The sequence below is a fragment of the Rattus rattus genome, chromosome 1 (genome assembly GCF_011064425.1).
Source record: "Rattus rattus isolate New Zealand chromosome 1, Rrattus_CSIRO_v1, whole genome shotgun sequence".
NCBI classification, from domain to species: domain Eukaryota; kingdom Metazoa; phylum Chordata; class Mammalia; order Rodentia; family Muridae; genus Rattus; species Rattus rattus.
In genome coordinates, this window is record NC_046154.1 from 160,331,520 (window position 1) to 160,403,608 (window position 72,089).

At 38.6% G+C, this 72,089-nt stretch overlaps 1 protein-coding gene and 2 pseudogenes across 1 annotated transcript; 2 read left to right on the plus strand and 1 right to left on the minus strand.

The window, feature by feature from the left end:
• The first annotated feature begins 1,343 nt into the window (after positions 1-1,343).
• On the plus strand, positions 1,344-19,103 carry LOC116909602 (annotated as a pseudogene).
• A 12,648-nt stretch (positions 19,104-31,751) lies between these two features.
• On the plus strand, positions 31,752-32,690 carry LOC116889910 (olfactory receptor 6C3-like). Its single transcript, XM_032890730.1, has one exon. It carries the CDS (start codon positions 31,752-31,754, stop codon positions 32,688-32,690), a length of 939 nt encoding a protein of 312 aa, XP_032746621.1.
• A 6,366-nt stretch (positions 32,691-39,056) lies between these two features.
• On the minus strand, positions 39,057-40,003 carry LOC116889911 (annotated as a pseudogene).
• Between the last annotated feature and the right edge of the window lie 32,086 nt (positions 40,004-72,089).

A 72,089-nucleotide genomic window follows, 5' to 3' on the forward strand; every position in this document is an offset into this window, starting at 1 on the left:
GAATGTAAATCGATCCATTCTTATCACCCTGTAAAATGCTTAAATAAAAGTGGATCAAGGACCTCCACTATAAAACAGATACACTCAAACTAATAGAAGAAAGTGTGGGGAAGATTTTCAATCACATTGACACTAGGGAAAATCTCCTGAACAAAACACCAATGGACTATGCTCTAAGACCAAGAGTTGACAAATGGGACCTCGTAAAACTGCAAAGCTTCTGTAAGGTCAAGGACATTGTCATTAGGACAAAATGGCATCCAACAGATTTGGGAAAAGCTCTTTGCAAATCCTAGATATAGTAGAGGGTTAATAACAAAAATATACAAAGTCCTGAAGTTAGACTCCAGAGAGTCAAATAACCCTTTTTAAAAATTGGGTTACAGAGCCAAGGAAAAATTCTCAGTTGAGGAATAGTGAATGGCTGAGAAGTACCTAAAGAAATATTCAGCATCTTTAGTCTTCAGGCAACTGCAAATCAAAACAACCCTGAGATTTCACCTCACACCAGTCAAAATGGATAAGATAAAAAACTCAGGTGACAGCAGTTGCTAGCAAGGATGTGGAGAAAGAGAAACACTTCTCCATTGTTGGTGGGATTGCAAACTGGTATAACCACTCGGGAAATCAGTCTGTACGTTTCTCAGCAAATGAGACATTGCACTACCTGAAGACCCAGCTATACCTTTCCTGGTCATATACCCAAAGGAAGCTCCAACATACAACAAAGACCCAAGTTCCACTCTGCTCATAGCAGTCTTATTTATAATAGTCAGAAGCTGGAAAAACCCAGATGATGTTCTACAGAGGAATAGATACAGAAAATGTAGTAATCTACACAATGGTGTGCTACTCACCTATCTAAAACAATGACTTCATGAAATTCATAGGCAAATGGATTGAACTAGAAAATAACATCTTGAGTGAGGTAAACCAATCTCAGAAAATCATACTTGGTATGCTCTCACTGATATTTGTATATTAGCTCAAAAGCTCATTTACCCAATATACAATCCACAGACTACATGCAGCTGAAGAAGAATGATGAACAAAGTCATATATAACCACCAATACTAGATAAGATTGATGAAACCAAAAAGTGTATGCTGACAGGAAGTAGATATAGGTGTCTCCTGAGAGACCCAGCCAGAGCATGTCAAATACAGCTCACAGCAAACCATTGAACTGAGAGTGGGATCCCCATTGGAGGAAATAGAGAAAAGTTTGAAAGATCTGAAGGGGCTTGCAACTCAGTAAGTACAACAATGCCAAACAACCAGAGCTCCCAAAAACTAAAACACTACCCAAGGACTATACATTGACTGACCCATGGCTCCATCTGCATGTACAGCGAGGATGACCTTGTTGTGTACCAAAAGAAGGTGAAGACCTTGGTGCTGCCAAGGTTGGGCTTCCAGTGTAAGGGAATGTTGGTGGTGTGTGGGACTGGGAGTTGATAGAGAGGGGAGCACCCTTACAGAAGGAGAGATATAGAGGTTAGGGGGCTTATAGACAGGAAACTGAGCAAGAGAATAATATTTGAAATGTAAATAAAAATCCAATAAAATATTCATATATATATGTATATATATATATATTTGAAAATCTAATCAAGAAAATATTAACGAAACTAATGAAGAAATGGAAAAAAGAATCTCATTAAATTAGGAACAAAAAGAGAGGAATTACAACAGACAATAACTTTTGAATACATACCCAGGACATAGTTTAAAAAATATATTCTACCAAATTTGTGAATTGATAATAAGTAGACGTGATATTTACAAAAATTAGTGCGTTTAAGAATTCTATGTCAGTGTTATAACTTTGAGAAAGGAATAACTTTTATAAGGTTTTTCTTAGTGTATGTATTCCTGCACAAAAACATCATGACCAAGAAGCAAGTTGGAGAGGAAAGGGCTTATTCAACTTACACTCCCTATTGCTGGTCATCATCCAAAGAAATCAGGACAGGAACTAAAACAGGTCAGGAGCTAATGCAGAGGATATGGAGGGATGCTGCTTGCTGGCTTGTTTCCCTGGATTTTTGAGTTTATTTTCTTATAGAACCCAGGACGACCAGACCATGGATGGCACCATCCACAAGGGCTGAGCTCCTCCTTGATCACTATTTAAGAAAATATCTTACAGCTTGATCTCATGGAGTAATTTCCTCAAGGGAGTTTACTTTCTCTGTGATAATTCTAACTTGTGTCTAAGTTGACCCAGAAAACCAGCCAGTACAAGATTTTTCATAACATTCTTGTTTTTATTCTTTTACTTTAATCTACGTGGGATATATATATATATATATATATATATATATATATATATTCACACCCATCCCTTATAACCTTGTACCATCGCCATCCCCATCACACTCCCACTGACTGCCTACTTTCTCCTAAATATACGTCTTCTATTTTCTTATCTTTTGAATTTTTGGAGTGAGTCTAGTATGTCTTGTATAGGTAGCTGCCACAGCTCTGCTTTCATGCACAACTATCATGTCATACTGAGAAGATAGTGCTCCACAGAATTCCTTTCATATTCCAGTTGCTACAGTCTTTCTGTCCTTTCTTCTGTGTTCCCTGTGTGGATGGTAATACATGTGTACTATTTACTGTTAAGGACTCAACAATCATTTACTTTTAGAACTTTGTTAAATTGCAAATCTTTGTTTTTACCATTACCCACTAAATAAAGTAGCATCTGTGATCAAGGCTAGGAGTATCACTATATCAGTATAAAAATTGCACATGTAGAGGGCAGCTTAGCATATGTCCATTTAGGAAAACATCAGTAATAAATCCCTCCTAAGAGCTGTGACACCTTAGCCATAAACTTTTGATTACTGTGTACTTATTCCCTCCCATGGCATCTCAGATACAATTAGAAAATAGTTGATTACCTCAAAAGAGTCATACCAGTATTGCAGCTGTGAGAACATCTTGCCGATCTCACAATATTGTTGTATTGTGGCTTTATAGTTTAGAAAGACTATTGATGAATTTCCTTCCTTGAAGTCTGAATAGAACTGCAAAGACTAGCCAAAAGAGAGGATCAGTTTGGTTCCAGCTTGATTTCTCTTTGTGATTTTAGTAAAACACATGGTTATCAAGAGCAACGGCAACAGACTTTACTACTTTGGAGCCTCTACAGGTCTCCGTGGAATTAATTAAATAATTATTAAATCGAATCTCAGGCTTTGCTTCCTGCCTCAATCATCTAGGTTCCTGAATGAAAGACACACACACACACACACACACACACACACACACACACACACACACACACACACACACCCTTTATATTTTAATATGCCTTAAGCAGTACAACAGCTGGGTGACTGCCTAGCTTCCATGCTGCTAGAATCTATCTTGCATTGATAATTCTGAGTTACCTTTTAGTAAGTTCTACACTCCATGTTGACTACTTTTAACTCCAAGTCTAGACCACACTTTATTGGCCCAGAGCTCAGGGTACTCTCCTTGCTTCTCTACCCCATGTTTTCCCTCTCTCCACAATCTCCTGGCATGTCAGATGTCCTTCTTCCTCTACTTTGTTCCCAAGTCCAGGAAATCCTAAAATCCCACCTCTGTCTGTTGTTCCCAGCTATTAATTGCTGGAATTTTTATTTACCCACCAGCACCAACTGGGGTCAGGTTCCCAGAAACTACATGCCGACCCTTTGTGAAAACAGTATTTTGGGGTAGCAATTAGCATTCATAATACATGCAGCTTTAGGACTCTATAGACAACAACTCGAAGTGCAGTATGCAGCTGTCACTGGAATAGCCTACCTCCCAATCTATAGCTTCTGGGAGCAGCAAGATACCTCCTCCATTTGAAATAAAATTTAGAATTTTAAATTAGCATATATAGTAGTATGCTGTTTTTTCATCTATCCTCTGTTTCTGCTATACCTCTCTATATTTCCATTTAGGCTTCCCCCAAAACCTCCACATTACCCATACATACTTTACATCCTGACTACAGTTTTCCTTCCATCAACTTCTCCCAGTTCCTCCCCACCTCCCACCTTTCCAGATCTACCACCCACAGCTTCCCTTCAGAAAAGAGCAGGCCTACAAGAGATAGCAACCAAACAGGACAAAACAAGACACAATTAGGCAAGGCAAAAGAACTCAGATTGAGGCTTGACAAGTCAATTTAATAGGAGAAAAGAATCCCAAGAATAAGCAGAGTCAGAGAGACACTCACTCCTACTATTGGGAGTTTCATAAAACCACCAAGCTAACAGCCATAACATATATACAGAGGATTTGTCATAGACCCTTGCAACTCCTGTGATAATTGTTTTAGTTTCTGTGAACCCACATGAGCCTTGCTTAGTTAATTCAATGGGACACATTCTCATGGTGTCCATCCCCTCTGTCTCCTACTTCTGTGGGATTCCCTGCTGTACAACTTAGACTCTCTCTCCACAAAATATCAGGACGTGGATCTTGTTCCAAGTCCCATTTGCTGCTGGAGGAAGCCTCTCTGATAATAACTGGAGAAGGCATCAATCTATGAGTATAACAAAATATCATTAGCAATCATTTCATTGGGTTTTTTCCCATCTAGAACTCTGGGCTATCTAATTTCTGGATTCTAGATACCTAGACAGTGTAGGACATGTTCTCCTCCTTGTAGTGTGGACCTCAATATTATTTGGTCACTCCCACAAGTTCTGTGACACCATTGCTCCAACAATTTGTGTAGGCATGACAAATGGAAGGTTGAGAGATTTGTGGCTAGGTTAGTGTCCTGGATTCTCTTTCCATATACTGCAGACTACCTTCCCATGCTAAAAAGTCTAGAATGGCAGGGTGAAGGTTACATGCATGAACCAGTTTGACCTTTCCATTGAGTTGTGTGGATGTTGTTCTTAGCAATGGGGCCTAAATTTTGCAGACAGCAGGCAGTGTCATTTGGCAGAGGTTAGCTCTCTGTCTTTGCACCACCCTGGCTTTAGGAATCTCCATGGGTCCTCCTTAGCCAACAACTTAAATGAATGCCACCCACTGCAACCACTGAAGCCTTGCCTAGCAACAAAAGATGACTAATTCAGATTCCATATCCTCAATTATTCCATACACTAAGAGTTCTCACTAGAGCATCCTCACAGATTCCAAGTTTTCATTATGCTAGTTTTCCATCCACCATATGACACCAGTTGCGGTTGTTTCTCCCTGCATTTTCTCCCTTCATTCCTCTTCCCACCTGATCCTTCCTTTCCCTGTTCTCACCCACCTGCAGTCCACCCACAAAATCTAATTCCTTTTCCCAAGGAGATCCATATTTCCTGTTACTAGAGTCTTTCTCCTTACCTGACCTCTCTGGGTCTATGGTTTGCAGCTTGACTATCATTTACATAACAACTAATATCTACTTATCCACAATACATTAAAATACTTCAATAACTAGAAATCAATGAATCAAATACTGCAATTTTAAAATGGGTTAAAGATTTAAACAGAGATTTCTCAATAGAGGAATCTCAAATAGCAGATAAACACTTAAAGAAATGTTCAACATCCTTATACATCAGGGAAATAAAAATCAAAATGACATTGCAATTTCATCTTATATCTGTTAGAATTACTAAGATAAAAAAATACAAGTAACAGCTCATGCTACCCAGGATGTAGAGCAAGAGGTACATGACTACATACCATGTTTGTCTTCCTGGGTCTGGGTTCCCTCACTCAGGATGAGGTTTTTTTTGTTGTTTGTTTGTTTTTTTCTAGCTCCAACCATTTGCCTGAAAATTCATGATGCCATTTTAAAACAAGCAGATTTGTAATAAAAGATTGTGTAAATGTACCAATTTTTTTTCATCCATTCTTTACTTGAGAGATGTCTAGGTTGTTTCCAATTTCTGGCTATTAATAATAAAGCTGCCATGAACATGGATGAACAAGTCTTTTTGTGTTATGATGGAGCATTATTGGGTATATGTCCAAGAGTGATATAGCTTTGTCTTGATTCAAAACTTTCTGAGGCACAGCCAAAGTGATTTTGAAAGTGGCTGTACAATTTTGTACCTCGTTCATTGATTTGCCATTGGTGTTCTGTTCATGGAGTCATCTCATATGCTTATGTATTCAATGCTATTTCTTACTTTCTCTTCTGTTAAGTTCAGTGTATATGGTTTTACATGGCAGTCTTTGATCCACTTGGGTTTGAGTTTTGTGCAGAATGGTAGATATGGATCTATTTTTATTCTTTTAGATGAGTAATTAGCAAACACTATTCGTTGAAGATGTGTTCTTTTTAACATTGCATATTTCCTGCTTATTTATAAAAACCAAGTGATTACACATGTTTGGATTTATGTGTGCATCTGTAAGGTGAAATGTCAAATTAGTTTTAAAGTCATTTTTCTATGACTAAGAATATTTTAACATTTCTTTAAAAGATTCTCAGGCATTTGTGTTTTATTGTTTGAGAACTCCCTTTATTTCCATAACACATTTTCAAATTGGGTTATTTGTTTCCCTGGTATTCTTTTGTTTTAAAAATTAAATATATTATATATTAACCTTCTATCAGATATATAATTGTATAGATGTTTTTATTATACTGTAGGCTATCATATGACTCAAGTGGTGGTATCCTTTGCTATATAAAAGCATTTTAACTTCATGATATCCCATTTACTAATTGTTAATCTTAATGCCTGTGTTATCAATTTACTTCTTTTTTAAATTAAATGCATTTACTTACTCACTTTATAGTCCAATATTAGCCCTTCCTCTCCATGTAGTATCCCCTCACATAAGTCCTTCCCCTATTCCCCTTAGAAGGAGAAGCCCTCTTCTGAAAGATAACCACCCACCCTACCTCCCCAGTTCCTCTATTCCCTCACGACTGAACAATAAAAAGATGCATGCTAGCAGACTAGATACATAAACAGGATCCATCATTCTGTAGGATATAAGAAACACAGCTTAGTCCAGAACCCAGAGCTGTGGCTGTCCCACAGCCCTTGAATGTAAAACCTACCTGCAGAGAGCTGGTCTGCCATGGGCACTCTCCCTCTTAAGCCCAAAGCATACAAGTGGAGCCCAACTTTCTCTCCATTGACTGTCCAATGAGAAAAACTCTGATAGCACTCAGGGTGCAGGAGCCATAGGGAGTCCTAAGACAGGACTCGTCTGGTTTCCATCTGCACCCAGCTGTGCTGGTACACAGATCTTGGACCCCAAACTTGCCCTGAGAGAGCTGGTTCCCCGGGAGCACCCTCACTCCTAAGATCACAGGCCCCCAGGCCCCCAGGAGGGACAAGTTTTAGTCAGAGACAGCAAGATCAACTAACATCAGCAATAACCAGATGGCAAGAGGCAAGGATAAGAACCTAAGCAACAGAAACCAAGACTGCTTGGCATCATCAGAACCCAGTTCTTCCACCATCACAAATACTGGATATCCTAACACACCAGAAAAGCAAGATTTGTATTTTAAAATCAAATCTCATGATGATTGTGGGGAGCAGGCATGGCAGCAGTCCCAAGATGGCGCCCGGGACTGCAGCTAAGTCTCATGACTAGCACCTGACTTCCTCACACACCTGAAACTAGCCACGTCCATTGTGAGAACTTCGCAGGCGCACCATGACACAAGATCAGGCCATGTGACGTGGACCTATGAACTGAGATTATGCAGTCTGGACTGATGAGGCAGAGTTGAGGGAGAATATAAGGTAGTGTGCTTGGGGGCTGAGGGAAGAGAGGGAAGAAAAGAAACGAAAGATTCCTGCTTGCATGCTGTAAGGTTCCTGAATAAACTGCTTTGAGAAGAATGCTGTGTCGTCACTCTTTTCTGCAGGACAGAGGCGGAGATGACAGATGATCATAGAGGACTATAAGAAGAACTTAAATAACTCACTTAAAGAAATACAGAACAGATAAACAAGAATAAGCCCTTAACTAGGGAACACAAAAAATCCCTTAAAGAATTAAAGGAAAACACAAGCAAACAGGTGAAGGAATTGAACAAAACAATCCAGGATTTAAAAATGGAAACAGAACCAATAAAAAAATCACAAAGAGAGACAACCCTGGAAATAAAATCCTAGCAAAGGGATCAGGGGTCATATATGCAAACATAATCAACAGAATATAAGAGATTAAAGAGAGAATCTCAGGGGCAGAAGATATCATAGAAAACATTGACAAAACCATCAAATATAATGTAAAAGGCAAAAAGCTCCTAACTCCGAACATCAAGGAAATCCAGGGCACAATGAGATGATCAAACAGGTATAGATGATCACAGGTATAGAAGAGAACAAAGATTCCCAAATTAAAGGGCCAGTAAATATCTTCAACAAAGTTATAGAATCAAGCATCCCTAACCTAAAGGAAGAGATGCCAATGAACATACAGGAAACATACAGAATTCCAAATAGATAGGATCAGAAAAGAAATTCATTTCATCATATGATAGTCAAAACACCAAATATACAAAACAAGGAAAGAATATTAAAAGCAGTAAGGGGAAAAGGTCAAGTAACATATAAAGGCAAACATATAAGAATTATACCAGACTTCTCACCAGAGTTTGTGAAAGCTAGAAGATCCTGGACAGACATCATACAGACCTTAAGAGATCACAAATGCCAGCTCAGCAAAACTCTCAATTACCGTAGATGGAGTAGCCAAGATACTCTATGACAAAACCAAATTTACACAGTTTATCTTTCCACAAATCCAGCCTAACAAAGGATAATAGATGGGAAACTCCAACACAAGGAGGGAAACTACACCCTAGGAAAAGCAAAAAAGTAATCATCTTGCAACAAACTCAAAAGAAGGTAGCCACACAAATATAACTCCACCTCTAACAACAAAAATAATAGGAAATAGCAATCATTGAATCCTAATATCTCTTAATATCAATGGACTCAATACAGAACATACTGGATACATAAAGTGGTCCCAGCATTTTCCTGCATATGGGAAACACACCTCAGTGACAAAGACATACACTACCTAAGTGTAAAAGGATGGGAAAATTTTTCCAAGCAAATGATCCCAAGAACAAGCTCAAGAAGCCATTCTAATATCAAATAAAATTGACTTTCAACCAAAAGTTATGAAAAAAAGGAAGGACTCTTTGTACTCATCAAAGGAAAAAAAATCTATCGAGATGAACTCTCAATTCTGATCATTTATCCTCCAAACGCAAGAGGATCTACATTCATAAAAGGAACTTTCCTAAAGCCCAAAGTATATATTGCTCCTCACACAATAATAGTAGGGGACTTGAACACCTCACTCTCATTGTTGGAGACATCATGGAAAGAGAAACTAAATAGAGACAGTAAAACTAACAGAAATTGTGAAGCAAATGAATTTAACAGATATCTATAGAGTATTTCATCCTAAAAATAAAGAATATACCTTCTTAGCACCTCATGGTCCCTTCTCCAAAATTGTCCATATAATCAGTCACAAAATGAGCCTCAACAGGTACAAGAAGATTGAAAGGAGCCCAGGCATTCTATAAGATCACCACAGACAGAGGGTCTTCTTCAATAATAGTGACAGAAAGCCCACATCCACATGGAAGCTAAATAATGCTCTAATAAATGAGAACTGAGTCAAGGGATAAAACAAGAAAGAAATTAAAGATTTTTTAGAATTTAATGAAAACGAAGGCACAACATATCCAAATTTATGGGATAAAATGGAAGCAGTTCTAAGAGGAAAACTCATAACTCTGAGTGTCTCAAAGTAGAAATTGGAGTGAGCATACACTAACAGCTTGACAGCACACCTGAAAGCACTAGCACAAGAAGCAAATTCACCTAAGTGGAGTAGACAGAAGGAAATAATCAGACACAGAGGTGAAATTACCCAAAAAGAAACAAAAAGAATATACAAAGAATCAACAAAACCAGGACCTGGTTCTTTGAGAAAATCAACAAGATAGAAAACATTTAGCCAGACTAAACAGAGGGCACAAAGACAGTATCCAAATTAACAAAATCAAAAATGAAAGAGGGAGACATAACTGAGGAAATTTTAAAAAAAAATATTGTATCCTACTTTAAAAGCCTATACTCAACAACACAGAAATCAATCAATTGGAAACAAAGAGAAAATACAAAAAAATAAAAATAAATAAAAAAAAACCATAATCTGGTTCTTTGAGAAAATCAACAAGATATATAAACCCTAAGCTAAAGTAACTAAAAGACACAGAAAGACAGTATCCAAATAAAAAAAAATTATAAATGAAAAAGGGTATGTAACAACAAGCACTGAGGAAATTCAAAAAACCATTACTTCAAAATTTGTACTCTACAAAATTGGAAAATCTAAACAAAATGGATGATTTTATAAACAGGTACCATTTACCAAAATTAAATTTAGATCAAGTAAATTAAACAATCCTATAACATCTCAGGAAATAGAAATAATTAAAAAAAAACCCAACCAAAAAAAAAAAAAGAAAACGACTTAGAATCATATGGTTGTGTGCAAAATGCTACCATACTTTCACAGAAGACCTATTACCAATACTCTTTAAATTATTCCACAAAATAGAAATAGAAGGATCACCACCTATTTGTTTTGTGTCTCTACAGTCACCCTGATACTTAAACCACACAAAGAGTCAACAAAGAAAGAATATTTCAGACTAATTACACTTGTGAACATTGAAACAAATATTTTCAATTAAATTCTTGGAAACTGAATCCAAGAACACATCAAAAACACCATTGAACATGGTCAAATTGTCTTCATCCCAGGAATGGAGAGATGGCTCAATACAAGAATATCTATCAATGTAATCCAATATATAAACAACCTGTAAAAACCCCAGATGATCATCTCATTAAATGCTGAAAAATTCTTTAACAAAATCCAACACTCCTTCATGTTAAAACGTTTGGAGAGATCAGGGAGATAAAACCCATACTGAGACATAATAAAAGCAATACACAGCAATCCAGCATCAGATTAAATGGAGAGAAACTTGAACAATCCCACTAAGATCAGGGACAAGCCTGCCTATTCTCTCCCTATCTATTCAATACAGTACTCAGATTTCTATCTAGAGCAATTAGACAACAAATGTAGGTCAAAGGGAAACAAATCAGAAAGGAAGAAGTCATAGTACCAGTATTTGCAGGTGATATGATAGTATACATAAGCAACCTCAAAAATTTTACCAGAGAACTCCTTCAGCTGATAAACAAGTTCAGCAATGTACCTGGATATACAATTAATTCAATGAATTTACTAGCCCTCCTTTATAAAAATGATAAATGGGCTGAGAAAGAAATTAGGGAAACAACAGCCTTCACAATGGCCACAAAGAGTATAAAATATCATGGTGTGACTCTAACCGACTAAGTGAAAGGTTTGTTTGAAAATAATTTCAAGATGCTGAAAAAGAAGTTGAAGAATACCTCAGAAGATGGAAAGATTTCCCATGCTAATGTATCAACAGGATTAACATAATAAAAATGGCCTTCTTCCCTAATGCATTCTACAGATTCAATGCAATTTACATCAAAATTCCAACTCAATTCTTCATAAAGATAGAAAGAACAATTCTCAAATATATCTGGAATAACAAAAATCCCAGGATGTCAAAAACCATTTTCCACTATGTTCATAGCAGCCTTATTTATAATAACCAGAAGCTGGAAAGAACCCAAATGCCCTTTAACAGAGGAATGGATACAGAAAATGCGGTACATCTACACAATGGAATATTATTCAGCCAAGAACAATGATATGAAATTCATAGGCAAAAGGATGGAACTGTAAAATATCATCCTGAGTGAGGTAGCCCAATCACAGAGAAACACACATGGTATGCACTCATTGATAAGTGGATATTAGCCCAAATGCTCGAATTAAATAAAATAAAAAAGAATGACTCCATGAAATTCATAGGCAAGTAGACAGATCTTGAAAATATCATGCTGAATGAGGTAACCTAGTCACAAAAGAACACATGATATGCACTCTCTGATAAGTGGATATTAGCCAAAAAGTAGCTTGGAATACTCATGACACAACTCACACACTATATGAAACCCAAGAAGAAAGAATATCACACCAAATTGTGCGTCTCAGAAGGGGGAAAATAATCTCAGGGATTTAGAGGGAGATAGGAGAGAGAGGGGATAGGAAGGGGGAAAGCAGAGTCAATTCAGTTAAGGGAGGTGATGTAGGAGAAGAAAAGAGGGTCAGGAATTTTAAAGGAGCTATGTAGCAGTGGGGGAGGATGACTTAGGGGTAGGCACTACAAAGTCCCAGGTGCCTGAGATCCAGAATTTCCCAGGACACAACATTAACCAAAAGACCCAAAAAAGGGGAGATAAAACCTGTAGAGCCCATATCCAGTGGATAGTCATGGCCCCTAATTGAGCAATAGGGCCACCCACCCACCTCAAAAATATTAATCCAGAATTTCTTCTGTCAAAAGGAAATGTAAGCAAAAAGAGTGGAGCAGAAATTGAAGGAAAGACTGTCCAGAGACTGCCCCACCTCAGAATCCATCCCATCTGCAGACACCAAACCCAGACACTATTGTTGATGAGAAAAAGAGCTTACTGAGAGGAGCCTGGTGTAGCTGTCCCCTGAGAGGCTCTGTCAAAGCCTGACCAATACAGATATGGACATACCTAGCCATCCGTTGGACTGAACATGGGGATCTTAATGGTGAAGTTAGGACAAGGACTGTAGGAGCTGAAGGGATTTGCAATCCCTGTCTTATAGTGCAGTGGGACCCCACCCAACCCTTTAACTGGCACTACCAAAGTCAGACAAACTCAGCTAAAGCCTATACCCAACTGGTGACCCACAGAAACCCACAACAAAACTCAAAGACCACTGATCTAGTTCAAAAGGCTAGGCCTTTTTCTGATCTCTGTCTCTGTCTCTCTGTCTCTGTCTGTCTCTGTCTGTCTGCCTCTCTCTCTCTCTCTCTCTCTCTCTCTCTCTCTCTCTCTCTCTCTCTCTCTCTCTCTCCCTCCACATGTTCCTGGTAACTTACTCTACCATGATGCTGACTAGACTCCACTCTCTGCCCCTTCCCCAGCCCCACAGCAAGGTCTCAAACACAGCTAGAAAAGCTGAGTTTCAGAAGACAGCTTATTGGATGTTTTTGTTTCCCCTGAATGCCAATCTGAGCACAGTCTGAGATCCTCTGCAGGCTGAAATATTAGATCTACCCTGCCCTTGCCTTCTTGCACGGTCCAGCTGGCTGCCAATACTGGGGTTAGAAACACAGACAGAGCACAACTATAGGTACTTCCCCTAATTCCCTCTGGCCCTGGTGATAACTGTGCTATCAAGCCTCTTTGCTTATTCCTTTGAGCTTTTCTTCCAAGTTGCCTTTCATCTCCCTCCTCTCTACATTTAGGCATAAACCAGCCAAGAAAAAACAAACATGGAAAACAAGGACACCTGTCTTCTAGACCACACAGCAGCAGCATGGCCCAGCAGTACCCTCTCCCCTGCACCTAGGCCAGCCATAAACAATGGGAAAACATACTTGAAACCCCAAAACTTTCAGTCTTTGCTTAAATACTTATTCTCCCTAAGAGGAACACCTAAGACGATGTTCATGCTTCTTAATCCACAATTTCCATGCTTCTTTATCTAAATGTGTATTTTCTCCCTAACAATTGTGACTTATGTCCAAAAAGAATTCAATTTGTTTAAATTTCTTTTAAGGTTTAATATCAACTCCCACAGGTCAAACCGACTATATTGATAACCATTATTTAATCCTTAATTACAAACCAGTTTTCTTTTACAGACAAGCTGTTACTGCCTATTCCAGATGCATAATTAACATCTTAATCTCTTCGTCAGCTATCCGTAGCAGATTTAAAGAAAACCTTCCTTAACTAAATTCCTCACACACCCTTGATTTTCTAGAATCAGACCAGGATGTGCTCACAAGCAAACCATTACAGGCTTAACCCACACTACCCACCCTATGCAGACATGCCCCTGCTGGGATTCTATTCCTCTGTTGTGATTACCCTACAGGTTTATCTACAGTGTGGCTCCCACAGATCCAGCTAAGACTGAATGCTATCATCTCCTCAGATCTTTCTGGAACAATAAAGCTGTCTTCCTCCAGTCACTTCACCTGACTAAAGACTCCCAAGATACATGCTGAGATCACAGATGACAGCTGAGACCCAGAGAGGACAGACTTGGAACCTTCCTGCTATAAATGAACTCCCTTATCAAAGTCAAATGGCTAATAAACTTGGGGAAGTTACAGTATAGTAAGGAAAACATAATGTCTATCTAGATTAATCAAATGTTTAAAACCAATGTTAATACCCTCACAAACTGTACAACCCATGGAACAATTACTTGGTTCAGTAATCTTGTCTTCCCAATACCTCACCGCCACCATCCTTGCCCCTCTAGCTTAGTTGTGCTACCACTGTGGCCTGTGTAGTGTTTTCTTTTGGATATTTCAGTTCCACCCAAAATTTTCACTACAAATGATACCATCACTCCAGAGACACCTCTGTTTTTTAAAAAAAGAAAATAAAGGGAGAAGTGGGACCATGAAAAGCAGCCTGGTTCTTGGTTGAACTAAGGCTAGAAACCCTCATGAACCTGAAGGGACAGTAGGCATTTTGCCTGAGTCTTGGGAAACCAGGCCCCTGTCACTAGCCACAGCCTTCCATAGATTTGTGGCCATCAGTCATGTAAGGGTAACACTCTAAGCTCTCCAGAGTTGGAGGACATGACCATAGGTCACATAGGTTGAAGATAGAGCTCCATTTTATTGAAGTGCCTAAAGGCTTAGCCAATGAACTTTTCTTCCCAGACACTTTTTCCTGCAAAAAGCATTTAATCTTAGGCCCACCCTGACAAGTGGGATATGGTTTTACGCATTCACTTTCTGCCATGACAATGAATGTCTTTAAATCATGGTCTGCTTATTTTTATCAGGATCTGCTATGGGAAGCCACAAAGAAGACTTTTGCCTACTGAGCCCCCAGCTAATCTCCTGTAGAAGGTTTCCTGTGCTCCCAGCCATGGCTGCCACTACAACCAAGTCAATCCAAGCCCACTGCCATAAAGACGATGACTATACCATGGAATGAGCCAGAGCACCCCTGATTTCCCCTTCTACCCTGGGCTAGATCCAGCCTATGGGTCCCCACTCCATTCTCAGTTCTTGTGTGGCATCCTGTGGTGCCTGAATGCCCTAGGGCCTGAGAACCAGATGGCCCTAGTCTAATCTAGCTCTGGTGGTCCTGTGCCTCAAGTGCCTCAGACTTCCCTTCCCCACTCATGGAGTGGTGTTCTGTGGCTTCCCTATATCTAACACCCACTCAACAACAGAGTAGGGTAAGCATACTCAACTCCTGTGTCCCACCTATAGTGACTGAGTCCTGTGGTGGAGCAAATGTGGGACTCCCACCATAACCCTACAGGTGGGGGGGGCGAGTACTTTCATAGAGGCAGGGGGAGGTAAAAGTGGAGGAGGGGAAACTGGGAAGGAGAAAAATATTCAAAATGTAAATAAATAAAATAACCTAATAAAAAAGAAAAGAAAGAAAGAAAAATATGGAATCAATTATTCAGTATTCACTTATAAAAAAACAAAAACAAAATAGGAAATTGGTGGAACATTTAGTATGGTAAAATCTCATGTCTGCATTTGTAGAGTGTATAAAACACAGTAAAGTACATGAGAAACAATAAAATATCTGAATGTGTCATTATTTAATACCTATAGTTTGGTATAATACAGGATATATTATTTATATTATTCAAAGGATTTGAAGAAAATGTGTGGCTGCAAGGTTAGGGCAAGAATAGATCTGTGTACACTGTTGTAGCTCTGGATCTCTGGAGGGAGCAAATATCAGCCTTGAAATTATAAAATAATGAAACAAGAACAAGATACAGTCCCAACTTTTGAAGATATAAATGTAATGCTCCTTTTATTTCCCAATTCTTCTCTGCAGTTTCAGAACATATTAATTATAAAATATCAGTTAGACTGTCATAGAATAGACTATTATAGGGCAGTTTAGCCCTGGGTTTAACTAATCCCAACTGAATTGAGAATAAATTATCTCCTGGACATACACTTGAGTCCATGCATTTATTAACAAAATTGCTTGACCAAAGGGAAGGCAGCTTGGACATTATCAGTTGATTGGTACACTGTTTCTCTGTCTCTATATTGTTTGTTTGTTTAAGAAAGATGTGTGATGACATCGCTTCATCCACGTCTTGAACTTCTGCTTGCATCCTGTTTGTCTTTAGTTGAGTGTCTCACGGATTTATAGACTGTCCAGAGAAAATAAATGTATATTTATATTTGTGCAGCTTTTAATTATATCTTATCCAGAGACCTTCAAAATGTTTCACCTTCTATTAGCTTAAAAAAGTATCAGGTGCTTCATTTTCTTAAAGAATTCCAAGGGTGACAATCGTATGCTCATAGCATATCCAGTTTCTGTGAAATGATAAAAAAGATTACAGGTACATTTATTTCACTTCAAAATGAGGCAGGCCGTTAGCAACCTTAGAAGACATTCCACATGTACCTTTTAGTGTGGCAGCATTCAGTACAATAAACAGAGGCAAGAGCGAATGACAAAACCGTGTTCTGAAAAATATTATGAATATGTTTATTTTTAGTTTTTAAGTGGCAGAATTTAAATCATGTCTGACTATTGTAGGGCTTTATATCTGAGTGATATTACCGTATATACTAAACAGTGTGTTTAATATTTGTGGACAAATTCATTCTTATCCATCATTGAAAGGATGAATTTACTGAAAAAAATAAGGATACTCTAATTATTATTTAAATATTTTTATTAATGTTAATTTTACTTTTAATATATTTTAACTATTTTGTACATCGTGTAACAGTTATCCGTCAGTTTTGACGACATTTTGATGGAAAAGATGTATATTCTTAAAGACAAAAAACATGGAGACACAGAAGACTAAAGTAGAAAGATGAATAATGTTCATTTTCAGCTTCAGCACTTAATGACTTGTTGTACTGCACAGCACAGAAAGTGGAACGACAGCTTTGATAACTTATACCACAGACTCTGTGATGTCTTTAATTATCAGGAGAGAACAGGAATGATAGAAGTCATAAAGATTACAGTATAGAGTTCAGTGATTTGAGAATGTAAATCCTGTAGATAATTTTATTTATTCTGATAATTGTATGAGAAGGATGGCACTATTATAATTCGAGATAAAAAAAATTGTATGAGTTCCCTATGTCCTCAAGAAAGTTTAGGTGTGAAGTCACAAATAAACTTAGTAAAAACAGTTAAAATAATATTTGTCTCTGAATTTATAGAAAATAGTTTTGTTTATTTCTGGCTCTGCTTAGTTATTTTCTTTGGCCCATGTTTTAATTGTCACAAATCAAAATGTATTTTTTTTGCTTGTTTTATTGTTGCAAGATAGAGTCTCTTTGTGTAACCCTAGCTAGAACAGTCAGGGTGTTCTTGAACGAGTAGAGATTGTCCTTCTGCTTCCTGAGTGCTGGGATTAAAAGCTTGTGGTACCGTCACCCAGCTTAATTTGTTTTATAATTAAAGAAAATCTAGTTCTCATTTAAGAGTTTACAAACATTTATATCCTTGGCCATTTAAAAATAACAGATATTGGGCTGGATAGATGGCTCAGGCATTAAAGGCTAGGATTATAACCAAAAATATAAAAACAACACATAAGCACGATATTTAGGTTTAGTAAATATGCTTGGGTTTCTGCCAATAAACTATAGAAGTTTTGAAATAGTAATAGAATTGAAATCAAATGTTATATATTCAGTCTTGAAAGCATATAATATGTGAAATCAGAAAACTTGTTTCATATTGAAAATGAAGATACTATTAAAATATTGTCACACAAATCTATAGTTCAAAGGTATCCTACACTTATATAAATTATGACTGTATGCAGAGTTTTCTTTATCATTGTTGAAGGGGCTTTATACATACACTTATAAATATTTTTTCCATTTACCAAGATGGTTTCTGTTAAATAGGAGTGAGCAGATATCATTTCTCTTCATTGACTATTATAAATCAATATTTAAACTTTAATTCTCTTACATTAAATTTTTATTTGAAATTTTTAATCATTAGATTTTTGGAAAAAAAAAGCCAGCATGAAAACCACTTTGTGATCATCAAGTTTGTTCTCTGGGGCACATCAGGCACACCAGAACTCAGGTTGTGATTTTTATCTTTTTATTCCTTGCTTACATGTTAAGTGTCGCTGGAAACCTAACCATCATCACTTTCACCTTGCTGGATTCTCAGCTAAACACTCCTATTTCTTTCTTTCTCCAGAACTTCTCCTTCTTAGAAATTATATTCACCAGTGCTTCCATCCTTAGGTTTTTGGAGTCAATAATCACTGAAGTCAAGACAATTCCCTATGACAACTGTTTGACTCAGTTATTTTTCATTTCCACGGGAGTGTCTGAGTTCTTTCTTCTAACCGCTATGTCTTATGATCACTCTGTTGCCATCTGCAAGCCACTGCACTACACCGTCATCATGAATCAGAAAGTCTGCACCCTTCTTATCCTTACCTCATGGTTGGGAGGGTTTCTGATCATTCCATGGCTCGTGCTATATCTTAAGTTAGATTTTTGTGCTTTGAATGTCATTGATCACTTCTGCTGTGACTACTTCCCCATTCTGCAGCTCTCCTGCTCAGATACATGGTGTTTAGAGAAAATCGGCTTTTACTTTGCATTTGCTACTATGCTGTTCACACTGGCCCTAGTGATCTTGTCATACATCTTCATCATCAGCACCATTCTGAGGTTCCCATCTGGAGTCAGAGGAAAAAAAAACTTTCTCCACCTGTTCCTCTCACATGATTGTCATCTCGATCTCTTATGGTAGCTGCATTTTCATGTATGTCAAACCTTCCGCAAATGAAAGAGCATCACTGACCAGAGGAGTGACTGTTCTCAATACCTCAATTGCTCCCATGCTGAACCCTTTTATTTACACCTTGAGAAATCAACAAGTAAAACGAGCCTTCAAGGATTTGATTAATGAAGTAGTGTTTGATAGGAAAAAATGAACATACTAGTTAACATGATTGTCATTGCACCTCTTCAAACATGGAGAAATCAAACTTTAATTATATTATGATCACCTTGGTTTTAGCTTCTTAAAAATTATATTGTGTGCATGACTGTTTGGCAGCTTGCATATCATATATTCCTGTATACCTGTTGAAAGCCTTGTACCCATAGAGGCTAGAAAAGGGCATTGGGTCTCCTAGGTATAGGGTTCCTATAGCTGTGATCCATTATGTTGGTGCTGTGAATCGCACCAGTGTCCTCACAAGGAACTGGAAGAACTTTTAACCTTGAAGCCACCACTCTAATCCATGAACTTTCCTTGTGATATGAAAGTAACTGTGTTATATTTTTCTTTAAAACTTTATGGACATTATTTACTATTTACTCTGTATTGAAGCATTCCACCATGGGGGAGATAGAATCACTGTGAAATGGTATGGAACATTTGATAGATACCTGTATTTTGGAATAAGAACCTGCTTTCATTGTATCTTTCTTTCCAATCATATGATGTTAATGCTTGTGTTTTCTTCACACACAAACATATGGGTGATATACGTGCCTGTGTGTATGGAGGTCAAAGGACAGTATTGGGGTCTCTCCCTTTCCCCCTTTCCTGCTTTCTTTAAGCCAGAAACTCTTACTGAACTTAAATTTCAGATAGGTTTGCCATCAACAAGCCCAACTGATTTTGTTTCTGTTCCTTTGTTTCAGTGTCCACTTGTTTCTCTTTCCTTCAGTTCTTGGATTATAAGCAAGAACGGGACTATGCTCAGACTTTATGTGGCTACTAATATCCAAACTCTGCTCCTCATGATGGTACAGCAAGCACTCTTAACTGGGCATCTCCCATGTCAAGTATACTGTAAATTTTTTTTAAAATACATTAGTCCCTTAGTCTGGTGGCAGAGAACAGATCATACATTAAGTATCTCATGCTACATGGAAGGTATGTAAAAATTCCAAATAATTTTAAATGGCTTGTGTTTTTAGGAAGCTTTTAAAAGATTTGCTTTTTCATCTCTTCAGCCAAATTAATACAAATACTTTCTATAAAATGGGAAAACTAAGATACACACTCATTGCATAGTAATAAGCTAATTCTAATGCTACCAAAGCCATTTTGGATGCTATAAAATTGTATAGAAATTGGAGGTAATTTATATCTATGTATTGAATATGCAGAAGATGATAGAAGATTGTGATTTCAGCCTTGCTTCATTACATAACAGCTTCATTTAATTTTTTCATGCTTTATGATTTCATATGTGTTTAAAATGAATTATATCAACCCACAGATTCTCTCTTCCAATGACCTCCTCCCAACCTTATCCCCTCCATGTCTTGTTTGTTTGTCTGTCTATTAGCCACTTAGTGATCCCCATATGTTCATAAATGTGAGAATACATGCAGTGTATGGGGAATATACCAGTGTTTACATTCTCATAAAACAATGAATCTCTCTCTTCCACCCAACTCTACACTACAAATAGCTCCTTAGTAAGGGGCGGGTTATGGAGATTATCCCCCTTCTCTGTGCTGTGATTTTGATTGGCTTGATCTTGTACCCCATGAGTGTGGTAGGCATGTAATGTCCAACAGACAGTATTCATAGCATGCCTCCCATCTTATGGTCCTTATGGTCTTTCCACTTCCTCTTTCTTGGTGTTCTGTCAGCCTTGGTGGAGGTTGACTAAAATAGATGACCATTTCTAGCTGAGCACTCAGTCACTCTATGAGCTTTGGCCAGTTATGCACCCCTCCACTGACTGTTGCTTATTTACAAAAGAAGCTCTTCTGACAAAGACTGAGAAGAACTCAGTTCTATGGGTATAAACATACATGTTTAGAGTAGAGGTGCTCAAACTGTAGGTCATTTAGGAATCAAATGATACTTTCACAGTGATCACCAAAGACCTTCGGAAAACACAGAAATTTAATTATGATTTATAAAAGTAGCAAGATTACAGTTATGAAGTAGTGAAAAAGTAATCTTATGGGTGGTTTCAACCCAATGCAAGCCACTGTATTAAAGAGTCACAGCATTAGGAAGATTGAGAAACTACGGATTTAGAAGGTATTTGTCAAAATGGCCATTTAAAACGACTTGGATCTATGACCTTTTATCCAGGTTTATTCAGGTTCACAGAAAAAATATATAATTCTGTTCCGTGAAGCAGGCCTCAAATCTATTCATAAACTTGTTACTTATCCCAAACAATCTTGTTGCTATTAGACAAGTGGACACATTTTTGTCTAGCACACAGTATCACAGCATGCAATATATAGTGCTACGTAAAGTCATTGATGAGTTTGCTCCCTAGCAGTCTATATGGAACTTTTCAGCACGATGAAAACTAGTAGCCAGAAGAAAATTATCTGGGTATCTTGAGACTGATTTCTCTATTTCCTGAAGTGCCAGCAGTCAAGGCATGAAATGTCTTCAGAACTGGAGTTCTTATCATGTATTATGTTGGATGACTAAAGTAAATGGTAATAGTCTATGTACTTTTGCAGACCTTGGGGCTCATCCTTATGAATAAATCACAGGGAGAGATCTGATACCTTGTAGGGCAATTTTTATTTAACAACCAATGTCTTCTGGGAGTTACATAGTCTATCTATAACTCCAGTTGAATTCTTATTTTAACATCGTATTTTAAAATTAATAGCTCAACTTTCATCAAGCTAAGTAAATTTCCTCAAACTATATTGTGAAATGCTATATTAAATTTACATTGAATTGCATATTTTGTTTTAGTATATAAAAACTAACTTTCTACTGATTAGAAGTAGAAATTACTCTATGCCTGTGTTTAATTCAAATACAGGTTGTAAAGGGCAGTTCTTGTAGATAATACATTTTTTCATAGAAGATGTAAGTTATTTGACATTTGATAGCCATGTAGGTTGGTGCATAATACATAAGCTCTCTGAACATAATGCCTAATTTATGAATAATAATAAAATTTTTAAAGAACCAAATGATGTTAAAGATTAAGTTTACAGATAGTAGAATAAATAGTACCTTTTATAAATTACAGCTACTGTGAACATCCTTCCCCAAGTTAATTAATATCATTTGAAGGAAATATTACAGAATTACTACAGTGAGCTTTTGAAGCCTGTATGCAACATTTACATAATGAAAAATTATTTATATAATGTCACTGACTTCTCAGAAAATATAGTGAAATTATTATTGCATTTAAAAAACCTGAAGATTAAGGAAATTAAGATTAAGAAAATTCAGCACCAGAAATCCCCTTTAAATGAATATTAGTGCTGTTATTCTGTCTCTCTAATGCCAAGCTTACATGCTTATTTAATTAATATTTTAATAACAATAGTTTTTTCTCTTACAATATTTTCTGATCATGGTCCCTACCTCCTCTAAGATTCTTACACGTTTCCTGCCTATATAATTTCAAACATTCTTTTTCTCTCAGTTTAGCAAACAAATCAGTCATCAAACCAACCAACCAACTGACCAACTAACCAACAAACTGACCAACGAACTAGACAGACAGACACACAAACCACTAAGCACACAAAATTTGAAACAATATTTAAATATCTGTTATGTAAAAAAATTTCACTAAAAGTTTTGAGATATAATATCACCAAACATAACATTGAGTTTCTCTTTGTTGGCCATCTACTGCAGGGCATGGTTCCTGCCCTTAGGTGTGTTTTTGTATACCCAATGATACTCTATTGGAGCAGATTTGTTTTTCTTTTTTGAGTGGCTGACAAGGGGGAGATAGCCTCTTGGTTAAAGATGGGAGAACATGCCCACTTTTCTTCTTATTCCTAGGACCCCATCTGGCTCATCTGTGTGCAGGCTCTGCTCATGCTGCCACAGACTCTGTGAGTTTATATGTATATCAGCCTGCTGTATCTTGAAGACATTGTTTCCCTAGTATCTTCCATCCTCTTGTAATATTTCTGTGTCCTCTTCTGCAGGGTTCCCTGAGTCCTGAGGAAGGGTGTTTGATGGAGACATCCCATTAAAAGTTGAGTGTCCCAGGGTCTCTTACTCTCTGTCCATTATCCTTTGTGGTTTTCTATATTTGTTATCATCTACTGTAAGAGGAAGGTTCTTGGTGATGACTGAGCAAGACTGACAGGCAGATGGCTGCTAGTCCCTGAACCTAGATGGAGAAAGTTTAAATTTAAAATTACATGGAACAGTGTATAACAGAATATTGATAGGAGCCATCACATTGCTATTGTCTAGCAGAAAAAAACAGTATTTGACTTTCCTCTAAGATATGGCCAATATAGTTCAAGCTCTTTTGACCACATTGCCCGTATCAGTTATGGTTTCCATCTTTTGGAATTGGGCTTAAATCTAATGCAGGCACATGTCACTATTGCATCAGTATATCATGTAAGCAGGTCACCACTGCAGAGCAAAGCATTGATAGTTTCATTAGTGTTTACCTTTTTTCTATAGCTGCACCACATGAAGATACCTATGTTTCTATGAACACTAGTCTATAGAGGTGAAGGCTCTAACTAGGCAAGAGTTTGGCTTTTATGTGTTCAATGAGATATACAGGTGTCTCCAGCAATAGGGTCTTCCCATCAGTTTGTGGGAAACAAAGTCCATGTATAGGTTAAATAATACTATTTATTAACTTCTTATTAAATTGAGTATAGTGGTTTCTCTTTCAAACAGATTTGTTTCTAGACACACTGCTATTGATTCTTAAGATTGAATTTGCCCATTACTATCAAAAGTAACACTACACTCACATTTTGCTAGGCAAACTCATGTAAAATTGAGAAAAGTAGTGAAAGGAAAATCTAATAAACTAAGTCTTAATCATCAACTTGCTTCTGAGGCATTTTTGTTACAATCAAGTCAATGGGAATTCAAAAAGGAAGCCATGCACTAGGACACATACCAAGAAATACTTGAATGTTCTATACTTTTAAAAAGTTACAGAGCTTTTTATTATATATATTGAGAATACCTTAAACCAGGAACAGAAATATTTATTCTGTAGAGGATATTATGTAAAAACCATTAATAAAATAATTGCTCCCCCAACCAGGAATGAAACGTAGGCATTCAAAGTCTTCTCTTTCTCAGTTCTCAGTGTCACTATGTTATTGTAGGGATTTCAGGCTTGAGCCTATTGTAGGTTTCAAGATGTTTGGGTGCTTCATGTCAGTGTCTGAGGAAGAGGAAAGGAAATCAAATAGCAGGTGTTCAGGGAGTATACTCATCTAACTGAGGTAGTGTGTCTCATCTACTACTATGTCCACCTCTAGTTCTTGAGGAAACAAATCTTTTCATGCTCTCTCAGACATTCATAAATGTTTTACTTTAGCACCCCTTAGCTGCTGATGTATGAAGTCTATCACTTGGTTAGAATGGATGGACATGGATGTCCAGAGACCCTGCCCCATCATCCCAACCTTGTTTGCTTTATAGATTTGAAAACCATCCAAAGAACAGCAAAATAGCAGTAAGAGTTTCAAAATAGTATCCCGGCAGGCAGAAAGGCATTTCCAGAACTCATAGGATTTAAAAGGAAAATCCCATGGCTAAAGGTGGGCCACTTTTCTGTGGGTTGCTGGCCACAAAGGCTTCTGATACTCCATATCATAAAAGCTATTGGGAATGGGATTGGAAATCCATGACATGTGATACTGCTGGCTGCTGAGAGCAGGGAAGCTTCTTTTGCAGTGTTATCAATGTCTAAAGACTCATAACTGAAAATAAAAGAACTGAAGACTTCTGTGACAACCCCTTGCTCCTCAAAGTGAAGGAAACAGTACATATAGGAAGTTATTGAAGAGAATACTTAAAAATTGTTATAAAGATGCTGAAGTGTGGCTCTTCATACTTTGTGGCTTGCCCTCTTGTGAGGGCAAGTTATCAGGGTTGTGGAAGGACTCAGTTTTCTTTAAAGTGATGGCCACTGGGAATTTGACCATTATTTATTGAGCTGATGCTCTAATACAAATTAGAGTTGGTGGTTTATTTGGGGTGGGGTAGAGCACAAATTTGGGAGTGGACTTGGCAGGAATGGGGAGTGTGATCAGGGTACATTGATTCTCAAGTGTAAACAGAAATGTTCTGTTGGGAATAAATAATTAATTAATTAAATAAATAAATGCAAAGAGGATCATCTTTTGACCTTGCAGTGGGGATGAATTTCTTTCACTTATTTTTATCATGGAAATTATTTCTCCATATAAAGAATGTGAAGTATCACAATCTCAAAAAAAAAATGCAAAAAAATAAGGCTTAAAATACTCACGATACAAATAATAGACCTTATGAAACCCAACAAAAATGAAGATCACACCAAAGTGTGTATGCTACGATCCAACTCAGAAGGCAGAAGAAAATAATATCCAGGAAATAGATGGAGGAAGGGACCTAGGAGGGAGAGAGGAGGGAGAAGAATAAAGGGAGTGCAATTTTGGTGTGGGAGGAGATGGTGGGGAAAAGTATTGAGGGTCAAGAATTTGAAGAGAGGTAAGTAGAAGTGGTGGTGGGGGACCTGGGGATAGACACTGGAAAGTCCCAGATGTCAGGGACCCACGAGTTTCTTAGGACCCAACTTGGAGCACATAAGCTGAAGTACCCAAGAAAGGGGAGCTAGAACCTTAGAGACCATACACTGTGGATAGGCATGGCCCCTGGTTGAGGGCTGGGGCTCCCCACCCAACACAAAAATATCAATCCAGAATTTCTCCTGTTCCATAGAAATGCAGGAACAAAGAGTGGAACAGAAACTAAAAGAAAGGCCACCCAGACTCTGCCCTACCTAGGGATCCATCCCGTATGCAGATACCAAACTCAGACAATATTGCTGATGCCAGGAAGTGCTTACTGACAGGAGACTGGTATAGTTGTCCCATGAGAGCCTGACCAACAAAGATGTGTATATAGACAGTCAGCAACCAGACTGAGCACAGGGGGCCCCAAATGGAGAAGTTAGGGCAAGGACTGAAGGAGCTGTAAGGTTTTGTAGCTTCATAGGAAGAACAACAATATCAACAACCAGACCACCTAAAGCTCCCAGGGACTAAACCACTAACCAAAGAGTACACATGGGGGAACCCATGGCTCCATCTGGATATCTAGCAGAAGGTGGCCTTATTGGGCATCACTGGGAGGGGAACCCCTTGGTTCTGTGGAGGCTTGATGCCTCAGGATAGGGGAATGTTTAAGGGGTAAGGTGGGAGTGGGTAGGTGTGGCGGTAAGAGAGCACTGTCATAGAAGTTCAGGGGAGTTGGGAGAGGGTAGGGGTAGAGGATAGGGAGTTTGAGGATAGGAAACTGGGAAGAGGGATAACATTTGAAATGTAAATAAATAAAATAACCAATAAAAATGAAAAAAGATCTTGTAAAACAGGAACATAATTTTTTTTTCTGTATAGGCTATTGTGTAGTTCCTATACATGTCCAGTATCTTAGTTACTGTTCGGTTGCTGTGAGGAGACATCATGACTAAGGCAACTTCAGCCAAAAGCATTGAATAGGGGCCTAATTACACAGAGGTTTTGACCATGATCATTTTGGAAAGAGCACAGTGACAAGTAGGCATGTATGGTGTTATAGAAGGTGCTGAGCAGGTAAGGGGGGATGCAAAGACACAGAGAGAGACAGAATGAGAGAGACAGAGAGATAGAAAGAGATACAGAGAGTAAGTACAACAGAGAAAGACACAGAGACAGATAGAGACAGACAGAGAGACAGAGACAGAGAGAGGCAGACAGAGACAGAGAGACAGAGACAGAGAGAGGCAGAGAGACAGACACACACACAGAGAAAGAGAGAGAGAGAGAGAGAGAGAGAGAGAGAGAGAGAGAGAGAGAGAGAGAGAGAGAAAACATGGCGGGCTTTTGAAACTTCAAATCCTCCAATACCCAGATGACTCAACTCTTTGAAGAAGACCTTATCTCCTAATCTTTGGATATATTTTATTTACATTTCAAAAGTTATTCCCTTTTCTGATTTCCTGGACATAAGCACCCTATCCCATCCCCTTCCCCCTTGTTCTATGAGGGCGTTCCCGCACACTATTCACTCCCCTTCCTGCCTCCTCGTCCTGACATTCCCAAAACTGGGGGGTCCAGCCATAACAGGACCAAGGGTTTCTCAGGGCTGCAACAGCTTTATCCTTTCAGCTTAGTTGATTGCAACATACATTTTCTGTTAGGCAGGTCCAATTTCCAGTATGTACCTTTCTTTAGCAGATATCTCATGGTTCTGGCTTTTCCAACATTTTAGGGTCTCAAATGCAATCTGGGTTTCACTTCTACAATTTAACACTGTGGTCTCTCAGGTCCTTTATTTAGGCACTTTCTTGTTACACACTGCTTGGCACTATGATTGTTTGGCAGTTAGACCAGTAAGGGACCTTGGCTTCTTGAGTCATTTCCAATAGAATTTCATTAGTCTATCTTTCTAGGATCAGTAAATTCTCAGTTATTTTCCTTTTACAAGTTAGACACTTAGATGAGTAGGGTCTATGTTCCAATGCAGATCAAGCCTGTGTATCTTTCTCATCTCAAACCTTCTCTGCAATATCAAGCTTCCTGGTTCTCCTTTTCCTTTTAATCTGTATATTTTATGTTTATTTCTGTCCTATTTGATATTTTTTCTAGTAGACCTTAAGAGTGATCATTAATAACCAGGTACTGGGTGGAATTATTAGGCTCCCGAAACAGAGTTAGACAGAATAGTAACAGAGAATGTCTTCCCAGGATTGATGCAAGCAGTAAGTGGTATCAGCTAAGGAGAGTGGCTATGTGGAGTACAAGTGATGATACTGTAGTAATGGTGTTACAAAAGTCATTAGGACATCATACCACCATATGTTCTTGATACTGGGATATTAATTACAAGATTTAATATCTGTTATTTTTGATTGAAGTCTTGCTTTCTGTCCACACTTTCATTTTATTTTTTTTATTGGTATATAATGTGTGAGTGTTTGTGTGTGTGCGTGAGTATGTGTGTAGATAGATGCAAAATGTTTGAATTCTCATGTTTTTATGAAAATATTATTTTGTACTGTTGTATATGAGATATAGGTAATAGCTCATAGCTAAGTTTTTTTTAAATTCAAAACTTTGGTGAAATGAACAAGTTTCTTATGACACATCCTCCAAATCTCACTGATGAAATAGTTATCTGCATGTAACTATGTTTACTAAAGATTTGAGTGTGTAGATAAGACCTCATAAAAATACAACTCTAGGTTCAGATAGTGTCACTGTTGAATGGTACCAAATTTTTAAAATTGAAACTAAAGAAGATGTGAAAAAACTCTTCCATAAAATGGAGTAGTGATAATAATAAAACCAGAAAATTATCAGCTGGTTGTTCCCCCAGGAACAGCTATGCCTCCCAATCCAAGAATATAATATGTCTTGCATAGTCAAGCATAGCTGCTGTGATTTCATGAGTCCATTTTTTTTGCAAAGGTAAAGTACAGTACTAAATTTCTAAGGCATTAAACAATTTTTAGTTACTCATGCTGCTGTGTGCTAACAGAGATCTAAAAGTGAATGAAATGAGAATCTAACCCTATTCTTTTTTCATTATATTCTTATTGATTATTAAGGAATTTCCCGTCCTGCACTCAAAAGTACCCTCACGTCCTAGTCCTCCTAGAACCACCCCTCACCTGTGGAACTTCATTTCAAAGAAAGAGAAAGAAAAGGAGAAGGAGAAGGAAAGGAGGAGGAGGAGGAAGAGGAGGAAAAAAGTAGGAGGAAGAGTTGGGTATGAGGAGGAGGAAGAAGAGAAGGAGGAGTTAGAAGGTGATGAAGAATATGAAGAAGAAGAAGAAGGAGGAGGAGGAGGAGGAGGAGAAGAAGAAGAAGGATGCTGAGGAGGAGGGAAAGGAGGAGATATGGAGATATGGAGGAGAGGGGCAGAGGGAGGAGAATGAGGGGAAGAAGACAAAGCAGAGAAAGAAGAAGAAACACAAAACAAAACAAAACAAAACAAAACAAAACAAAAACAAACTAACAAAAGAAATCCATTTTGTGATGCACATATACTCCCTGAACCATGATCAAATTCCTGGTGGACAGACCTTAAAGAAGATTGAATCATTCATTTACCACTCAAACCCTCACCAGAAGCCATCAGTTCCAGAGAGCTTATACTTCAGTATCCTTATCACAAATTTAAGATTGCCATTGATGGCGTTCTGTCTAAGGCATTACTTTTTGGAGGAAAGGGGCTTACTCTTTACCAGTGATAAAATTAATAAATTATACACAAGTCTTATTGGACATTCCATGAAATTCTTACAAATATACAGTTTTTAAAAAGATACTCTGATAAGAAATGACACTAATTACTCAGGGTTAACTGGAAAACCAAGTAAGAATATTGGGTGATGTTTTGTTTTATAAAATTCATAATGTCTGTGTTTGTTACATTGCATAAATTATAATAGTGTGCAGCTATGTTTGCTGAATACATAAAACAATCTGGTATAATATAGTATATTTTATTTTAGCTCTGGATCTTATATGGTAGAACACATATAAATTTTATGGTTAAAATATAGAAAACAAAGGCAAAGTACAAGTCTAACTTTTGAAGATGTTAATACAAATACTTCTTTAGTTCCCTATTCTGCCCTACACTGGCAGAAATTACTAATCAGTAAAAATATCAATAAGACTGTCAAAGAAAACCATCATTGGGTGATTTTTTTTTCCCTGGGTTTAAATAATCCCAAATGAATGAGAATAAATTATCTCCTGGGCATAGACTGAGTCCATACACTCATTAAAGAGAATTGCTTGACCAAAGGGAAGTGAAGTTAGATGTTACCAGTTGATTGGTACACTTTTTTGCTCTATTTCTTTATCTTGTGTTGTTTTCAAGAAACATGCATCATGACATCCATGTCTCGATATTCTGCTTGCATTCTTCTTGTCTTTAGTTGGGTAAAGCAGGGATTCATAGACTTTCAGAGAAGGTAAAGTTGTATTTATGCTTGTATAGATTTCAATTTTATCTTACCTAGAGACTTTCAAAATGTTTTACCTTCCAGTGTCTTAAAACAGTATCAGTTGTTTCAATTTCTTAAAGAATTGCAAGGATAACAATAGTATGTACATATCACATTCTGTGTCTGTGATCAAAGAGATTCAAGGTACATTTACTTTCATTTCTACTGAATGTTAGCATCCTCAGATGTAGTTCACCATGTATGATTTTTTTATGTCAAATTTTGGTGTTATGAAGAGAGGCAAGCATGACCTGAATGACAAAACAATCTTCTGAAAAATAATATGAATGCTAATTTTTATGTTTTTAAGTGGCAGAAATTAAACCGTGGATGACTACTGTGTGGTACTATATCTGAATGGTATTGCCATAAATACTAAACAGTATATTTTATATTTGTGAAAAATGTTTTTTATCCCACCATGAAAGGTTAATTTACTGGAAAAATGCAAGGATCCCCAAATTATAATTTAAACATATTTATTACTTTCAAATTTAGATTTTATTATATTTTAACTATCATGTAGCTTACATAACAGTTATTTGTCATTTTTGATGGCCTATTGATGAAAATGTATATTTCTAAAAATAAAAAATCATGGAGAACTGGAAGACTAAAATATAAAAATGTGAGTAATATCCATCATCAGTGTTAGTACTTATCTCTTGCTGAACTTAACAGAACAGAAACTAGTACAACAAATTTCATGTTACACCATAGATTCTGTAGTGTTTGTTAAATATCAGGAGATAATAGGACTGATGGAAGTCATATAGGTTAGAGAGTAGATCTCTGAGAAATAATTCCAATACATAATTTTATTCATTCTGGTAACTCTTTGAGAAGGAAGACATCAATCACTTTGAGATGAAGAAAAAGAAACCCATTGTTTGAGTTCCTTTTGTCCTCAAGAAATTTTAAAGATAGAATCAAAAATAAACTTAGTAAAATAATTTTAAAATCATACAAGTGTGTCACAATTCATAGAAAATAGATATTGATTCCTGGCCCTGTTTAATTCTTTCCCCTGGCCCATGTTTTAATTCTCACAAACTAAGGACTTGTTTTTATAATAAAAGAAAGTCTATTAGAATTTCTAAGTTTGCAAACATATTTTCTTCCATAGCCATTTTAAAATAACACATATTAATTTTGAAAATAAGCATGGCAGCTATTAAGTTTAGTAAGTATGATCATGTGCCCAGTTTCCACTACTAAACTATAGAAGTTTGGAAATATTTTTGAAGTTTGAAATTTAATGTTATATTCAGTTGTGAAAGCATATAGTATGTGAAACCAAAAATCAATGTTTTATATTAAAAACGAAGATGGTATTAAAACATTGTTTTATAAATCTATAGTTCAAAAGTACATTACACATGTAGAAATTAGAACCAATGTAGTGTGTTTGTGTATAATTGCCCAACAAGCTTTAAATACCCATGTACAAAAATATTTCTTTTCATTAAGATATTTCTTGTTTAAAAGGATGAGAGGAAATTGGAAAATTGGAAATGCTCCATTGCTTTGCTTCCTGGAATATAGTAACAACAGTATTTAAACTTTTGTTCCTTTCACATATGGTTAAACTTTGATTTCTTTTTTATCAGTAGATTCTATGACCAATAAATCAGTATGAGAAACCACTCTAGGATAACTGACTTTGTGCTTCTGGGCATATCAGACACACCAGAAGTTCAGATTCTTATCTTCATCCTTTTATTTATTGCTTATATATTAAGTGTCACTGGAAACCTAACCATTATCATTCTCACCTTGCTGGACTCCCAGTTAAAGACTCCTATGTATTTCTTCCTCCAGAATTTCTCCTTCTTAGAAATTATATTCACCAGTGTTTCCATCCCTAGATTTCTGGAGTCAATAATCACTAAAGTGAAGACCATTTCCTATAACAACTGTTTGGCTCAGTTATATTTCTTCCTTTCCCTGGGAGTGTCTGAGTTCTTTCTTCTAACAGCTATGTCTTATGATCGCTATGTTGCCATCTGCAAGCCACTGCACTATGTTATCATCATGAATCAGAAAGTCTGCACACTTCTTGTCCTCACCTCATGGCTGGCAGGATTTCTGAGCATCTTCCCTTTAATCATGCTTATCCTCAAGTTAGATTTTTGTGCTTCCAATACCATTGATCACTTCTCTTGTGATTACTCTCCTATTCTACAACTGTCTTGCTCAGATACAAAGCATTTAGAGGCATTTGGCCTTTATTGTGCTTCCATCACTCTGTTGTTCACACTGGCTCTAGTGATTTTGTCATACATCTGCATCATCAGCACCATTCTGAAGTTCCCATCTGCTAGTCAGAGGAAAAAGGCTTTCTCCACCTGTTCGTCTCACATGATTGTCATCTCCATCTCTTATGGCAGCTGCATTTTCATGTATGTCAAACCTTCGGCAAATGAAAGAGCATCACTGACCAAAGGAGTGGCTGTTCTCAATACTTCAATTGCTCCCATGCTGAACCCTTTTATTTACACCTTAAGAAATCAACAAGTAAAACAAGCCTTCAAGGACTTGATTAATAGAGTAATGTTTAATAGAAAAAAATGAACAGATGGGTTAAAATGAATGTCATTCTGTGCCCTCAAAAATGTAGGAAACACTTTATATTATGAGCTCATTGGTTCTCAGTATTTTTTTGTGTACAGGGTACTTTGCCTGCCTATATGCCTGCATACATTTCTGTGTAACTATTGTAAGTTTCATACTCAATGGAAGACATTGAATCCCCTGGATTTACAGATTGTTTTAAGGCAGCGTGTGCGTGCGTGTGTGTGTGTGTGTGTGTGTGTGTGTGTGTGTGTGTTTATCCGTGTATGTGCTGCAAATTGCAACACTGTACTTGAACAATCAGCTAACTTTTAACCCCTTATCCATCTTTCTAGTTCCTTGAATTTTAAAAAATGTAAAGTTTTTTTTTTTAAATCTCTGTAATTATTGTTTAACATTCCTCTTCTTTGGACCATTCTCCTGGAGATTTGGGGATCAATGTAAATGTTATGAAAACATTTGATAAATAACCACATTGTGAAACATGAACTTGTTTTGGTCATTATGTTTATCTTCAAAAAATACGATGCTAATGGTAAAATTCATTTACATGTGGTGTGATACATTTTTCTTTATTATTTTCTTCTCTGTTTCATTGAGCACCATTTCCCAATCTTCCTTTTCTAATTTAGATTAAAAAATTGTATCACATTCATATTCCTTTAGGTTGTGTGTGTGTCTTATCATGGCTATTTCTTTTTGTGTTTAAATGGGGTGGTGTGCAAGTGTAGGAGTTCGGGTACATATGTGTGAATGTGAATGTCTATGTGGAGACCAGATTAGAGTATTGGCCATTTCTGTCTGTCACTATTGCCTTGTTCTTTTGGGGCAGAATCTCTCAATGAACCTGGAGTTCAGCTACGTCCAGCATCAACAAAGCCTAACTAGTTTTGTTGTGCTCCCATATTTCAGTTTCCACTTTTTTCTCTTCTCTTCAGTTCTTGGGTTATAGGCAAGAATGGGATATGCTCAGACTCTATGTGACTACTGATATCCAAACTCTGTTCCTTATGGTCAATAGTTCAGCGAACACTCTTAGCCACTCTTAACCAATAAAATTATATATATATATATATATATATGTGTGTGTGTGTGTGTGTGTGTGTGTGTGTGTGTATATATATATATATATATATGAATGGTAGTGGAAAATAATATTAAAATTGATTCATTATTTAACCACTTAATTTGAAATTTTCATATTTGAGAATTTCATGCATGTATATAATAAAAATTTTATACCTCCCATTTCTTCTCTTCAACTCATTCCCTCACAACCTCATACCTTTTTACTGTTTGTTTGTTCATAACTCACTTAGGGTTGCCAATATGTTCATGAATGTGAGGTCACCTTCTGGAGCATGGGGAATTTACCAGTGGCCACATCCTTAAAAATCAATGAATCTCTCTTCCATTGGGTATACACTGCCAATAGTTCCTTTTTAGGGGTTGGATCTGGAGATCACCTGTCTTCTCTATGCTGGGATTTTGATTGACTTATGCAGGTCTTATGCAGGTCACCACAGCTCCTGTGACCCCATGAGTGTGATAGACATGCCATTTCCATCAGATGGTATTCATAGCATGCCTCCCATCTTCTTATTCTTACATTCTTTCTACCTCCTCTTTCTTGGGTTTCCCTCATGCTTGGTGGATTGTGACTAAAATACATGTCCAGTTTCAGGCTGAACACCCAGTACCTCTATATATTGACCAGTTATGTGTCTTTCCAATGACTGCTACTCACTTAAAAAAAAAGCTATGTGGAAAAAGACTGAGAGCAGCAGGTCTGTGGGTATAAACAAAATCATGTAGAAAGAATTTGGTAATATTACCATTTCAAATACTTGCACCTATGACTTCCTTATCCATTGACTTTTGACCATGACAACAGCACAAAATACAGAATTCTATCCTGGAGAGAAGTCCTCAGATCCAATTGTAAAATGTTTTGTTATCCCAGATAGTCTTGCCACTATTGCACAAGTAGACACATCTTTTCTAGCAGGACAGTATCACAGCATGAAGTGTCTAGTGTTGGGTAAGATCATTCATGGATTTCTTCCCCTGAAGACTATATGACACTTTTCAGCACTATGAAATATTTTAACAAACAGAAAGTTCTCTAGGTGTCTTGATATTGTTTTCTCTATTTCCTGCATTCAAGGTGTGCAGTGTTTTCAGAACTGGAGTTCTGAAATAGTCAATGTAATAGCCTGTGTAGTTTTGCATACTTTGGGCCTCAGCCTTGCTAATAAGACACAGGTGACATTTGATATCTTGTAGGGCAATTTTCACTTAATAACTGATGTTTTATGAGAGTGACATGATCCACCATGACTCCATTTGAATTCTTAGTTTTAAAATTATATTTTTAAATTAATAACTCAACTTTATCCAAACTAAGTAAATTATATCAAACTATATTTCAAAATGATATATTGAAATTATATTAAATTGCATATTCTGTTTTAGTATGTAAATCCTATTTTGTACTGATTAAAAGGAAGGAATTACTCTGTCCGCTTTTATTCAAATGTAGGCTATGCAAGACTGTGTTTAATTTCAAATACAGTGTATGTAGAACTGTGTTTAAAGAGTACATTTCTTCATAAGTGATCTAAGATTATATTTGATATTTGCTAGCTACATCAAATTAGTAAATATTATACAGTCTTTCTGAACCACAATGCTTCATTTATGAATAATAAAAATTTTCAATGTCCAACTGAGTTTTTAAATAAAAACTAACAAATAGTTTAATAAATGGTACGTTTTAAAATTACAACTATTGTAAATATTCGTTCAAAAAAGAAAATGTGCTAATTTTGGAGTCTGAATATGACATACATATAAAGAACAATTTTAATATAATTATATTTGATTTTTCAAATATTCTCTGGAAATTGTAATTTCATTTTAAACAAGAAACTGAAGATTAAAGATGTAGGCAATTCACCCAACACAAGAAATCCATCAAAGGCCTATTTGTGATTATATATTTAGCCTTCCTAATGCTAAGTCTGTGTACTTCTTTTAGTTTTTAATGACAAGAGATTTTTCCATAGAACATATTTTCATCACAGTTTCTCTTCCCTCCTCCTAGATTCACCCCATCTCCCTATCTATCCTACCTAGGCCATCTTTTTCTCTCTGTTTCAAAAACAAACTACCAAACAAACAAGGAAATACAAAGATATAACACAGACACATACGTTCTCCCCTCCCCCTCTCTCTCACTCACACACACGCACACACACACACACACACACACACACACAATTCTCTCACATATTCACACACACAAACAATTGAAAATTAAATTTTTAAACAAAATAGCAGTGAGGCAAAAAAAAATTGCCAAAAGAATGATGAGACAAAATATACCCCCAAATACCCTCTGAGTGCATTTCACGTAGCTCATACACTGCAAGACATGGGCTAAGCACTGAAATGTGATTTGTTTACTAAACAAGACCCTGTTGTAGAAAAACAATTTTTCTTTTGTGAGTAGTTGTCTATTGGAGATAACTTCTTTGTTATGGATAGAGATCCTGTCTGCTTCCCACTCTCAGTTCTGGGAACCCATTTGGCTTAGCTGTGTGCAGTCTCTGTGCATGCTTCACCGTGTCTGTGAGTTCATAAGTGTGTTAGCTTTCAGTGTCTGGAAGGCATTGCTTCTTTTGTGTCTTCCATCCTCCCTGACTTTTGTAGTCTTTCTGCCTCCTAATTTTGGGGGTTCTCTAAGTACTTAATGCAGTGACTTGTCCTCAAACTTAGGAATAAGTATTCCAATGTCTCTCACTATTTGCACATTTCTTATTTTTGAGTCTCTATATTTGTTCCCCTCTACACCAGGTAGAAGCATCTTTGATGATGGATGAGCAGAACACTGATCTATGGGTCTGTCAAATTGTTGTTATGAGCCATTACATTTGTACAGTAATTAAGGAGAAAAATAGTATTAGGCTTTTCCCTTTGTCCATGGTCCATCTGGTCCCAGGTAATGGCTACTTGAACAGTGTCAGGCATGGGTTACATCTTGAGCAGTAGATCCTTAACCTATCAGATAGTTTACTGCTGTTATAGAGGGCAAACTATGACTAGAGGTATAGCCCCTTTTATTATTACTATTATTGTTTTAATTTGTAATCGTATTAAGCTGACTTTCCATGAGTAATTGTACTCAAAGTTTAATGCAACCATCAACTGTCATAGAAAAAACATCTCTTTACTTGGTGTCAATAAACAGACATATATTTGATCAAGTAGCAGAGGATAAGAGGCTTCAGAATGCTGAGTTATAAACTAGGTGTCTGTTTCACAATCTGTGTGAACCTGTGTGCTTTTAACTGTCAATTCTTCTCCCCAATCCACAATTTAAAAAATGCATTCTTTCTCTCTCTTGCTCTGTCTTTTTTTTTTTTTTTTTTAGTTTTCACGAATGAATCAATATTACTATGAGGCATTTATAGCTTTCTTAAGTTATACCTTAGAATATATTTATGGTAGAGATAGTTTAATAAGAGATTAAATTTTGTATTTAAAACAAGATAAAGAATAATTTGTACTTACTGCATATCTTAGAATAGGATTGTAGAATTATCATTTTCATTAAAGTGTAAAGGTAAAAGCATTAACTATTATTAAATCAGGATTAAATATTATTTGTAATATTAAATCTATTTGTTTTAAACCCATTCTTTTTTCCTCAGTTTAGTTTTTAGAGTACATAATAAAATACTAGTGCTCCCTAGATAACTATGTGTGATGCAGGAGTCAACTAAAAGGTAGGGATCATTTGAACAAATTTTGCGCATATACTGCTCAGTCTATTCTCATAAGTCCCTAAACATTTACATAGAAATTAACTTTTGTTCTGCACTTATGTTAATCTGGAGATAATTTAAAGTACCCAAGAGAACTTACATAGGTATATAGGAATACTGAGACATCTAATGCAAGACACATGCACACAAATATTTTTTTTCTCCATCTTTATTATTTTGGCTATTCCTTATTTACATTTCAATTGTTATTCACTTTCCCGGTTTCCGGGCCAACATCCCGCTAACCGCTCCCCCTCCCCTTCTGTGTGGGAGTTCACCTCCTCATCCTCCCCCCATTACCGCCCTCCCCCCAAAAATCAGGTTCACTGGTGGTTCACTCTTGGCAGGACCAAGGGCTTCCCCCTGCACTGGTGCTCTTACTAGGCTATTCTTTGCTACCTATGAGGTTGAAGCCCAGGGTCAATCCATGTATGGTGTTTGGGTAGTGGCTTAGTCCCTGGAAGCTCTCGTTGGTTGGCATTGTTGTTCATATGGGGAATCGAGCCTCTTCAACCTATTTCAGTCCTTTCTCTGATTCCTTCAACGGTGGTCCCATTCTTAGTTCAGTGGTTTGTTGCTGGCATTCACCTATGTATTTGCCATATTCTGGCTGTGTCTCAGCAGAGATCTATATCCGGTTCCTGTCAGCCGGCACCTGTTTGCTTCAACCATCTTATCTAGTTTGGTGGCTATATATGTATGGGCCACATGTTGGGCAGGATCTGAATGGGTGTTCCTTCAGCCTCTGTTCTAAACTTTGCCTCCCTATTCCCTCCCAAGGGTATTCTTGTTCCCCTTTTAAAGAAAGATTGAAGCAATCACATTTTCGTCCTCTTCTTGTGTTTCATGTGTTCTGTGCATCTAGGGTAATTTCAGCATTTGGGCTAATATCCACTTATCAATGAGTGCATATCATGTGTGTTTTTCTGTGATTGGGTTACCTCACTCCGGATGATATTTTCCAGTTCCATCCATTTGCCTATGAATTTCATAAAGTGATTGTTTTTGATAGCTGAGTAGTATTCCATTGTGTAGATGTACCACATTTTCTGTATCCATTCCTCTGTTGAAGGGCATCTGGGTTCTTTCCAGCTTCTGGCTATTATAAATAAGACTGCTATGAACATAGTGGAGCATTTCTTTGGTATATGTTGGGGCATCTTTTGGGTATATGCCGAAGAGAGTTATAGCTGGGTCCTCAGGTAGTTCAATGTCCAGTTTTCTGAGGAACCTCCAGACTGATCTCCATAGAAATATTTTAGCATGCTGTGGGCGCTCTTGAACCAATTTTGTGAGGATACCAAGGAATAGATAGAACTTCATGAAAGCTGAATTTAGAATAGACAATAAACACAATTATTCACTGATACTGCTACATCATTGCCTGATGCTTTAACATTATATATTTTCTGAAAGTATTTCATGTTCAGAAATTCTACGGACATTTAAATGTAATGAAGTTTCCCAGTTAAGTTAAATATAAAAAATTTAAAGTACAGTTGATGTATGAAATATATTTTCAATAAAAACCGTCTCTCTATAGTAGTAAATTTTCCTGCTTCTTGAATAACAGTGCAATTCTTTTAACAAGGTCATTGAAGGCTTGCTTTACTTGTTTGTTCCTCAAGGTATAAATGAATGGGCTCAACATGGGAGCAATGGAAGTAGTGAGAACCATCACACCCTTATTGATAGCCACTGAGTCCTTTGCTGAAGGTTTAATGTAGATGAAGATGCAGCTGACATAGGTGATGGTAATTACAATCATGTGGGAAGAACAGGTAGAAAAGTCCTTTTTCCTCTGCTGGGCAGAATGGAATCTTAGAATGGTCTTGATTATACAGATAGGAACGAACTACACACACAAGAGTCATGATAAATGTAAACACTGCACAAACTATCACTATCTGCTCTCTGAGCCAATTGTCTGTGCATGAGATTTTTAGGAGGGCATATGCATCACAGGCAAAATGGTCGATAACAGAGTAACAGAATTCCAGACTGAGGCCCAGACTAAGTGGTGGCAGGATCACAAACAAGCCAGCTGCCCAGCAACAGAGGGTAAGTCTTGTACAGATCCTGCTGCTCATGATGGTGATATAGTACAGAGGTTTGCAGATGGCTACATATAAGTCATAGGACATGATGGCCAGCAGAAAAATTTCTGTTACACAAAAAATCAGTACAAAATATTTGAATGATACAGTTGTTATATGTGATTGTATTGTCACCTGTTGAGATGTTGTATAAGTATCTGGGAATGCAAGCAGTTGTAAATGAAATTTCTAGGAAGGAGAAATTTTGTAGGAAAAAGTACATAACAGTCTTTAGGTGTGAATCTATAAAGCTTATGGAAATGATTGTGAGGTTCCCAGTCATACTCACCACATAGGTGAGTAACAGAAAGATGAAGATCAGAGTTTTTAGTTGTGGGACATTTGTCAGTCCCAACAGAATGAATGCTGTTACTGTGTGATTTATCATAATTAAATTGTTACCTCTATCCAATATGCATTTAAAATTTTGAGATATCTGTGCAGCAGTAGTTATTAACTGGGGAAATATTATGATATTCAACAAATTTATACCTTTATTTAGTTTGCATGTAAAATGCAGAAATATCTGTCCATGAGTACTAATTTATGGGAAGATATTTTGAAACCCAACTCATACACATATGTACCTTCTGTTTACAAATATCAACACGCTGGTTACTTAAGTCTCAAAATATTTGATCTTTTCTGGGTAGATTTAGAAAGTCGAACTGCCTTGTCTACATATTTAAAAATACTGTGTGTGCTTATTTCTCTTTACATTTGATTATGAAATTGCTATTTTTTTTATTCAACTGCTCTTTGGGTTCAAGTTGCCCAAACAGTTTGAGTTGGCTGCTAATGCTTTCTGGGACAGAGTTCCTCCTTGGAGCCTGAATACTAAAGTAAAATCTTTCACTGTCTTTGGTTCGTGTTTCTTGAGTTTTTTTAATTTATAAAAATTATGAATATTTTCAGTTTCAGGATCAATTTCATGTTGTTATAAGCTTTATATTTGTGAAAAATATGCTGGCATCTAGTATTATAACTACAAATATGCATATTTTCTTTAAACAGCTCCTTCAATTATTACCTCATCTCATCCTATTAATTTTTAGTTAAAATTACATTATTATCCTAACTTAGGATAATGGAAAAATGTGTTGAGGGAATGTTCATTGTATAATAAGATGATGTGATATATAAGATATATATATATATATATATATATATATATAACAAATCATCACAATTGCTTGTAGTGTTTAATTTTGTAATGCACTTGAAATACCATTGCCAATATCATTAAGTAAAAAAAAGCCATAATTAATTTTTAAGCCTGCCTTCAAAACTATCTCAACTTCACTTTCTTTTACTTTTGTCCTAATTTGGAACAGATTTTACTATTCCTACACATTCCTCAATGAAACACTAAATATTAAGTGTTTGTGATTAGCACATTTGAATTCTTTCAGTTGATCCACAATGCTTTCACTTTCCTGTCAATATGGTCAGTTGTTAATATAACAAGTCACTTTTTGTTCATTATATTTATATTTAAATGTATAGCAACTATCCTTTAATCAAGCCAGTATGTTATGATTAGTAAACCTTCACTACAGGTTTCATACAGAGACAGCACTTGCCTTACCTATCATGAGTAATCGTCCTCCAATGCTTTTTGTTTCCAGTTCTGTTACTGTTCCTCAGTCCCCAATCCTACAAATTTTTGAGAACTGCATGTAGATACTTTAGATCCTATAGTTCTCAAATTATCCAATTTTTAGACAACCTCTTATTCCTTGCTGCATTTTTCTTTTGTTAACTAGGGTCTTGCATAAGTTATGCAAGAATCACTGAATACAACATTGGTTTTCATTGATGTTTATTATAAATTTATTAAGGCCAATGCCATATCAAATAACAAAACAATGTATAGTGCTGTTTAAATTACTACTATATTGCAGTTTCCATCTAAAATATTAATACAGTCTGTGAAGAACTTTTAACTAGAAGAAAATGGAACCCGAGTGTCATAAAAGAACCTATATTTGTAAAAACAGAATCATCATATCACATTTCTGGCAGTTGTTCACAGCCTTTCTCTCTTAGTTATTTCACCACAAAGATTCTTGTCTATGTATTGTAAAAATGATTATTTCTGGTGACCATTGATTAAATCTAGACATGCATACAAAAATTGTAGTTTTCGAATTCATAGGGGTTCACAATTTCTGTTTTTAATCATGTGGATTAACTTTCTCATTGATCATGCAATACCATTAGAAGAAAATAAATTTCTTACTTTCACTATTCCTGAAAAATAGGTTCAAAAGAATGGCTGCTGTTGCAAAGAGGTGATGTTCTGAACTCTTTGCATAGAAAGAGGGTTTCCTAATATTAAGATCAATACTTATTACAATTTTGCACATCTACAGTAGCAAATAAACACAGGAGACCTTGGTGACCCAGGCTTAGAAATAACTAATAAATCATTTGTGGGAACAGTAAGAGCATCAAAGTTACTTACAGGACACTGCAAGGAAATTGTAGAATTTAATTAAAAGGAAACCTAGCCCAGTTTCTTTTCATTAATGCATGGTATGTGAGCTGTAAAAGACTTAGGACTCACTTTCTGTATTACCAATTTGTTATGTGATAAATAAATTACATAGATTTAAAATAGTAATCAGTTTCATTCTATGCAAATAATGTTTTAATTTTATTTTTAAAAAGTTAATTAATTAATCAGTATGTTTATACGTGTGTTTGCACATGATATATATGCCACGGTGACACATGGATATCAGAGGACAAAAATGTGGAGCTGTTTCTCTCCTTTAGCCTTTATGTGGATTCTGGAAATCAAATTTTAGGCTTATACAACCGGTGTCTTTACTCAAGAATGGCCCCATAATATTACTTTAGAAAGTCAAATTAGGAGCTGAGGAGAAGGTTCAGTGCAGAGAGTAAAGTGCTTGGTGTGAAAATGTTGGGGCCTGTATTCTAATCCCCAGCACCCATGTAAAGCTGTTGTTGGTACTGTAATTCTCTAATCACAGTGCTCCTATGGAAGGTAAGGCATAGAGACAGGAGAATCCATGGAAGCTTATGGGCCTATCATCTTGGATTTTTGTCAAAAGAGACCAGACTATTTCATAGGCAAATAAGTATTGTAGATCCAAGCGTTTATGGGGCAGTTGTATGTGTTTACTTTCCCCCGTAGGTGGCAAGCAGAATATCTTCTGGTACCATGAACACTAGTCACTATAAGTAATGGCTCAAGATAGTAACTATTCAAACTTCTTTGTTTTCAATAAGTTGTGTATGTATTGTCTTCAGCAATAGGAACTTACTCTCAGTTTGTGGCATCAGTCAATAAGCTTGGCAATAGCCTACACTGTTTCGGAGTTCCTATGGCACCCGTTGGCCAACAACTTGACTAGATATAATGCAGTCCCAGTATTTGAAGCTTCATTCGGTGACAAGAGATGTTCAGTTGGGACTTCACCCTCTCCATTATTTGGCAATTTCATTTGTATCATTTTCATAAATGTATGTATTTTAGGAGCTTCTACTGTATTAGGTTTCTAATGGTGTCTTTGACTTTTTTGTCTCCTTCAGTCCTTCGCCTCTACCATAAAATTTCTCAACCACCGCCTGATGTTTGGCTGTGGGACTCTGTATCTGCTTCCATCAGTTTTTGAATAAAGTCTCTCAGATGTCATTTGTGCTAGGTTCCTGTCTGCCAGTATAGCACAATATCATTAACTGTGTCAGGGGTGGCCCTTCATGTCATGGGCCTCAATTTGGGCTAGTCAGATTTTGGCCATTACCTCAATGTCTGCTCCCTCTTTATTCCTGCACATCTTGTAGACCGAAAAAATTGTGGGTTGAACGTATTGTGGCTGGGGTGACGTACCCAACCTTTCATTGGAAGTACTTTCTAGTTATAGGGGGTGGACATTTCAAGTTCCCCTATTGCTAATAGTCTGGGCAAATTCACCATCATAGATTCTTGGAAGTGTCCATCATCCTAGGATTTTTAGCTGAAATGAGAGATGCTATGGAATAAGCTCTAGGATAGTGAAGGCTACTTAAACGTTTCATGATTTCATTGTTTTAAACAGCTGAGTAACATTCTATCCTGTAAATGTACTACATGGTCTTCACTCATTTATCCATTGACAGAGGACTAGGCTCCCAATTTTTAGCTATTATGAATCAAGTGTTTTCTGGGCATAAGCCCAAAAGTGGGAGACATAGATTATGTTGTACATGCATTTCCATCTTCCCAAGGAACTGTCAGACTGATTTCCATAGCAGCAGTATGTTTGTACTCCCACCCACAATGAGTAAGTATTCTTCTTACTCTACACCCTTGACATAACGAGCTGTCAATTATTTTATTGATCTTAGTCATTATTACAGATTTAAGAAAAGATCAAAAAATAGTTCTGATTTGCACTTCCTTGAACAGACATTGAACAGTTTTTTAAAATGTTTCTCAGCCAATTGCATTTCCTCTTATGAGAAATCTCGTTTAGATCTCAGCTCCATTTTTCGTTGGATATTTTATTTATTTACATTTCTTTTTTATTGTATTTTTTAAGTTGTATTTTTCAAATGTTATCCCCTTTCTGTTTCTAGTCCATAAACCACATATCCTAACCACCTTGCCCCTTCTTTTTTTTTTTTTTTTTGGTTCTTTTTTTCGGAGCTGGGGACCGAACCCAGGGCCTTGCACTTCCTAGGCAAGCACTCTACCACTGAGCTAAATCCCCAACCCCTTGCCCCTTCTTTTATGAGGGTGTTTCTACTCCCAACCACCCACCCCTTCCCACCTCCCAGTGTTGACATTCCCCTACACTGGGGAGTACAGCCTTGGCAGGACCACAGGTTTCCCACTGGTGCCCAATAAAGCCATGCTCTGCTACATATGCAACCTCAGCCATGGGTCTGTCCATGTATACTCTTTGGGTAGTGATTTAGTCCCTGAGAGTTCTGGCTTTTTGGTCTTGTTTTTCTTATGGGGTTGCAAGCTCCTTAATCCTTTCTTTAATCCTTTCTCTAACTCCTCCAATGAGGACCCCGTTCTCAGTTCAATGGTTGCTGCTAGCATTTACCTCTGTGTTTGTCATGCTCTGGCTGAGTCTCTCAGGAGAAAGCTATATCAGGCTCCTATTAGCATGCACTTATCAGAATTAGCAATATTGTCTGGGCTTGGTGGCTGTATATATATGGGCTGGATGTCCAGGTGGGGCAGTCTATGAAAGGCCATTCCTTTTGTCTCTGTTCAAAACTTTGTCTCCATATCTCTTTCTATGAATATTTTTGTTACCCCTTTTAGGAAGTACTGTGCATCTACACTTTGGTCGTCCTTCTCCTTGAGCTTCATGTGGTCTGTGGATTGTATCTTGGGTAATTCAAACATTTGGACTATTATCCACTTATCGGTGAGTGCATACCATGTGTGAGATTTTTGGGGGGTTTTTGTGATTTATTTATGTCACTCAGGATGACATGTTCTACTTCCATCTATTTTCCTATTAATATCAAGAAGTCATTGCTTTTAATAGCTCAGTAGCACTTCATAGTATAGATGTACCTACCATATTTTATGTATCAGTTCCTCTGATGAAGGTCATCTGAATTCTTTCCATCTTCCGGCTATTGTGTATAAGGCTGCTTTGAACATAGTGGATGCTTTCCCAACATCTAATGAAATGATCATTTAGTTCTTTTTCTTAGAGTTTGTATACATAGTGGATTATGTTGATGGATTTCTGTGTATTGAACCAACGGTGCAACCCTGGGATGAAGCCTACTTAATCAGGATGGATGACCATTTTGATATGTTCTTGGATTCGGTTTATGAGAATTTTATTGAGTATTTTTAATTGGATATATTTATTTATACATTTTTCAAATGTTATTCCCTTTCATGGTCTCCTGTCTGTAAGCCCTCTTACTCCCCCATAAGGATGGCCCCCATCAAGCCCCTTTATCACCTCACCCGACATTCCTTTGTCCTGGTGGTCCAACCTAGACAGGATCAAGGGCTTCCCCTTCCACTGGTGCACTAACAGATCTATTCTCTGCTCCATATGCAGTTGGAGCCCTGGATCAGTCCGTATAGTCTTTGAGTAATGGTTTAGTTTCTAGAAGCTCTGATTGGTTGGCATTGTTGTTCTAATGGGGTTGTAAGTCCCCTCAACTCTTTCAACCCTTTCACTAATTCACCCAAAGGGGCTCCCTTTCTCAGTTCAGTAGTTTTCTGCTAGCCTTCACATCTGTCTTTGACATGATCTGGATGGATATATATATATATATATATATATATATATATATATATATATATATTAGACTCTGAATGGCCTCTCCTTCAGTCTCTGCTCTAAACTTTGCCTCCATTGTCACTCCTATGTATATTTTTGTTCCACCTTTTAAGGAGTGAAGCATCTGCATTTTGGTCATCCTTCTTGAGCTTCATGTGGTATGGGGATTGCATCTTGGGTAATTCGAGCTTTTGGGCTAGTATCCACTCATCAATTAATACATACCATGTGTGTTTTTCTGTGATTGGGATCACTCACTCAGGATGATATTTTCTAGTTCATTCCATTTGCCTATGAATTTAATGAAGTCATTGTTTTTGATTGCTGGGTAGTACTGCAATGTGTAGATGTACCACATTTTTTGAATCCTTTCCTCTGTTGAAGGACATTTGGATTCTTTCCAGATTCTGTCTATTATAAACAATGCCGCTATGAACATATTGGAGCATGTGTCTTTGTTGTGTGTTGGAGCATTTTTTGAGTATATGCCCAGGAGAGGTATAGCTGGGCCATCCAGTAGTGGAATGTCCGATTTTCTAAGGAACCTCCAGACTGCTTTCCAAAGTGGTTGGAGGAGTGTTCCTCTTTGCGTTGATATAAAGGAAATTGTTCTGAAGTTCTCGTTCTTTGTTGTGTCTTCTTGTGGTTTATGTATAAGCATGAGTGTGGCTTCATAGAAGGAATTGGGTAGAGTTCCTTCTCTTTCTATTTTGTGGAATAGTTTGGACAGTATTGGTATTATATCTTCTATGATGGTCTGATAGAATTCTCCACTAACCCAACTGATCATGGGCTTTTTTTGATTGGGAGATTTTCAGTAAATGCTTTTATTTCTTTAGGAGTTATGGGACTGTTTAGATAGTTTACCTCTTCCTGATTTAAATTTTGTATCTGTTGAAAAATTGTCCATTTCCTCAAGATTTTCCAATTTGTTGAATATAGGTTTTTCTATTAGGATCTGATGGTTTTTTTTTATTTTCCTCAGATTCTATTGTTATGTCTCCCTTTTCTTTTTTTTTTTTTATTTATCAATTCTATTCTTTTTTATTAACTTGAGTATTTCTTATTTACATTTCGAATGTTATTCCCTTTCCCGGTTTCCAGGCCAACATCACCCTAAACCCACCCCCTCCACTTCTTTATGGGTGTTCCTCTCCCCAACTTCCCCCCATTGCCACACTCCCCCCAACAATCACGTTCACTGGGGGTTCAGTCATAGCAGGACCAAGGGGTTCCCCTTCCACTGGTGATCTTACTAGGATTTTGATTGCTACCTATGAGGTCAGAGCCCAGGGTCAGTCCATGTATAGTCTTTGGGTAGTGGCTTACTCCCTGGAAGCTCTGGTTGCTTGGCATTGTTGTTCATATGGGGTCTCGAGCACCTTCAAGCTCTTCCAGTCCTTTCTCTGATTCCTTCAACGGGGGTCCCGTTCTCAGTTCAGTGGTTTGCTGCTGGCATTCGCCTATGTATTTGCTGTATTCTGGCTGTGTCTCTCAGGAGAGATCTACATCCGGTTCCTGTTGGCCTGCACTTCTTAGCTTCATCCATCTTGTCTAATTGGGTAGCTGTATATGTATGGGCTACACGTGGGGCAGGCTCTGAATGGGTGTTCCTTCTGTGTCTGTTTTAATCTTTGCCTCTCTATTCCCTGCCAAGGGTATTCTTGTTACCCCTTTTAAAGAAGGAGTGAACCATTCACATTTTGATCATCTGTCTTGAGTTTCATGTTTTCTATGCACCTAGGGTAATTCAAGCATTTGGGCTAATAGCCACTTATCAATGAGTGCATACCATGTGTGTTTTCTGTGATTGGGTTACCTCACTCAGGATGATATTTTCCAGTTCCAACCTTTTACCTATGAATTTCATAAAGTCATTTTCTTTGATAGCTGAGTAATATTCCATTGTGTAGATGTACCACATTTTCTGTATCCATTCCTCTGTGGAAGGGCATCTGAGTTCTTTCCAGCTTCTGGCTATTATAAATAAGGCTGCGATGAACATAGTGGAGCATGTGTCTTTTTTATATGTTGGGGCATCTTTTGGGTATATGCCCAAGAGAGGTATAGCTGGGTCCTCAGGCAGTTCAATGTCCAATTTTCTGAGGAACCTCCAGACTGATTTCCAGAATGGTTGTACCAGTCTGCAATCCCACCAACAATGGAGGAGTGTTCCTCTTTCTCCGCATCCTCGCCAGCATCTGCTGTCACCTGAGTTTTTGGTCTTAGCCATTCTCACTGGTGTGAGGTGAAATCTCAGGGTTGTTTTGATTTGCATTTCCCTTATGACTAAAGATGTTGAACATTTCTTTAGGTGTTTCTCAGCCATTCAGCATTCCTCAGCTGTGAATTCTTTGTTTAGCTCTGAACCCCATTTTTTAATAGGGTTATTTGTCTCCCTGCGGTCTAACTCCTTCAGTTCTTTGTATATTTTGGATATAAGGCCTCTATCTGTTGTAGGATTGGTAAAGATCTTTTCCCAATCTGTTGGTTGCAGTTTTTTCCTAACCACAGTGTCCTATGCCCTACAGAAGCTTTGCAGTTTTATGAGATCCCTTTTGTAGATTCTTGATCTTAGAGCATAAGCCATTGGTGTTTTGTTCAGGAAATTTTTTCCAGTGCCCATGTGTTCCAGATGCTTCCCTTCTTTTTCTTCATTAGTTTGAGTGTATCTGGTTTGATGTGGAAGTACTTGATCCACTTGTACTTAAGCTTTGTACAGGGGTAATAAGCATGGATCGATCTGCATTCTTCTACATGTTGACCTCCAGTTGAACCAGCACCATTTGCTGAAAATGCTATCTTTTTTCCATTTGATGGTTTTGGCTCCTTTGTCAGAAATCAAGTGACCATAGGTGTGTGGGTTCATTTCTGGGTCTTCAATTCTATTCCATTGGTCTATCTGTCTGTCACTGTACCAATACCACTATTTATCACTATTGCTCTGTAATACTGCTTGAGTTCAGGGACAGTGATTCTCCCAGAAGTCCTTTTATTGTTGAGGATAGTTTTAGCTATCCTGGGTTTTTTGTTATTCCAGATGAATTTGCAAATTGTTCTGTCTAATTCTTTGAAGAATTGGATTGGTATTTTGATGGTGATTGCATTGAATCTGTAGATCACTTTTGGTAAAATGCCCATTTTTACTATATTAATCCTGCCAATCCATGAGCATGGGTGATCTTTCCATCTTCTGAGGTCTTCTTCAATTTCTTTCTTCAGTGTCTTGAAGTTCTTATTGTACAGATCTTTTACTTGCCCAGACCCGGTAATTTCGAGATCTAGGGGAGCTGTTTGTGTTTTTCCACAGAATCAAGACAATCCAATCTGGGTGCCTGAACGTTTGACTCACAAACTATTCCTATAGATGAGACTATGAACCCTACTATTACTACTGGGAATAGTAATCAAGGTTGATTCACTCACTCTGTGGGCTATTGCCAGATCCTGGCCAGTACTTATGCCAATTCATAGCAATTCTACTGTTTTGCCAACCTTTTTCTCCACATCCTGTTTGTGTGATGTTCCTTGTATAGTGCCAAATGGAGAATTGCCCTAACGGTATACTGCCACTAATCTTTCCTTATTACATACATTATGTTTCACTCTTATAAATTCCTCCCAGCCATGTATATGGCTGCAAAGGACAACATTGGCTAATTGGTTAGATCCTGTTAGCAATAGTGCTATGGGCACTGGAACCATCCTGGCTGCTTTGAGTCAAATTACCCAAGGAGCCTCTTCAGGCAGTGGAGACACATCAATCAATAATTCTGCTAAGTTGAACATTACAACTTTGATTATGATGCATAATTGTAGTTTTCCATCACCCCCAGGGCAAGGCATTCACACACTGGATAACTCTACCTGTCGTAGAGTCCTACCTACTTGCCCCCCATATCAAGCCTTTCCACCTAATTTTACCCCATGTCAGAGTCCATTCCATAGAGCAAAACAATTCCTACCGGGATTTGAATTTTCCCCTCCTCTTGGCAATGTACAGTATGATCGGGAAAAAAATAAGACTGGCAAGCGTAATTTTTGGCCTTGGTATCAATGGGTATTATCAAATGAGCAGGGAGCATACACATCCCTAATTCCTTTGCTCGATTATTAGGTGAAGAATTTACATTGTATAATATTTCAGCCACTAGAAAAAAAACCAGTTTAGTAAATGTAAAGATTAATGGCCTTTTAACAAATGATACTGCCATTGGTGCTTCAGTATGTGTTAGACCACCTTTCTTTTTTTGATAAGCACTAATGTAAGCGATAATGCTTTAAATTGTAATAACTCTGATGTAGTCTGCTATTTAGCTGAATGCTGGAATGGCACACATGATACACATGATACTGCCGTAATGGTCAAGATTCCCTCTTTTGTGCCTATCCCTGTGGAAGCAAATCCAGATAATTTTCCCATACTTCATTTACTAAGAACCAAAAGGAATTTTGGTATTACGGCAGCTGTAATTTCAGCCATTGTACTATCAGCCGCTGCAGCAACGACAGCCTCGATTGCTATGACTAATCAAGTACAGATGGCTGAGACTATCAATCAGATTGTGGAAAGAACCACAGTGGCATTAGAGATACAAGAAGAAGAATTTAATGCCACATTATCTTTGACAGTTGAGTCGATGATTTCTATGGAATCTTCTGCTCCTGAGATTCTCGCTTCTATCTCTTGTATTCTGTTGGTGATGCTTGTATCTACGGCTCCTTGTCTCTTCCTTTGGTTTTCTATATCCAGAGTTGTTTCCATGTGTTCTTTCTTGATTGCTTATATTTCCATTTTTAATTCCTTCTACTGTTTGATTGTGTTTTCCTGGAATTCTTTCAGGGATTTTTGTGATTCCTCTCTGTAGGCTTCTACTTGTTTATTTATGCTTTCCTGCATTTCTCTAAGGGAGTTTTTCATGTCTTTCTTTAAGTCCTCCAGCATCATGATCAAATATGATTTTGAATCTAGATCTTGCTTTTCTGGTGTGTTTGTATATTCCGTGTTTGTTTTGGTGGGAGAATTGGGCTTCAATGATGCCATGCAGTCTTGGTTTCTGTTGCTTAGCTTCCTGTGCTCGCCTCTCGCCATCAAATTATCTCTAGTGTTACTTTGTTCTGCTATTTCTGACAGTGGCCAGACTGTCCTATAAGCCTGTGTGTCAGGAGTTCTATAGACCTGTTTTCCTGTTTTCTTTCAGCCAGTTATGGGGACAGAGTGTTCTGCTTGCGGGCGTGTAGTTTTTCCTCTCTACAGGTCTTCAGCTGTTCCTGTGGGCCTGTGCCTTGAGTTCACCAGGCAGGTCGCTTGGAGCAGAAAAGTTGGTCTTATCTGTGGTCCCGAGGCTCAAGATTGCTCGTGCAGTGTTGCTTATGAGGGAAGAAGGTCACATATATATGGAAGTTGAACAGTGCTCTACTCAGTGATAGCATAGTCAAGGAAGAAATAAAGAAAGAGATTAAAGACTTCTGAGAATTTAATAGAAATGATGGTACAACCTACTCAAACTTATGGGACACAATGAAAACTGTGCTAAGAGGAAAACTCATAGCTCTGAGTGCCTGCAGAAAGAAACAGGAGGGAGCATATATCAGCAACTTGACAGCACACTTAAAGTTCTAGAACAAAAAGAAGCAAATACACCCAGGAGGAGTAGAATCTAGGAATTAATCAAACTCAGAGCTGAAATCAACCACGTAAAAACAAAAAGGACTATACAAATACTCAGCAGAACCACATTCTGGTTCTTTGAGAAAATCAAAAAGAGTCTAACCAGAGGACACAGAGTGTGTGTACAAACTAACAAAATCAGAAAGGAGAAGGGAGACATAACAAAAGAATCAGAGGAAATTCAAAAATTCATCAGATCCTACTACAAAAGCCTATTTTCAACAAAACTGGAAAATCTGGAGGAAATGGACAATTTCCTAGACAGACACCAGGAACCAAAGTTAAAGCAAGAACAGATAAACCCTTTAAACAACACCATAACTCTTAAAGAAATAGAAGCAGTCATTAAAGGCCTCCCAACCAAAAAGAGCCCAGGTCCAGACGGGTTTAGTGCAGAATTCTATCAGACCTTCATAGAAGACCTCACACCAATACTATGCAAATTATTCCACAAAATTTAAACTGATAGAGCGCTAACGAATTCATTCTATGAAGCCAAAATTACTCTTATGCCAAAACCACACAAAGACCAAACGAAGAAAGAGAGCTTCAGACCAATTTCTTTTATGAACATAGACGTAAAAATCCTCAAAAAAAAATCTGGCAAACCGAATCCAAGAGCATATCCAAACAATCATCCATCATGATCAAGTAGGTTTCATCCCAGGCATGCTGGGATGGTTTAATATAAGGAAAACCATCAAGGTAAACCACTATATAAACAAACTGAAAGAACAAAACCACATGATCATTTCATTAGATGCTGAGAAAGCATTTGATAAAATTTAACACCCCTTCATGATAAAAGTCTTGGAAAGAATAGGAATTCAAGGCCCATACTATGACATAGTAAAAGCCATATACAGCAAACCAGTTGCTAACATTAAACTAAATAGTCACAAATAATATAAATAATATAAAGTACCTCGGTGTGACTTTAACCAAGCAAGTGAAAGATCTCTATGATAAGAACTTCAAGCCTCTGAAAAAAGAAATTGAAGAAGATCTGAGAAGGTTTAAAGATCTCCCATGCTCAGGGATTGGCAGGATTAATATAGTTAAAAAATGGCGGAAAGCTCGTGGGCAGCACCCCGCGAAGCGAAGTTGAGCCTCGGGACCACAGGTAAGACTAACTTTTCTGCTGCAAGTGACCTGCCTGGTGAACTCGGGACACACAGAGGCAGAATTCCTCTAGGACCAGGCACTTCCTGTGTTTACTGGGAGTCCGAAACCCGCGGATCCCGGCCCGCAGCAGCTCTCTGCTCCCAGACCCCGTGGGAGAGAGACCTCACCGCCTGACCAGGTGGGCACTCCTGAGGCTGCAGAGCGGAAGAGACCACCAACACTGCCCACCCCTGCCCACATCCCTGGCCCAAGAGGAAACTGTATAAGGCCTCTGGGTTCCCACAGAGGAGGGCCCAGGAGCAGGAGGACTGCTGTGCCTGAGACACTGCCATAATCTGAAGGAACAGACCGGATAAACAGTTCTCTGCACCCAAATCCCGTGGGAGGGAGAACTAAACCTTCAGAGAGGCAGACACGCCTGGGAAACCAGAAGAGACTGCACTCTGCACACATCTCGGACGCCAGAGGAAAACACCAAAGGCCATCTGGAACCCTGGTGCACAGAAGCTCCCAGAAAGGGCGGCACAGACCTTCCTGGATGCTGCCGCTGCGGAGAGCTCATAAGCAACACCCCACAAGCAAACTTGAGCCTCGGGACCACAGGTAAGACCAACTTTTCTGCTGCAAGTGACCTGCCTGGTGAACTCAAGACACAGGCCCACAGGAACAGCTGAAGACCTGTAGAGAGGAAAAACTACACGCCCGCAAGCAGAACACTCTGCCCCCATAACTGGCTGAAAGAAAACAGGAAAACAGGTCTAAAGCACTCCTGACACACAGGCTTATAGGACAGTCTGGCCACTGTCAGAAATAGCAGAACAAAGTAACACTAGAGATAATCTGATCAGGGTCCCCGGAGTCTCAACAGGGACCGGGATAAAGCGAGGCATGTGGGTAACTACCGCTATGGAATATTAGCTAGCATCCCAGCACAGGGCATAAAAACATGAACCGTCTGTACAATTCAATTTAGAAACTTTAGTGGCATTACTTATAATCCACACAAATGGCGGCCAGACACAAACCGGAGCAGGGTTAAACCCCGTGCTCCAGTAAGGTTTATATTTTATATGAGTAGCTGTCCAGACAGAGGCTGAAGGGTGGATATTCCCCGTCCAGGAAAATGATAACCGTCCCTTTTCGCCCTTTCCTCCAAGTAGCATCGCCATGGGCGTAAGATCAGTGCAGCTACCATTAACGCCACAAAGCATCCATTGATCAAAGGGATTATTATTGGACCATCTAGGATCAATGGTGGTGAAGTTCACTCCGCCTCCCAAATCAGGGGAGAAGGAGAAAAAATTCTGGACTGCCCAGGCAGAGTCCCGGGACTGGCAACCAGTCCACGGCTAAGTAAGTTTTTCATCCAGGGTCCCTCTACAAAAGGGTGCCAACTTTGGTTGACGGAGAGGGCAGGTGGAGGAGTTAATGTAAGGCCACCAACCATAGAGAACTGTGGCGTTAGCCACAATGTCTTCCTCACCAGTTCCCCATGTGGCCTCCCTTAACCAAGCAGAAGATTGATTACTCAACATAATGCAAGGAAGATCAGATGTTTTGTTGAATATGCCAAAACAAAGGCTGCCCTTAAGGGGAATAGTCCTATTTTCTTTTACTTGCTCTATATGGGGATCTAATGGTAAATAGGCTAGTCACAATTCTTTGTTGGTAGTAAAGAAAAGTGGAAACACTTGGGCATTATACATCACCGGCATCGGGAGGGGGAAGGTTGACATTATTCCCCACTGTAGTTCGCTCTGCACTTTTATTGGCACTCCCTGGATCAGCATGAGGATCACCAGAGTTGTCATCTTCTTGGTCCTCTGTCTTGATATTCCGAGTAAGTCGTCCCGGAACCCAAACTGGATTTTCATTATCCTGTGGAAAAACACAAACAACTCCCCTGGATCTTATCAAAACAGGATCTGGGCCCTTCCATTCATTTGTCAATACATCTTTCCATTTAACTAATTCTTTTGTCCTTTTGGGCTCTGAGCAATGTCGCTCAGCCGCTGTTTGCCCAGCTTCATCAAGATTTAAAAAATTTAAGGTAAAAAGGGCCAAAGCAGTGGCCACTCGGGGTGTTGGGGGGAGTTCTATCATAATTCCCCCTCTTTGTTTTATTAAATATGATTTGAGCGTCCGATGAGCGCGCTCTATGATTCCCTGTCCTTGAGGGTTGTAGGGCAGGCCCGTCAGATGGGTAACCTGCATCTGAGCACAAAACTGACGGAATTTTTGAGATGTATAGGCGGGGCCATTGTCAGTTTTTACACATCTTGGCTTTCCCCAAGCACTCCATGCTTCAAGGCAGTGCTGAATGACATGTGTTGTTTTTTCTCCTGTAAGTGGGGTGGCATGTAGAATGCCAGAACATGTATCTATAGATACATGCACATACTGTAATTTTCCAAAAGTAGAATTATGAGTAACATCCATTTGCCAGATTTGCAATGGCTGTATTCCTCTCAGGTTGACCCCGATGTGAGGAACTGGCAGCACTGTTGGCATTGGGTGACTATATCACGTGCCTCTTTTCTAGTTATAGAGAAGCGGCGGCGTAAAGTTTCCGAGGTAACATGGAAATTGCCATGAAAAGTTTTAGCGGCCTCTAGAGGAGAGGCCAGGGCCACAGCTATCATTTGTGTGGCTTTGTCAGCCAAATCATTCCCTGAACTCATTGGACCAGGGAGTCCAGAATGGGCCCGTATATGAGTAATATATACATGGAATCTCCTATTTATTAAAATAATTTGGATTTTTTTGGAAAATCTCTGCTACCTTGCTAGTTGTTTTAATTACGCCGGCACTTTCAAGGATATTAACAGCATTGACCACATAGGAGGAATCTGAAACAATATTTAGAGGCATCTGGAATTTTTCAAGGACCTCCATGACCACTAGGCATTCTACCACTTGGGGTGAGGTTTCAAAATATTGTCGTGAGAACACTTGGGAATTTACCACATATGCTCCCACCCCTGTTTTTGACCCATCCGTATACACTGTTATCCCTTCTTTTAATGGTCTGTGGGATGTGACGCGAGGGAAAACAACAGGTTGTGATCTAGCAAAACATAATAGGGGGTGTTTAGGATAATGATTATCTATCTGTCTAGCAAAGGAAGTAACTAACACTGCCCAAGCATTTGAGGTAGCAGCTAATGTTTGAACCTGAATGGCTGTATATGGTACTATCAAAGTTTTGGGTTCTTTCCCAAAATGAGTAATAGCTGCCTTCAACCTGTGGAGTGCAAGCTGAGCAACCGCATCAGGATACCAGTCGATAATCTTAGCAGGAGATGCATTGGGATGGATCCATAATAAAGGCCCATTCTGCCACAAGACAGCTGTTGGTAATTGCATAGTTTTGAAAACGCACAAATCAAAAGGCTTGGTTTCATCAATGCGCTGCAATTGAGCATCCTGTAAGGCCTTTTCTACAACTTGTAAGGCCTGGTTTGCGGCTGGTGTCAATGCTCTCAGAGAGGAGATATGAGAGTCCCCTTCCAGAATATCAAATAAAGGTTTCAACTCAGCAGAGGAAATCTTTAAAAATGGTCTCAGCCAATTTATATCTCCCAATAGCTTTTGGAAATCATTTAAGGTATGCAAATGATCTCTGCGAATCTCTAATTTCTGGGGAACTATTTTTTCAGGATAAATGACTGATCCCAGAAATGAGCCAATTTCTGCAATTTGAACCTTTTCTGCAGCGACTTGTACTCCCCATCGTCCCAATGTTTTGATTAAGATGGGATATGAGGTCTGTAAGGTTGTTAAATCTTTATCACATATTAAAATGTCATCCATGTAATGAGCCAGAAGCAAAGATGGAAATTGCTTCCTTATAGGTTCAAGGGCTCGTTGCACATATAGTTGGCAAATAGTAGGGCTATTGGCCATGCCTTGAGGCAGGACCTTCCACTGAAATCTCTTATCAGGTTCAAGATGATTAGTAGCTGGTATAGTAAATGCAAACCTCTGTCTGTCCTGTGGACACAAGGGGATGGAAAAGAAACAATCCTTAATGTCTATAATTATTATCTTCCATTGCTTAGGTAAGGCGGAGAGTAAGGGTAGGCCTCGTTGGATCGAGCCAAATAAACACATCTGTGCATTAATGGCTCTCAAATCATGGAGAAGTCTCCATTTTCCTGATTTTTTTCTTTATCACAAAAATAGGAGTATTCCATGGTTCTAAATGACCAAGCTGCAATTGTTCATTAACCAATTTGGTGGCAGCTTCTAATTTTTCAGAGGATAGATGCCATTGAGGAACCTATATTGCCTCCTCCGTGAACCAGGGTATGGGCATAGAACCCTCAATGGCACCTAGAAAAAACCCAGGCCTTATTTATGGGGGTTTGCGACTGGTTCGATGGATGTGAGACAGCCCTGTTCTAATCGCCCTAGGCCTTTCCCTTCCTTATAGCCCATCCTTGACATCATGTGGGCCACTTGTGGGGGGTATTCGTTAGATAAGGTTAGTCCCATGGTCTGCATAACATCTCTCCCCCAAAGATTAACAGGTAGGGGAAGTACATAGGGAATAAATTGTCCCTGTCGGCCATCGACAGTCGTCCAAGTTAGAGTGGCAGAGCTGATTTTAGGGCACGACTGGTAGCCTAAGCCTTGTAGCGAGTGAGAAGATCTTATGGTAGGCCATGATTGAGGCCACCATTTTGAGGAAATTATACTTTTATCAGCCCCAGTATCCAGAATGCCTTCAAATTTCTTTCCATTAATTTCTAAGCTCAATTTTGGGCGGTTGTTAAGATGAACCACCAAATATGCCAAATCATTACCAGTGGACCCCATGGGCCCCTTGGTATCCTGTATTGTGGTTTGGGAGCACGGAAGGAGTAATAACTAATTCTATCTCCTTCACTTATGGAAGAAACCCCATCGGGACTTGAACAAAGAATCTGAATATCAAGAGAGTGCTGAGCTTCAACAAGGCCTGGATGGACTATCAGTCCTTGTAGGACGAGAGATCCTCTCCCAAGGACAAGGCCTATGGTTCCTGGGGACAAAGGCCCCACAGTCTGAGTAGGAATTGGCTGAATGCTCATCTGGGGCATTAGAAAGAAGTCGGAGGCGGCACACAGGTCCAATTTTGTGTCACCTCTTCGGGAGTCTCCTCTGTCAGGGTCATGGCTTTCTGAAAGCGGTTCCCATATCTTTGAGGGCCCTGGGACCGGGGGCCCAACGATCCGTTTTTTGACATCTCATTAGGCTGAGCTTCTAAAGGAGGGAGCAGTTTGCCCTTAATATCCCTCACTGAGCGGCACTGGTCAGGCCTATGGTAGCCCTTGCCACATCGGACACAGATAGTTGCAGGCCTCCTGTCTCCCTTGGTTATCCTACAGTCTCTTTTAAAAGGCCCACTTTTCCACATTGAAAACATGATCTTGTATCTGTCCCTTTAAGGGTGCGTTGCCGGGACTGGAGAATGGCGGCCGCCAAGCCCGCGTTAGTAAGGGGCCCGCCGAGTTCTCTGCAGACTCTGAGCCAATCCTGTAACCCTTTATTTTTTCTGGGGGCTATGGCTGCTCGGCATTCCTGGGTGGCTTGTTCAAAAACAAGCTGTTCTATAAGCGGTGCTGCTTGCTCCGCATCACCAAATATTCGTCCTGCAGTCTCTGTCATTCTGGCTACGAAGTCTGAGAATGGTTCCTGGGGTCCCTGGATGATTCGAGTAAGTTGATTATCGGCCCCTCCTTTCTTAGTGAGTGCCTTCCAGGCCTTAATGGCCGAGCTGGAGACTTGAACATAAGCGCCCCAATGGTAATTAGCTTGGTCCGCTGCGAAGCGACCCTGTCCTGTCAAGAGTTCAAACGTCCATTCTTGCTGCTCAGGCGTTAACGCTGTGGCATTAACTCTGGCCTGTGTTTGAGCCGCCTCATACCAAAGCGCCTTCCATTCCATATATTGGCCCATGTTAACAAGGGTCGCCGTTGCAATCATCTGCCAATCGGCGGGTGTCAAATAATTTAGGGCCAGCCTTTCAAGAATGGTTAGGGTGAAATTGGCTGTAACTCCGTACTTTCTGACAGACTCCACCAGCTCTTTTATTTGGTTATATTCGACTGGGGCATGAACCCGCTCACCCTCCTGTGTTTCAAAGACTGGGAACGTCATGCGCAGCTTCCTTCTCACTCTTTCGGGGACTAAAGAGAATGCGCAAGAGCGCACCTCATACGGAGGGGGCGCCGTTAGCGACTGCTGTGGCAGAAGCTTCCTATTACCTCCCTTTCGTTCCTCGCGGTGATATCTCTCTTCATCATATCTAGCTGCTCCCACATCTAACTCGGCCTCCTCCTCTGAATCTAAGATTCCATTCTCAGAGCTATCAAAACTGTCGAGGTTCAGCGCTTCTAGCTCTTTCACAGGGTATAGGCTGGCTCCCCCTCCCAGTTGCTGTGTAGAGAGGGAAGTGCCGAAATCTGAAAGCTTTAACACTCCCTTGTCCGCGGACTTAACGGGAGGGCTCTTTTTCTTTCTCAGGACGTCCTTTCTCTTGCACGCGCCCTATCTCTCACTACTTTCAGTTTCTGACATGCTGTCCTGGACTACCTCGAGAGCGGTCTGTCCTCTTACCACTGCTGCCTTACATACTTCATCTGCTAAGCAATTTTTGACTAGTTTCCGTATGGTTTTAGTTCCTAGCCACAGATCTTTCTCCGCCAATTTTCTGTCTAGGTCCCTTCCAAGTTTGTCCCATGAGGCGATTGTAAACGAGCCTGAACAGGCAAACCAGGGAGCCACCCTGTCCACTTCTTTTACAAAGTTTTTAAGTGTTCTTCCTCCAATTTTAATGTCCCTCTTCTTTAGCACCATTTCCAAAGCCGTGATCACAGACTGTGAGGATCCCATGAGGGACCAAGAACGCCAGGCGGCTTATCTATGTCCGTCTGACAAGGCATGAGTAGAAACAGACACGCTGCTCTCTTATATACGGGAGTCTTACGTGCACTTCCCGGGCGGTGCTATCGCTTCCCTGCTCCCCAACAGTAAAGGGGAGCTGCGTGAAGCTCACTTATTTACGAGAGACTGAGACGCGCCTCCAGCTACTGTCCTTTTAGCAGCAGAAACGGTGAAAATAGTACATAATAATAAGAAAGAGTAGGGTGGCTCCGAGAACAAAAACGATGACTCGACAAATCCTTCCCAAGGCGGCGACAACCCCAGACCAAAGTCCAAGAAATGCATGCCTCTCCAAATGTATTTTTTTTACCTGCAGTTCTGAATCCTCCTTGTCACCAAGGGGTCTCCAAAGGTGCTGACGAAGTCTTTTTCCGGGTTTCGGCACCAAATGTCCCAACGCTACGTCTTGCCAGCAAGAACGACGCAGGACACAAAGGATGCTTCTGCAGAAAAAGCTTTAATGCATCTTGAGAGCAAGAGCACAAGCTTACAATACGAAGACCCCGAGTGAGGGAAAGACCATCCCTTATATAGGAAACTATCCTCGCCTAGGACGTGTCACTCTCTGGCTGGTCGCTGCCAAACGTGCCAAATGACGTACCACAGCATATGTGTCCCCGAGTGAGGAATTTACCAGGCGCTTCCGTATTGCCCTTTTACTAGGTGCATCATGCCGGATATCGGCGCCATCTTACAATGGAGAATATGGGGGCGGCCCTCATATTCTTTTTACACAATATCTTTCTACAAATCCAGCACGACAAAGGATAATAAATGCTAAAGCCCAAAATAAGGAGGCAAGCTATACCCTAGAAGAAGCAAGAAACTAATCGTCTTGGCAACAAAACAAATAAAATCAATTTTCAACTAAAAGTCATCAAAAAAAAAGATAAGGAAGGACACTTCATATTCATCAAAGGAAAAATCCACCAAGATGAACTCTCAATCCTAAAATATCTATGCCCCAAATACAAGGGCACCCACATAATTAAAAAGAAACCTTACTAAAGCTCAAAACACACATTGTAACTCACACAATAATAGTAGGAAATTTCAACACCCCACTCTCATCAATGGACAGGTCATGGAAACAGAAATTAAACAGAGACTTAGACAGACTAAGAGAAGTCATGAGCCAAATGGACTTAACAGATATTTATAGAACATTCTATCCTAAAGCAAAAGGATATACCTTCTTCTCAGCTCCTCATGGTACATTCTCCAAAACTGACCATATAATTGGTCAAAAAACGGGCCTCAACAGGTACAGAAAGATAGAAATAATCCCATGCGTGCTATCAGACCACCACGGCCTAAAGCTGGTCTTCAATAACAATAAGGGAAGAATGCCCACATATACGTGGAAACTGAACAATGTTCTACTCAATGATAACCTGGTCAAGGAAGAAATAAAGAAAGAAATTAAAGACTTTTTAGAATTTAATGAAAATGAAGGTACAACATACCCAAACTTATGGGACACAAGGAAAGCTGTGCTAAGAGGAAAACTCATAGCGCTGAGTGCCTGCAGAAAGAAACAGGAAAGAGCATATGTCAGCAGCTTGACAGCACACCTAAAAGCTCTAGAACAAAAAGAAGCAAATACACCCAGGAGGAGTAGAAGGCAGGAAATAATCAAACTCAGAGCCGAAATCAACCAAGTAGAAACAAAAAGGACCATAGAAAGAATCAACAGAACCAAAAGTTGGTTCTTTGAGAAAATCAACAAGATAGATAAACCCTTAGCCAGACTAACGAGAGGACACAAAGAGTGTGTCCAAATTAACAAAATCAGAAATGAAAAGGGAGACATAACTACAGAATCAGAGGAAATTCAAAAAATCATCAGATCTTACTATAAAAGCCTATATTCAACAAAACTTGAAAATCTGCAGGAAATGGACAATTTCCTAGACAGATACCAGGTACCAAAGTTAAATCAGGAACAGATAAACCAGATAAACAACCCCATAGCTCTTAAGGAAATCAGTAGCCTTCCTCTACACAAAAGAGAAACAAGCCGAGAAAGAAATTAGGGAAACGACACCCTTCATAATAGACCCAAATAATATAAAGTACCTCGGTGTGACTTTAACCAAGCAAGTAAAAGATCTGTACAATAAGAACTTCAAGACTCTGAAGAAAGAAATTGAAGAAGTCCTCAGAAGATGGAAAGATCTTCCATGCTCATGGATTGGCAGGATTAATATAGTAAAATGGCCATTTTACCAAAAGTATCTACAGATTCAATGCAATCCCCATCAAAATACCAATCCAATTCTTCAAAGAGTTAGACAGAACAATTTGCAAATTCATCTGAATAACAAAACCCAGGATAACTAAAACAATCCTCAACAATAAAATGACTTCAGGGGGAATCACTATCCCTGAACTCAAGCAGTATTACGGAGCAATAATGATAAAAAATTGCATGGTATTGGTACAGAGACTGACAGAACAATGGAATAGAATTGAAGATTCAGAAGTGAACCCACACACCTATGGTCACTTGATTTGTGACAAAGGAGCCAAAAAGGAGCAGGCATAGTTTTTAAGACATAAGGAAGGTAATGTTCGCGAATGGTGCTGAAAACAGGCGTAGTTTTCACGATATAGGCTGTGCAAGGTGATGCCAATGGAACTGCTTTTTCTAAGTCTATTCTCTTCGTTCCAAGCGGGACTAATTTGTAGGAGGCGAAGTTTTCAAGATACAGAGTAAGGAAGTGTTTGGCGAATGGAATCGCATGTTCTTGGCGAGTTAACTTCTTTCCATGTGGGCCTCGGTTGTAGCAGGCATAGTTTTCAAGATATAGGGAAGGGTAATGTTCGCGAATGGTGCTGAAGTTTCTAAGTGAATTTTCTTCTTACCAAGCGCTACTCATTTCTCGCCGACGTAGGTTTCAAGATACAGATTACAGAAGCATTTGGTGAATGGAATCGCAGTTTCTTGAACAATTAACTTGGGTCGAAGTGGGACTCAGCTGTAGCACGCGCAGTTTTCAAGATAGACTCTGGGCAAGTTTTCGCAAAAGGAATTGCAGTTTCTAAGCGAATTCTCTTTGTTCCTAGTGGGACTCATTTGTAGCAGGCATAGATATCAGGATATACACTAAGGAAGCGTTTGTTGAATGGCGAATTCTTGGCGAATTAACCTGGTTACAAGTGAGACTCAGTTGTAGCAGGCGTAGTTTTCACGATAGGCTGTGCAAGTTGTTGCCAATGGAGTTGGTATTTCTAAGTCTATTCTCTTCGTTCCAAGCGGGACTAATTTGTAGCAGGCGAAGTTTTCAAGCTAAAGACTAAGGAAGTGTTTGGCGAATGGAATCGCATGTTCTTGGCGAGTTAACTTCTTTCCATGTGGGCCTCGGTTGTAGCAGGCATAGGTTTCAAGATATAGGGAAGGGTAATGTTCGCGAATGGTGCTGAAGTTTCTAAGCGAATTTTCTTCTTACCAAGCGCTACTCATTTCTCGCCGACGTAGGTTTCAAGATACAGATTAAAGAAGCGTTTGGCGAATGGAATCGCAGTTTCTTGTCGAATTAACTTCGTTCCATGCGGGACTCATTTGTAGCAGGCGAAGTTTTCAAGATATAGACTAAACAAGCATTGGACAAATGAAATCACAGTTTCTTGTTGACTTAACTTCGTTCCATGCGGGATTCATTTGTAGCAGGCGTAGTTTTCAAGATATAGACTAAGCAAGCATTGGACGAATGAAATCGCAGTTTCTTGTCGAATTAACTTCGTTCCATGCGGGACTCATTTGTAGCAGGCATAGTTTTCAAGATATAGACTAAGCAAGCATTGGACGAATGAAATCACAGTTTCTTGTTGACTTAACTTCGTTCCATGCGGGATTCATTTGTAGCAGGCGCAGTTTTCAAGATATAGACTAAGCAAGCATTGGACGAATGAAATCACAGTTTCTTGTTGACTTAACTTCGTTCCATGCGGGATTCATTTGTAGCAGGCACAGTTTTCAAGATATAGACTAAGCAAGCATTGGACGAATGAAATCACAGTTTCTTGTTGACTTAACTTCGTTCCATGCGGGATTCATTTGTAGCAGGCGCAGTTTTCAAGATATAGACTAAGCAAGCATTGGACGAATGAAATCACAGTTTCTTGTTGACTTAACTTCGTTCCATGCGGGATTCATTTGTAGCAGGCGCAGTTTTCAAGATATAGACTAAGCAAGCATTGGACGAATGAAATCACAGTTTCTTGTTGACTTAACTTCGTTCCATGCGGGACTCATTTGTAGCAGGAATAGTTTTCAAGATATAGACTAAGCAAGCATTGGACAAATGAAATCACAGTTTCTTGTTGACTTAACTTCGTTCCATGCGGGATTCATTTGTAGCAGGAATAGTTTTCAAGATATAGACTAAGCAAGCATTGGACAAATGAAATCACAGTTTCTTGTTGACTTAACTCGTTCCATGCGGGATTCATTTGTAGCAGGCGTAGTTTTCAAGATATAGACTAAGCAAGCATTGGACCAATGAAATCACAGTTTCTTGTTGACTTAACTTCGTTCCATGCGGGATTCATTTGTAGCAGGCGCAGTTTTCAAGATATAGACTAAGCAAGCATTGGACAAATGAAATCACAGTTTCTTGTTGACTTAACTTCGTTCCATGCGGGATTCATTTGTAGCAGGCGCAGTTTTCAAGATATAGACTAAGCAAGCATTGGATGAATGAAATCACAGTTTCTTGTTGACTTAACTTCGTTCCATGCGGGATTCATTTGTAGCAGGCGCAGTTTTCAAGATATAGACTAAGCAAGCATTGGACGAATGAAATCACAGTTTCTTGTTGACTTAACTTCGTTCCATGCGGGATTCATTTGTAGCAGGCGCAGTTTTCAAGATATAGACTAAGCAAGCATTGGACAAATGAAATCACAGTTTCTTGTTGACTTAACTTCGTTCCATGCGGGATTCATTTGTAGCAGGCGCAGTTTTCAAGATATAGACTAAGCAAGCGTTGGACGAATGAAATCACAGTTTCTTGTTGACTTAACTTCGTTCCATGCGGGATTCATTTGTAGCAGGCGCAGTTTTCAAGATATAGACTAAGCAAGCATTGGACAAATGAAATCACAGTTTCTTGTTGACTTAACTTCGTTCCATGCGGGACTCATTTGTAGCAGGCGTAGTTTTCAAGATATAGACTAAGCAAGCATTGGACGAATGAAATCACAGTTTCTTGTTGACTTAACTTCGTTCCATGCGGGACTCATTTGTAGCAGGAATAGTTTTCAAGATATAGACTAAGCAAGCATTGGACAAATGAAATCACAGTTTCTTTTGACTTAACTTCGTTCCATGCGGGACTCATTTGTAGCAGGCGCAGTTTTCAAGATATAGACTAAGCAAGCATTGGACAAATGAAATCACAGTTTCTTGTTGACTTAACTTCGTTCCATGCGGGATTCATTTGTAGCAGGAATAGTTTTCAAGATATAGACTAAACAAGCATTGGACGAATGAAATCACAGTTTCTTGTTGACTTAACTTCGTTCCATGTGGGACTCATTTGTAGCAGGAATAGTTTTCAAGATATAGACTAAGCAAGCATTGGACAAATGAAATCACAGTTTCTTTTGACTTAACTTCGTTCCATGCGGGACTCATTTGTAGCAGGAATAGTTTTCAAGATATAGACTAAGCAAGCATTGGACAAATGAAATCACAGTTTCTTGTTGACTTAACTTCGTTCCATGCGGGATTCATTTGTAGCAGGCGTAGTTTTCAAGATATAGACTAAGCAAGCATTGGACGAATGAAATCACAGTTTCTTGTTGACTTAACTTCGTTCCATGCGGGATTCATTTGTAGCAGGCGCAGTTTTCAAGATATAGACTAAGCAAGCATTGGACAAATGAAATCACAGTTTCTTGTTGACTTAACTTCGTTCCATGCGGGATTCATTTGTAGCAGGCGCAGTTTTCAAGATATAGACTAAGCAAGCATTGGACAAATGAAATCACAGTTTCTTGTTGACTTAACTTCGTTCCATGCGGGATTCATTTGTAGCAGGCGCAGTTTTCAAGATATAGACTAAGCAAGCATTGGACAAATGAAATCACAGTTTCTTGTTGACTTAACTTCGTTCCATGCGGGACTCATTTGTAGCAGGCGTAGTTTTCAAGATATAGACTAAGCAAGCATTGGACGAATGAAATCACAGTTTCTTGTTGACTTAACTTCGTTCCATGCGGGATTCATTTGTAGCAGGCGCAGTTTTCAAGATATAGACTAAGCAAGCATTGGACAAATGAAATCACAGTTTCTTGTTGACTTAACTTCGTTCCATGCGGGATTCATTTGTAGCAGGCGCAGTTTTCAAGATATAGACTAAGCAAGCATTGGACAAATGAAATCACAGTTTCTTGTTGACTTAACTTCGTTCCATGCGGGACTCATTTGTAGCAGGAATAGTTTTCAAGATATAGACTAAGCAAGCATTGGACAAATGAAATCACAGTTTCTTGTTGACTTAACTTCGTTCCATGCGGGATTCATTTGTAGCAGGAATAGTTTTCAAGATATAGACTAAGCAAGCATTGGACAAATGAAATCACAGTTTCTTGTTGACTTAACTTCGTTCCATGCGGGATTCATTTGTAGCAGGCGTAGTTTTCAAGATATAGACTAAGCAAGCATTGGACAAATGAAATCACAGTTTCTTGTTGACTTAACTTCGTTCCATGCGGGATTCATTTGTAGCAGGCGCAGTTTTCAAGATATAGACTAAGCAAGCATTGGACAAATGAAATCACAGTTTCTTGTTGACTTAACTTCGTTCCATGCGGGATTCATTTGTAGCAGGCGCAGTTTTCAAGATATAGACTAACAAAGCATTGGACAAATGAAATCACAGTTTCTTGTTGACTTAACTTCGTTCCATGCGGGATTCATTTGTAGCAGGCGCAGTTTTCAAGATATAGACTAAGCAAGCATTGGACGAATGAAATCACAGTTTCTTGTTGACTTAACTTCGTTCCATGCGGGACTCATTTGTAGCAGGAATAGTTTTCAAGATATAGACTAAGCAAGCATTGGACAAATGAAATCACAGTTTCTTGTTGACTTAACTTCGTTCCATGCGGGACTCATTTGTAGCAGGCGTAGTTTTCAAGATATAGACTAAGCAAGCATTGGACGAATGAAATCACAGTTTCTTGTTGACTTAACTTCGTTCCATGCGGGACTCATTTGTAGCAGGAATAGTTTTCAAGATATAGACTAAGCAAGCATTGGACAAATGAAATCACAGTTTCTTGTTGACTTAACTTCGTTCCATGCGGGACTCATTTGTAGCAGGCGTAGTTTTCAAGATATAGACTAAGCAAGCATTGGACGAATGAAATCACAGTTTCTTGTTGACTTAACTTCGTTCCATGCGGGACTCATTTGTAGCAGGAATAGTTTTCAAGATATAGACTAAGCAAGCATTGGACGAATGAAATCACAGTTTCTTGTTGACTTAACTTCGTTCCATGCGGGACTCATTTGTAGCAGGAATAGTTTTCAAGATATAGACTAAGCAAGCATTGGACAAATGAAATCACAGTTTCTTGTTGACTTAACTTCGTTCCATGCGGGATTCATTTGTAGCAGGAACAGTTTTCAAGATATAGACTAAGCAAGCATTGGACAAATGAAATCACAGTTTCTTGTTGACTTAACTTCGTTCCATGTGGGATTCATTTGTAGCAGGCGTAGTTTTCAAGATATAGACTAAGCAAGCATTGGACAAATGAAATCACAGTTTCTTGTTGACTTAACTTCGTTCCATGCGGGATTCATTTGTAGCAGGCGTAGTTTTCAAGATATAGACTAAGCAAGCATTGGACAAATGAAATCACAGTTTCTTGTTGACTTAACTTCGTTCCATGCGGGACTCATTTGTAGCAGGAATAGTTTTCAAGATATAGACTAAGCAAGCATTGGACAAATGAAATCACAGTTTCTTGTTGACTTAACTTCGTTCCATGCGGGACTCATTTGTAGCAGGCGCAGTTTTCAAGATATAGACTAAGCAAGCATTGGACAAATGAAATCACAGTTTCTTGTTGACTTAACTTCGTTCCATGCGGGATTCATTTGTAGCAGGCGTAGTTTTCAAGATATAGACTAAGCAAGCATTGGACAAATGAAATCACAGTTTCTTGTTGACTTAACTTCGTTCCATGCGGGATTCATTTGTAGCAGGCGCAGTTTTCAAGATATAGACTAAGCAAGCATTGGACAAATGAAATCACAGTTTCTTGTTGACTTAACTTCGTTCCATGCGGGATTCATTTGTAGCAGGCGCAGTTTTCAAGATATAGACTAAGCAAGCATTGGACAAATGAAATCACAGTTTCTTGTTGACTTAACTTCGTTCCATGCGGGATTCATTTGTAGCAGGCGTAGTTTTCAAGATATAGACTAAGCAAGCATTGGACAAATGAAATCACAGTTTCTTGTTGACTTAACTTCGTTCCATGCGGGATTCATTTGTAGCAGGCGCAGTTTTCAAGATATAGACTAAGCAAGCATTGGACAAATGAAATCACAGTTTCTTGTTGACTTAACTTCGTTCCATGGGGATTCATTTGTAGCAGGCGCAGTTTTCAAGATATAGACTAAGCAAGCATTGGACAAATGAAATCACAGTTTCTTGTTGACTTAACTTCGTTCCATGCGGGATTCATTTGTAGCAGGCGCAGTTTTCAAGATATAGACTAAGCAAGCATTGGACAAATGAAATCACAGTTTCTTGTTGACTTAACTTCGTTCCATGCGGGATTCATTTGTAGCAGGCGCAGTTTTCAAGATATAGACTAAGCAAGCATTGGACAAATGAAATCACAGTTTCTTGTTGACTTAACTTCGTTCCATGTGGGATTCATTTGTAGCAGGCGCAGTTTTCAAGATATAGACTAAGCAAGCATTGGACGAAAGAAATCACAGTTTCTTGTTGACTTAACTTCGTTCCATGCGGGATTCATTTGTAGCAGGCGCAGTTTTCAAGATATAGACTAAGCAAGCATTGGACAAATGAAATCACAGTTTCTTGTTGACTTAACTTCGTTCCATGCGGGATTCATTTGTAGCAGGCGTAGTTTTCAAGATATAGACTAAGCAAGCATTGGACAAATGAAATCACAGTTTCTTGTTGACTTAACTTCGTTCCATGCGGGACTCATTTGTAGCAGGCGTAGTTTTCAAGATATAGACTAAGCAAGCATTGGACGAATGAAATCACAGTTTCTTGTTGACTTAACTTCGTTCCATGCGGGACTCATTTGTAGCAGGAATAGTTTTCAAGATATAGACTAAGCAAGCATTGGACAAATGAAATCACAGTTTCTTGTTGACTTAACTTCGTTCCATGCGGGATTCATTTGTAGCAGGCGTAGTTTTCAAGATATAGACTAAGCAAGCATTGGACAAATGAAATCACAGTTTCTTGTTGAATTAACTTCGTTCCATGCGGGACTCATTTGTAGCAGGCGTAGTTTTCAAGATATAGACTAAGCAAGCATTGGACAAATGAAATCACAGTTTCTTGTTGACTTAACTTCGTTCCATGCGGGATTCATTTGTAGCAGGCGTAGTTTTCAAGATATAGACTAAGCAAGCATTGGACGAATGAAATCACAGTTTCTTGTTGACTTAACTTCGTTCCATGCGGGACTCATTTGTAGCAGGAATAGTTTTCAAGATATAGACTAAGCAAGCATTGGACAAATGAAATCACAGTTTCTTGTTGACTTAACTTCGTTCCATGCGGGATTCATTTGTAGCAGGCGCAGTTTTCAAGATATAGACTAAGCAAGCATTGGACAAATGAAATCACAGTTTCTTGTTGACTTAACTTCGTTCCATGCGGGATTCATTTGTAGCAGGCGCAGTTTTCAAGATATAGACTAAGCAAGCATTGGACAAATGAAATCACAGTTTCTTGTTGACTTAACTTCGTTCCATGCGGGATTCATTTGTAGCAGGCGTAGTTTTCAAGATATAGACTAAGCAAGCATTGGACAAATGAAATCACAGTTTCTTGTTGACTTAACTTCGTTCCATGCGGGATTCATTTGTAGCAGGAATAGTTTTCAAGATATAGACTAAGCAAGCATTGGACAAATGAAATCACAGTTTCTTGTTGACTTAACTTCGTTCCATGCGGGACTCATTTGTAGCAGGCGTAGTTTTCAAGATATAGACTAAGCAAGCATTGGACAAATGAAATCACAGTTTCTTGTTGACTTAACTTCGTTCCATGCGGGATTCATTTGTAGCAGGCGTAGTTTTCAAGATATAGACTAAGCAAGCATTGGACGAATGAAATCACAGTTTCTTGTTGACTTAACTTCGTTCCATGCGGGATTCATTTGTAGCAGGCGCAGTTTTCAAGATATAGACTAAGCAAGCATTGGACGAAAGAAATCACAGTTTCTTGTTGACTTAACTTCGTTCCATGCGGGATTCATTTGTAGCAGGCGCAGTTTTCAAGATATAGACTAAGCAAGCATTGGACAAATGAAATCACAGTTTCTTGTTGACTTAACTTCGTTCCATGCGGGATTCATTTGTAGCAGGCGCAGGTTTCAAGATATAGACTAAGCAAGCATTGGACAAATGAAATCACAGTTTCTTGTTGACTTAACTTCGTTCCATGCGGGATTCATTTGTAGCAGGCGCAGTTTTCAAGATATAGACTAAGCAAGCATTGGACAAATGAAATCACAGTTTCTTTTTGATTTAACTTCGTTCCATGCGGGATTCATTTGTAGCAGGCGCAGTTTTCAAGATATAGACTAAGCAAGCATTGGACAAATGAAATCACAGTTTCTTGTTGACTTAACTTCGTTCCATGCGGGATTCATTTGTAGCAGGCGCAGTTTTCAAGATATAGACTAAGCAAGCATTGGACGAATGAAATCACAGTTTCTTGTTGACTTAACTTCGTTCCATGCGGGATTCATTTGTAGCAGGCGCAGTTTTCAAGATATAGACTAAGCAAGCATTGGACAAATGAAATCACAGTTTCTTGTTGACTTAACTTCGTTCCATGCGGGATTCATTTGTAGCAGGCGCAGTTTTCAAGATATAGACTAAGCAAGCATTGGACAAATGAAATCACAGTTTCTTGTTGACTTAACTTCGTTCCATGCGGGATTCATTTGTAGCAGGCGCAGTTTTCAAGATATAGACTAAGCAAGCATTGGACAAATGAAATCACAGTTTCTTGTTGACTTAACTTCGTTCCATGCGGGATTCATTTGTAGCAGGCGCAGTTTTCAAGATATAGACTAAGCAAGCATTGGACAAATGAAATCACAGTTTCTTGTTGACTTAACTTCGTTCCATGCGGGATTCATTTGTAGCAGGCGCAGTTTTCAAGATATAGACTAAGCAAGCATTGGACAAATGAAATCACAGTTTCTTTTCGAATTAACTTCGTTCCATGCGGGACTCATTTGTAGCAGGAATAGTTTTCAAGATATAGACTAAGCAAGCATTGGACAAATGAAATCACAGTTTCTTGTTGACTTAACTTCGTTCCATGCGGGACTCATTTGTAGCAGGAATAGTTTTCAAGATATAGACTAAGCAAGCATTGGACAAATGAAATCACAGTTTCTTGTTGACTTAACTTCGTTCCATGCGGGACTCATTTGTAGCAGGCGTAGTTTTCAAGATATAGACTAAGCAAGCATTGGACAAATGAAATCACAGTTTCTTTTTGACTTAACTTCGTTCCATGCGGGATTCATTTGTAGCAGGCGCAGTTTTCAAGATATAGACTAAGCAAGCATTGGACAAATGAAATCACAGTTTCTTTTGACTTAACTTCGTTCCATGCGGGATTCATTTGTAGCAGGCGCAGTTTTCAAGATATAGACTAAGCAAGCATTGGACAAATGAAATCACAGTTTCTTGTTGACTTAACTTCGTTCCATGCGGGATTCATTTGTAGCAGGCGCAGTTTTCAAGATATAGACTAAGCAAGCATTGGACAAATGAAATCACAGTTTCTTGTTGACTTAACTTCGTTCCATGCGGGATTCATTTGTAGCACGCGCAGTTTTCAAGATATAGACTAAGCAAGCATTGGACAAATGAAATCACAGTTTCTTGTTGACTTAACTTCGTTCCATGCGGGATTCATTTGTAGCAGGCGCAGTTTTCAAGATATAGACTAAGCAAGCATTGGACAAATGAAATCACAGTTTCTTGTTGACTTAACTTCGTTCCATGCGGGATTCATTTGTAGCAGGCGCAGTTTTCAAGATATAGACTAAGCAAGCATTGGACGAATGAAATCACAGTTTCTTGTTGACTTAACTTCGTTCCATGCGGGACTCATTTGTAGCAGGCGTAGTTTTCAAGATATAGACTAAGCAAGCATTGGACGAATGAAATCACAGTTTCTTGTTGACTTAACTTCGTTCCATGCGGGACTCATTTG

What these genes read in the sequence shown, in the direction of transcription:
- LOC116889910 (XM_032890730.1), top strand. Translation starts at nt 31,752, where the DNA reads ATGAGAAACCACTCTAGGATAACTGACTTTGTGCTTCTGGGCATATCA.